This window comes from Hesperophylax consimilis, chromosome 2 (genome assembly GCF_061612785.1).
Source record: "Hesperophylax consimilis isolate HC1 chromosome 2, BYU_Hcon_1.0, whole genome shotgun sequence".
In the NCBI taxonomy this organism is placed as follows: domain Eukaryota; kingdom Metazoa; phylum Arthropoda; class Insecta; order Trichoptera; family Limnephilidae; genus Hesperophylax; species Hesperophylax consimilis.
Window position 1 is genome coordinate 17,899,720 of NC_142837.1, and position 69,189 is coordinate 17,968,908.

Genomic DNA, 69,189 nt, shown 5'->3' on the forward strand with positions numbered 1-69,189 from the left:
GCGCGTTTAGAACACACACAGTAAATGAGAAATGGTAAAAAAAATTTAGATAAACAAGTAGTAGCAATAACAAATGCATGGTACAGTAAGTACACATGTAATTTATTACATACTAATTCAAACTAAAAGAATCTTTATATTCATACTAATCCAACTAAAATGTTGCACCGCTTACAAAAAGTAAAGCCATTCAAAGAATGTGTGTACAAATGAAATAGCTATGTGAACTGCCTAGACTAGTGAAAGCATGTTTGTCTCGGTAACGTATCACGATACACTCAATATTATAGATAGTGACGTTTCTTTGGACAAATTGTGTAATTCATCAATTGAAATAAAAGAAAATGTTACATTAAATATATGATTTACAATGCAGTTGGGAAATATTTAAGTACTTATCTACAAATCTTATGATTTCGTAGGAACGAGTAGTGGTTTTGATTTGTTAAATAAAAGAACATTAGAAAAATACTTTTTTGGATGCGAGATCTACTGTCCACAAAACTACTAGCGATAAGTTGGTACAACTAGAAAAGGTTGATAGGAAATAAGTAAAAGCTTTGCTACAGTGGGTAATGAATGGTAAAAAGCAATGGAATATGTGCCAGAATCAGATGTCAATTAGTAATATTTCAATAAGGCGTCGCATCTCCAATCAGTGGTACTGGTATAAAATTAATTTCTCGCTCAGCAAGCGCAGCTTATTGTTGATCTGAAACCATAAAAAACTAAATTATGAAAAATCAGATTTGATGAGAAATATCAATTTCCGGGTAAATTGAATGCATAGACGGAACCCACACAGCAATAATAAAAACCCAAATTCCACGAAGAGGCATATTTCAACCCAAACAGTTTCCATTCGATGAATGCTCTCATGGTAAATAAATACTTCATTTATTGAAATACGTACAAACTAGCTGATCATATATAATATCTATGTACGCGGGGAACAATCACATAAGTCAAAATTGCTTACTTTTCAGGAGGCAGTTTTAAGTGTCACGAAAAAAATATAGAGGCACATGACAATTCAAGAGATACATGACTTATGTGTTAAGGAGCATTGCAAATGAAGACAAAATGTATGACTTATGTGTTTGTGTACCCGACGGATTGTCGCATGCACACAGACTCTACAAAGGGGATCAATTACATGCCACATACGACATTGTAAAATGTAAAATAATAACTTTCGTCCTTAAAAGGGTGGTTCTGTTACATATACAACAAATGTTAAATAATAACTTTCTTCCTTAAAAGGACGGTTATGTTACAAATACAACAAAACGTCGCTCTAGTTCGTTTATGTCCAACAGACCAAAACGTAAATCGAGACAAATAGCGCTTCAAAGTTTTTTTTTGCATACACAATGAAATTAGCTCATTAGCACTCGGAATGTTGTTTAATTTTGGTGGACTTAAAACAAACTGCGTCTTAAAAACACATGAAAAATATTTTTAAAAAAAATTTTCACCTGTATCGTATAAATAAATGCTTTCTGAGAAAAACTGCATATTTAACTCATTAAAAAAATATTTAAAAAAAAAAAATTTCACTTGTATCTTTTCTTATACGATACTTTATTGGGCGCTACTCGGCAAGCATGTGGCCCTGAACATCATTGATTTCAACTGGTATGTGTCAGGTTCCCGACACGTTGGTGACATCCAGATACAGCTGTGACTGCAGGTAATCCTTCCTCATCTTGATGCGCAGAAACATCTCTTGAATGTCAGCTGCTATGGCAATAGTCCCTTCTCTGAAGCGAATAATGTTTAAGTAGAGAAGACAGCAGGTCGGGGCCGGTGAGCATCTGTCTTACTTACAATGCCTTTCTCATATAAAATAAAGTTGGTTGTTTCAGGTGAAAAAATGTAACAAGCAGTAATTGTTGAATGAAACGCTAGTATATATTGAATTATTTCACGGATAAGAGATAAGCCGCCATAGCTCAGTGGTCATAGCTGTCGACCGGAAATCGAAAGGACACGGGTTCAAGTCCCGTTGGCGTCATGTATCTTTTATCAGGAGATTTTTCAATGTGGATGAGTGTTTCAGGCTAATAATTATTGCTTATAAAAATAATTGTTACCCTTTGTGCTATGCATAAAAAATCTTGTCTTAAACATTAGTTTACCAAAAAAAAAAAAAATAATAATTTTTTCTGTATTCGCTCTATAAATTTTGTAAGAGGGAATCCAAACTACTGAGTTGTATTCAATTATACTTCTAACTAGAGATATGTATAACAGTTTAATGGCTTGTATGGAGTTAAAGTTTTTAGTTGTTCTTAATATTATGAAGCCTAGTGTTTTCATGCCTTTGTTTACAATTTGGTGGATATGATTGGCGAAACTTAGTTTTTCATCCAAAATAATTCCGAGATCTCTCATTTCCGTGACTCTTTCTAAAGCAGTATTGTTAATGGAATATTCAAATAAAACAGGATTTTTATTTCTGCAGAAAGTCAAGGTTTTGCATTTGTCTACATTTAAAAACAGATTATTTTGTACGCACCAATCTTTAAACTTATTAATATTTGACTGTAGTATTTGGCAATGATTTACATCTGTTATTTTTTTGTATAGTTTGATGTCATCCGCAAAGAGCAATACCTCGACATCGTCGAAGCAATTTGTTATATCGTTAATGAAAATGAGAAACAAAACCGGACCAAGGTGACTAACTTGCGGTAGGCCACTGGTCGAACAGAAAGCTTTCGATTAGCAAAGATTTTATTTTAACAGATAGTTTACGATTTGATAAATAGCTAGTAAACCATTTTAGCATGTTATCTCTTACTCCTAGGGCAAATAGTTTTCGGTTAGTAGTTTATGGGATACTTTGTCGAATGCTTTCGAAAAGTCTGCATACATGCAGTCGACTTGTTTATTTTTTGCAAAAGATTCTAACATAAAGTTTTGAAATATTGTTAAGTTATTTGCGGTTGATCTACCTTTGATAAAACCGTGTTGTTTTTGGTCAATTAGTTTTATTAATTTGGGATAGATTTCATCAAGGACCAGTGATTCAAAGAGCTTAGGAAGTACTGACTGTGTACAAATGGGGCGGTAATTGGCCATGTCAGTGTCATCTCCTATGTTGAGGATAGGTGTAATAAAGCTCGATTTCCAGCGGCTTGGAAAATATCCAAGGAACAAGAGGCGGTTGAATAGTACTGTAGTACTATTTATCTTTTATAAGCATAAACTTTTTAATATAAGTGTGTTTGTCGGAAGTGACTTGTCAGGTAAGTATGTTTTGGTATCTTTTCTAAATAACAAATGTAGATCCTAGGAAATAAATTGTACAGTGCCCTTGAGGTGATTTTTCACAAAAACGGCGCTCTACAAATTATCCAATTACATATTATTATTATTATTAAGCGGTTTAGATAATGCATTGGAGAATTTTTTAAGGAATATTGGTGGAATGTTGTCTGGGCCAGCAGATTTGTCAGTGTCTAAGGAAAGTAATTTCTGTTCGCAAGATTTTTGTGTGATATGGCAATTTGTTAAGTGTGTAGTATTACTAAATTTGTATTCGAGTATTTTATAATCTGGGGTTTCGTCATCGTATACGTTTTTGAAGAAGTCTGAAAAAAGGTTTACAATGTCCTGTGTATTGTTTGCACTGATTCCATTTATTTGCATTATTGGTAGGTAATCAGTGTTTTCATTGTTTATTTTTTTAAGAAATTTCCAGAGATTTTTGGATTCAAAAACATTATCCTCGAGGGTAGTTATGTACATTTTGTAGCAATGTTTAGAAAGATCTTTACATTTTTTCCTAGTTTCCCTAAAGTTTATATAATCAGCTATGGATTTGTATTGTTTGAATTTTTTGTGTTGACCGTTTTTTTGCTGAAGAGAGGCAGTTAGCTCCGATGAGAACCAAACTGGGTAGGTATACTTTTTCGGTGTGTAAAAAGGTACATAGGATTTAATAGTCTTAGAAAATGTAAAATAAAGTATGTCTAAAGATTTATCAATATTTTCATCAGACAAAAAAGACCAGTCTGTATTTGAGAGATGGCAGTTCAGAGTTTTTTGTTCAGGTTTGGTATCGTTATCACATAGTATGTTGAATTTCGTGTATAGGGGAGGATTGTGATTCTCGGCAGGTAGGAGAGGATCATTAGATATTTCTACAGATATTTTAGGAATGTTTGATAGTACCAAGTCTAGTAAGCGATCGTTATTATTATAAATGAAATAATGGGTAATGTATGAACTGACGAAAGAAATCGACTAGGTGTGAATATAATTCCAGGCAATAAATGATTATTTAAAGCATCTAGTTCCAAATATGTTAAAAGTGATTTTTTGCTTACCAATAGTAAAAATAAATATGAGTTTCAATGTTTACTAAGGCTGAATTTAGTGTCACGCCGACCACCCGCGCACCGTCGGCGCTGATGGTCGAGATATATGAACTTCTAGGAAGCGTTTTTGAATGACGCGTAGCTATCAGCGCGCAAGGTGGTCAGCGCTGATGGCTACGTGGCCGTACGCGTCGCGCGTCGGCGCCGCGTAGCTGTCGGCGCTGACGATCGCACGAGCGCCTCTGCTTTCAGCGAGCGTTCTATTGTCGAGCGGACCAGACGTCATCGCGTGTACAGTCATGGCGAATCGCGAAGTGGATACAGGTCGAGTTATCGATGAGGTTCGCCATATAACAAGACAAAGTCTCCAGCAACGGCTCTCTGCTCAATCAATGGATGAACATGGAGTCTTCGTCGTCGCCGGTTTTTATTTTTTTGGGATAGGTAGTACAAAGCAGTAATAACTAATACACTCCGCATTTTGGTCTTCGACTGTACAGTAAGGCGGTCAGCATAAATAAACCTCTCTCACGATACTGAAACGAGCCACGCTGAGCCTCAGCGCTGACGAACTACGCGCTGATCTATGAGCGCTGACGGTGAGCGTGACACTAAAATCAGCCTAAGTGTTTCATTGTGTTTACCCTCAGAAATATTCGGTAATTTTCTGTTTGTTTTGGCCGAAATCAAAGAGGTTTATGATTATCAAAGGACCCTTTGATTTTTGAAGAACTGTACCAAAATAATCAAAGGGGGGACCCTTTGATAAAAAATGTTAGTTTTTTTATTCTGGACTATCTGGTAACCCTAGGTAGGTACCACTTCCGGGGGGGAGGTGTCATGGAGGCACATGGAGGTGTCGATACAGTCGATATTTTGCGGGTTTCGCGGTTAGAAAGCTTCCTGGTGTAACCGAGTGGTTTATTTATGACGTAACCTTTAGCCACCAGCTGACCCATTTTGTCAGTATAGGCCACATAGGCCGCTGTTAGGATTGCATCTGATGCCAGCTTTCTCTCGGGGGACTGCAATAGCTGTATCACAGTGATGATCGTCGGGCAGCGTGACTTCCGGGTTGTTAAAATTCTTTGTGATAAAAATATAAAGCCAGTCAGAGATGTGCAAAATGGGTACCCAAAACCATTTGAACTGCAAAATGGAAATGGGTCAAAATTTTTCCATTTGAAAATGCAAAATGCAAAATGGTTTTTAGAAAAGCATTTCAAATGCAAAATGCAAAATACCCATTTTCAAAATGCATTGAAAATGCAAAATGGTTTCTCAGGTCAAACAATTAAAATAATTATAGAATTTTTAAACGATTTTGTTATTTAACCCTCCGTAAGGCACACCTATGGGCGAACCGAAATCGGGCGCACCCGGCCTGAGAGGCCACCAATATATTTTTAGCCCCCACCTTCCACTATACTAATTCTAATACAAAATATTTGTCGGGTAGTCTTTACTAGGATCTATAGAAAGGAATTAAACCAAATATAACACAAAATAACCAGTTTATTAAACATTACCAACCATAAACTAAAATAAACAATTTTCCAAAAACAGTGTTCAAAATAATTGGTCAAACCGAGCTCCATAAAAGTAATAAAAGTTTTAAAGTAATAAAAATTTAAAGGTAAGGTAGGTGGTAGTCTCTACTGACTGCAGCCGTAGCCAGATATGGACGATTCCCGGTATTCAGGTTCCCAAATCAGCAGCCGAAAAACAAGTTTGGCACAGCGCGTTTACATGGAGTAAACAGATCGGTTGATGACAACCTAAACATTCGTAATTCGTCATCCTCCTAAATCCTGATTCAAACCCGCATATTCCACACTTTTGCCTTTTTTGAGGTGTTGTAGGGGATGTGTTTTATTGGAAGCGAGTTTGCAACTGAATCGGCATTCCACTTGTATTCAGACTTCGCCGAGCTAGTTGTCCGATGTCGCTCTCATCGCCTAAATCTTCAACCAAAGCTGGATCTTCAGAAGCATCATCATCGAGAAGAAACGTCACCATATCATCAGCATCATTGCGTTGAGAGAGATCATCTTTTCTAGCCATTTCGGCAGAAACATATGTATATAAAATGCCTAAAACTGAAATTATAATTCAATCGGGCGCACTCTGCCTGAAAGGCCAGGGTCCAATACAGAACTTATTTCTCAAGATACTGATAAACTTTATACAGAACAGGCATAATTGAGTATAATGAACAACTGCAAATAAAAATATCCTGAAAAAAGTCACCTTCAAAATTGTGATGCAATCGGGCGCAGGCGGCCTGTGAAGCTGAGTGTAAGGTGTGTAAAGACCGACGACTGACTGAAGACGGGCGCCGTGTGAGGTTCCTAAAGTTAGGCGAGTAAAATGAGGGAAGGGCGGGGGGCCGCCTTTGATAATTGGAGAGGGAAAAAATGTCTTTTGTTGGCCTCTGAGGCCGGCTGCGCCCGACGGAGGGTTAATAATGGACATCAATGTAGAACAAACATATTACATGATGGTAAATCCAAAAACACCACGACTACAGATTATGAAACCACAAAAAATTTGCGCTGGACTAATGTTGCCAACGTAAAAACATAGAAACTGCTATCTAACATTTAATATTACAGCGTCATGGCCATGTTCAGTATTTGAATCAGTATTTTTTGTAATGGTATCACTCAATTGACAAATGTAAATTATCTCTCGTAGCGAGGTTGAGGACCGACATGGGACCGACTGATATTTGGCGCTTATGAAAAAAAGATGAGTGGAGATAGTAGGAAGAATGTTGCAAAAAAGCATTTAAAATGGAAAATGCATTGAGAAAAGCATTTAAAATGCAAAATGCAAAATGGTTTTTAGAAAAGCATTTAAAATGCAAAATACCCATTTTGCATTTTGCATTTCCATTTGAAATGGATTTATTTGAAATAAAGCACATCTCTGAAGCCAGTATAGTGTTAACGAGTTACAAACATATATTTAACTCTACCTAAATGTACTACCTACGTAAATAAAACCTACGTAAGTTCAAGTAAAGTGAATTGACAGATTTTAAGTTATTCCGACGCACATTACGCGTCAGGTTTTTGCAATCGCAAAAGACGTTAAATGGCTCGTTAAAAGTCTACCTCCACAGTATATAAATGTTATCGATTACATCGACCAACTTATTTATGTTATTGATCAATGATTATCCTGTTTTATCTTATTGTTTTGGTGAAATTAAAAATTTATAAACATGTAACCATGAGTTTATTAATTTTTCTATTCAAAATAAGCAGAAAAATGTCAAAATTCGACTGTCGTAGATAAGCACAAACACGTTTTGCAAATTGCCTTCACTGTTCTTTTCGTTTTTCATTTATTCAAATTTCTTGTTACTTTTGGGTTTTTTCGTCCCAGATTAACAAGTTTCCACTGACAAAGTTTTCTATTAAGAAAATGAGCTGTGAAAGTTCATTTTCTTAGTACAATGGTTTGTCAGATGAACCTTACCCTCAGGAAACATTTTGATCATAAATAAAACATTCTCATTTTGATTTTTGATATTTTTCTTCTTCTAGGACGTTTTTATTTTTAAAATATTTTTTTAGGCTAAAGAATGAATGACTGAGCGAAATTGTATTGTCTATGGTTACACCTTTTTTAAATGGCCTTGAGTTTTCTCTACCTTGTCTATTATCACCGCTCCGTAGGCTATATCCGTGGTTAAGAAGTATACAAACTTTTTCCATACAAAAAACCCGAAGATATCGATCTAATGTGTGGTTTATTTATGGTCTAGCTGTCAAAAATAACGTGTGTTGTGTGTGAAACTACGTGTGTGCAAAACACGATAATATTATTTCTTCTCTACGTCTTTAGTTTTTAGAATGAAGAATCTAAAGCTGTTATGCCACAAATGGCATAAATATGTTGATGTCGCTTCGGTTCGCATTATTATACCCCTTTGCGACAGCACCGATGAAATAATCGTCTCTGACAATTTGAGATTATTTAAAATCAACACCGTGACAGAAGAGTTTAATTTGTTGTTTGACTTGGAAAACGAGATTCCGTTGCCCGACGCAAGTATTGTTAACATCGCGATCTTTTCTATTGAGCGTATTCTATTATGTGCGGCAAACACAGGCGAAGTTATGCGGCTCGATATGGATTCGTTGCTGGTTGATGCTGCTGGCATCTTTGAAAAGGGCATAAAGGTCAGTTATTCTTTATAAACTACTTAATTATAATGTGATAAGTCCGCACCAGTGGGGGACAGCACAAATGATATATTTATGGTCTGTTGTAGCCAATTCTATTAACTGATATTGCTTTTTATTTGATGTAAAGAAAGTGGTCAGCTACTTCACAGTACTCACTAGCAATATTTAACTTCATTCCTTTTCAGGCATTGCGAGTCAGTCCAGACAATGAGGACGGTAAAGTCATCCTCACAGTCTGCAGGTTGGAAGTTGTAAACACAGTTTCTCTCGACGCTGACACTTTTATCTTCATTCCTTTCCAGGCGATGCAAGTCAGTCCAGACAAAGAGCAACTGTCGTTTGTGACAGTGGGCGGTAAAGTCATCCTCACAGACTGCAGGTTGGAAGTTATAAACACAATTTCTCTCAACGCTGATTGCTTTAACTTTATTCCTTTCCAGGCTATGCAAGTCAGTCCAGACAATGAGCAACTGGTGTTTGTGACAGGGGACTATAAAGTCATCCTCACAGACTGCAGGTTGGAAGTTATAAACACAGTTTCTCTCGACGCTGACACTTTTGGAGATGGTGAATTTATGACAGTCGGTTGGGGAAAAAAGGAAACACAATTTCATGGCTCCGAAGGAAAAGAAGCTGCCAAACAAAAGACAGTAATGGAAGAATCTGGTATACAAAGCTCTATTTACCCAACTTTCCCCGAATTTATTAATGCAGTAAAAATGCCATAACTTTTTTTTGTTTATTTATGTATTTAATTTAATTTTTTTACTTTATGTTGACATTGAATCACTCTTGGTATTTATGTTGACATTGAATCACTCTTGGTATTTATGTTGACATTGAATCACTCTTGGTATTTATGTTGACATTGAATCACTCTTGGTATTTATGTTGACATTGAATCACTCTTGGTATTTATGTTGACATTGAATCACTCTTGGTATTTATGTTGACATTGAATCACTCTTGGTATTTATGTTGACATTGAATCACTCTTGGTATTTATGTTGACATTGAATCACTCTTGGTATTTATGTTGACATTGAATCACTCTTGGTATTTATGTAAAAAATAAATAGTTTTTTTTTTCAACATACAATAGCACAAAAAATATACAACACAAAACATTAAATATAAATGAATAATACACCATCTTGGCCTACATTCTGTACAGCGTGGTACTCCTTGAAGCACTCTGGGTCATGCAGTGCTACTTGGCACCGTTCGCACTCCTTCTTTACTCCCAGTATAAATCGAAACAGTACCCCGAGTTAGACTCGCAAAGTTTATAAATCTTGATTCCAAATCGCTCCACAAGGTCGTCGATTGTACAGTCTTAAATATCTGATTCATCAGACTCTGCCAGAATATCCTCGATTTCGTTAAGATTCAATCGTCTTCAATATAAAGTAAAATGAATCACAGAATGCGGGAATTACCCATAGATAGAAAAAAAAGAACTCTTTAATATTGATTATTTCAAGAAACATCCTTTGATTCGTCTGATCTAGAATGAAAGAACCCTTTATCTTTCAGCCATCTTAGTTTTTTAAAAAATCCGTAGGGTGTCAATGCATAATACTTTTTACGTATAAATAAACACGCCCTAAATTTTGGCAGCTCGGATGGAATGGGTTAAGAAAATACAATAATTTACTTCAGCTCTATTCAACTGTTTAACATTCAATTCAACTTTTATTACATTTTGGCATTTTCTGTCGATAGCCTTCAAAATAAATAATTCTATCCTATGTTAACTTTAGATTCTAAAATAATACATGCTTCCTTACACTGAATGTTTTTTTTTCTTTCTATTTTCAATGTAAAACGGTCAATATGCTGTTTTAAAATCATTAACCAAGATTAAATATGCCACTAGATGTTATTATACTATTTTTTAAATGCTTATAGTTTTGGGCAGCTCATTTAATAGAATATTTTCTGATTTATCCAGTGATTTAACTATATACACCGCCGACTTGTCATTGATTTAAATTGCAACAATTTCTCTTCTAATTTATTAATTTTTAAATAAATCTTTGTATTTGTTATCTTTTCAAGGTGATGCTATTAAAAAAGATGATGTCCTGGTAACATGGCGAGGGGACGGCGCCATGTTTGCTGTTGGCTTCTACATAAACGGTGTATACTCATTTAAAGTATTTGACCGAGAAGTAGTGCTAAAGTTTACGAGTGAGAAACAAGCTGGTATTGAGTGCCGTTTTGCTTGGAGACCTATGGGCAATTTGATAGCTACAACCCAACAATTTCCAAACAAATATGTGGTTGCATTTTTTGAAAAGAATGGCTTGAAACACGGGGAGTTTGTTTTGCCTTTCATGAAATCTGATGTTTCTGTAAAGAAGTTATCGTGGAGTGCAGATTCAGAAGTTCTCAGCATTTGGTGTGAGAAAACTGCGTCTTGTCAATCATTCTTACTGAATTATACGGTCAACAACTATCATTGGTATCTGAAGCAATCACTTGTATTCCCCGCTGATTGCACTATGTCTGCCATGGCGTGGGATGATAGCAATTCCACTGGAAATGGAAAGCTTCTGTATATGTTCCTCAGTGGCGGAATCTACTCTCAATATAAGTGGGTATGGTGTACCGATATAAGTACTGGCAAAACTGAACAAGATAATGCTCTAGTTAGTGTTATTGATGGGAAGAATATTCTTGTAACTTTGTTTAGAAAAGCCGTTATTCCTCCTCCAATGGCCGCATTTACTCTAAATTGTAATACCAATGTAAATCAAATAATTTTTGGACCGAATTCAGTAATTGATAATAGTTTAACAGAACTAATTGATTCTAACAGTTTCATGGCATTACTGGATGATGGATCATTCAATTTGTACATTGCACAAACACAACAAATGGGCTCTGGATTTAAGCTTTTAGGTTCAGCGTCATTGAAGGAGAGTATTCAAACACCACGCACATTAAGTCACTTCCTTTGGCTTGCTAATAATACCATTATGTGTGTTTCTTCTAATGGTTCAAAATCAGATTTACTTCTTCTGGCAATTTGTTGCAATGATAAATTTGATTTGAACCTCGCCTGTACTGTTCCAATAGATGATGAAATTGTGGGATTGAGCTGTATTACAAATACAGAAGCAATGGTACAGTCCTCTTCTGGAAAGCTATTCTCATTCTCCGAGGCTAAGGGATTAGTAGAATATCATTTCTCCTTTCCTGAATGCTGCTACCAGTTTGAGGTGTGTAGTTTGTGTGTGCCGGGCGAGAGTCCAACTGTGTTTCTATTTGGAATGACACAGCGACATAGATTTTACATAGACGATAAAGAAGTGGCCAACAATGTGAATTCTTTCTTTGTACATTCCGATTTCCTTCTTCTGACAACCCTGCAACATCAACTATTGTGCTGTCCCTTATCGAAAGATATGAATATCCGACATTTTGGAAGCCATTTTGAAAATAAAGGAAGGAGTAATGTAAATGCAACAGTTTCACAGAGGAAACTAGAAAGGGGTTCAGAATTAGTAACAGCAGTCGCTTGTGATTCCAGGACTGTGATGCAACTTCCTCGGGGAAACATTGAGGCCATACAGCCGCGTGCCCTGTCACTCAAACTGATTGGCAATTTCCTCGATAAATGTGAATACGTCAAGGCTTTCGATTTAATGAGAAAACAAAGAATAAATCTAAATTTAATACATGATCACAATCCTGAAAAATTCACAGAGAATATTCCCATGTTTATAACTGCAATAGATAATGCTTCATGGTTGAGCCTATTTATAACAGATCTAGAAGATGTCAACGTGACTGAAACTATGTACGCAAGCTCGTACAACTGCCCAAAAAGTAATGACAATGGAGCTGTTTGTGGAAAAATATCTTTAATCTGCGCAACCATGATGAAATATCTACAACTAGATAACGAAAGAAATAAAAATGCCATCCCCATACTAACGGCTCGTGTCAAAGCAAATACACGTCTCGATCTAGAAGGTGCACTGTTGATGATAAGGATGATTCAGCTGCAACCCGGGAAAGAAGATGACGCGACTCTGATCAGCGCAGACGAGGCTATGAAGTATTTACTACTGTTGGTGGATGTCAACAGTTTGTACGATATCGCTTTAGGGCTATATGACTTCGATCTCGTTATGTTCGTGGCCAGCAAGTCTCAGAAGGATCCCAAAGAATATGTTCCATACTTAAATGAGCTGAAAAAGATGGACCCCGATTACCGGAAGTACACCATTAATAAACATTTGAAACGTCATGACAGAGCTTTGGAGTGTTTGGTAAAATATGTTTGCAATCATGAATCGGAAACTGATGTTGAAAAGGAACTCATGTCATTCATAAAGCAGCACAGTTTGTATAAAGACGCTTTATACATGTTCAGTTCGGAAACACACCCCTTGTTCCAGCAATGTGCAGAGGACTTTGCCAACTACTTAATAGCCAGGAGAAAGTACTCGGAGGCTGGTATTATGTATAAAAGAAGTGGTCACTTCCAGAAAGCTGTAGATGCCTTCACTGAGGCCGCTGATTGGCAGGCTGTCATGAATTTAGTCGAGGACTTGAATCCTTCTAAGGAGGAGTTGAAAGAATTGAAGAGGTTGATATGTCCTAATTTATCTTTGCTTTAATTTGTGTTAATCAATTAGTTTTCCAGCACCACTTTGAAGGGTTGGGTTCTGTCACTTTGATCACCCTGCACCCTGTTACACTATTTGTGTAATCTCAAGGAAGGCACCAACAACATCTTAGAATGCCAGTGTATTTGCTAAATGATATTCCAGAATGCGCCTTTAAAAAACTTACCTCCACATTGGAAGGAAGCTTAATTAATAACCATCAATCAATTGTTGTTATCATTTTCCAGTAAGCTAATGGAAAAGTTGAAAGAAAACAAGAGGTATTCTGATGCTTTAGAATTGCTATCCTACTCTGATGATGCTTCACCTGAAGAATTGCTCTCGTGCTCTCTACAAGGACACATGTACAGGAAAGCACTGAACATCTGTAAACGATTTAAAAGAACAGATTTAATAGGTGAGAGACATTTTTACAAAACAAATTAGCTATTGTAGTTTTCTATGTAGATTCATCTATACATATGTATTAATAATGTGTTCAGGATAATGTATTGGAACAATAACTGCACAAAATTTGTAATCGTGCTTTTTTACAGAGGGCACGCTTCTCAATGCTTTGATGGAACAATACGACATACTGACGTCTACTATCAAGGACAAACAAGAACAATTCCTACAACAGAGAGACAGATTACGAGTTGTCAGAAAAATTAAAACAGAAATGGTGGAGACTGGTGAAGACATTCATGAAGATTGTGATTTATTCTCTGACAAGAGCAGCGTTGCGCAATCCACCACCTCTAGGTCTTCCCGGTAAATTATATCTTTTTACATACAAATGATCATAAAAGCAAAATTGAATTGACCGGAGCTACCAAATACAGTGCGGCGAAATAATCTACAAATTTATTCATTCATCAAACTGCCCACTTTGTCATTCAAATTTCTACACATTGGAGTTGGCATTTGACAATTTATTGTCAGTTCATTGTAACAAATATCAACGTTCAAATAAAAAAACAACATAAACCGATTGTTTTACGTTTTTATAAAAAGGAACTTGAGAGAAAAATATTATGGCTTAAAAAATATACATTCATATAGATCAGAGGTTCCCAAACTTATTTGCCCCGTAGACCACTTGCCAAATATTTTTTTTTGTCCTAGACCCCCTGCCTGCCGAATATTTAATTTTCCTAAAACTATTAACGTCCCATGTGATAATCATTTATTTTTTTAGTAAAAATATTCCCTTCCCTTGCCTGCCCAACAACCGGGTGGCGGTATAGTTGCTCTGTCTTTACATTGTGCAGACAGGGGCACCCTTGTGAGGTATTACACCAAATGAAAATGAAGCAGGATAAGCAACGGGAATTTCTTTCTGTAGATGGCCCTACAGAACTGCCCCTTAAATTCTTTGTCAGTGCTTATTCCGGTCAGTTCTTCTTGTCACATGATATCCGATTCTTCAACGTTGCATATCCATAGTCTAAATGTCCTCAAACATAGTTTTGAAGTCTGTGTGAAGTGCATTTAAATGTTGAACGTCATTATTACCTTGGACGTTTTTCAAAAACAAGTTGGGGAACTAGGAAAATTCGCGGCTTCCAATGTGCAATGTTTTGCTTGAATATATTAATTCTGACGAGAAAAGGAACGTAGAATCTATTTATATACCTCAATTAATAACTTTACGAAATATAAAAATACAAATATCAAATAAGTAATTTCTCAGTCTATTATATTTGTGTTAGGTCTATTGTGTCATTTACGGAACTCCTAAATGTTTACTTGAGGTAAATGGGGGTCGGCTCGTATGTACCCCCATTTGAATCTCGTGAACCCCCAAATTTTTTTCTCGCTGACATAGACCTCCAGCATGCCGATATCGACCCCTGGGGGTCCATATAGACCACTTTGGGAACCTCTAATATAGATCAACAAGCGCTGATTCTGAATATATAATTTTTATTATACATATGTAAATACATGCAGAATTAATTAATCGTCTTTTAAAAACTATTAAAACCATGAGACTCTGAAACGCCCTCTGATTGTTCAGTGGGTTCTGATAGCAATTAAACCGCAACCTCACGCGTTAGCCGGCCGCGTGCATTAAGAATGTGAACAATTTGTGTGTATACTCGCATAATTCAAAAAAATTATGTTTTTTTGGAAATCTTGCTAAATATTTAACTTGGTTTTTTGTTTTCATACTGACCCGAGTGGTATTGACCTTACTGTTAACCGACAAAACCAAGGCATGTATGATGTCACACGTACCAGTCAGATTTTAATCATTAAAAAATGCAAACTTTGAAAATTATTTTAACCATGAAATCGAAATTTGTAAAATAATACTGGTATTTAATTTCTTCTACAGTTACAAAATTACTTTATGGTATCATTTTAATTATATGAAAGTGAAGCACTTTGTATACACCATTTTTAATTAATAATAATCTACATGTTTCAAAGCCAACAGCTTAATTAATTAGTTCATTTTCATTATCCTGACAAAGAAAAGTGGTGTATACAAAGTGTTTCATTTGCATATAACTGGTATATAAGTTAGAAGGAGAATATTCACAATATATATATTTTTATAATCGACTAATTCCTTATCGAGGACACAGGTGGAAGAACATTTGCCTAGGCATGCTGTTAGCTAGCCTTTTCTAGAAATATTTCAATGGAGCCTCCTGGAAAGATGTAACAGCATTGATCCCCTGCGCACCAGAACATGTGCGTGACATCCGTCCACTGTTGATGTCGGCTTCATTTTGGCTACCGGCACCTCATTTAATCTGGGCCTCTTCATGGCCTGCATTAAGAAATCCTTTCCTACAGCCCATTCCTTCAATTTAACTGATATAGGGACTGTTGGATCTAGGAGTCCAGAGGTCTTATGTATTTTGACAACATCAGTTTTTATTTGAATCAGTACAGATCACACATCTAGGGATTTCCTGTTCAGTTCATTTTTCAATGAGTTGCGTGTATATTTTAGGGGCAGCATGCGCTCAAGCAAAAATAGACGTAAGCATCAACGTAAGCTGGTGTCGCTGAAGGAAGGCTCACAATATGAAGACATCGCTCTGGTGCGATCGCTCCACTCCCTCGCCACCACGGCATTTGGTCTGCGGCGCGACGTGTCTGAAATCAACTTCGTCCTGCAATGGCTGAAGAAGGACAGCCAAGTGGATGATTTACAGGTCGGTATCACAATTATTACCTGGTTAACCTGATCTATTTGTTTCACTTGATAGTGCCGTGTTTTCCCCAGACATCCTCGATTTCTTCTACCTTTCACTTCCACGTCATACATTCTCCTTACACCCCTTTCTTTATTCAATACATATGCGTTATTTTACCACTAATAATTATTTGATGCATTTCATGTAGTGTCATGAAGCAGGTATACCACGTTGTTACTGTTAAAAACTACATTGATTTGACTCTGTATCTCATTACAGTGCAGAGATAATGCGTAAGTCTTCCTCGGGCGTCACCTACTTCTTGTACCATTTCAACACTCCTGGAACTAATAAGAACAATCTTTAAAATAAATCAATCTAGTAGTTTTGAGTCTACACCTAGATTATTCCAATATCACAGTAAAACCTCAATGTAATCCGTCATTAACCCTCGATCACCCGCGCGGTTTTTAGACTCGTGAGCACTCACGGGGTGTTGTGGCCACCCCACATACTCAAAGTAAATTTTTATACACATAGTATCAGTTAATTGAATTATACCAGCATTTTATTATTTAGTGTTGTATGACGTATGTAAATAAAAAATGTAAACTTTATAAATCACCTTTATTACTGTTCTACAAAAAATTATAATAATCAGCCTTTTTAGTCATAATATTGAGATCTTTCCTCAAAGAACCAAAAAAAAACAACTTCTTAGTTTTTAACATAAACTTTCTCATTGAAAATCATGAATATAAGGGTTAATTAACAAAATCAAATAAAATTTTCTTATTTATCGTAACAAACCTAATAAAGTAACCACCGCAAAAGTATAACGCGGGGTATCGTGAGCACCCCACGCAAATTTTGACACGTCCTCACGTTGCAAGCGCTTTGCGCCACACTGCCCCTCCCTCCCCGAGTCGACGGGTTTAAAGGTCACTTGAAGGTACTGAGACGCGTGGACTCGTAACTAGACAAAGTATTATTCATTTTTACATAACAAAATGCTTGGGGTGCTGACAGCACCCCGCGCGAGTGATGGCGGGTTAAAGGAAAGGAAATTATAGTTATGTTTGTACTTCGGCCATTGAGAGATATACGCAGGAGGATTGAAATCAGAAAATAATCATCCATAATAAATGTAATTTTTTTACATACTAGCTGTACCCCGCCACGCGTTGCTGCGGCTCAGTCTGTCTGTGCAGATAGAGAAACAATGGCGCGTTTTGCTTTTACGTCCAACAGATGGCGCTGTTTTTAAAAAAAAGCATGTTTTTAACTCTCACAGGTGACATCTATATAATATAAGTATATAAAAGACGCATATTCGAAGTATATTCGGTGTACTCTTTCAGAGATTTAAGATTTTGAAGAAATTAACATTTACATTTTTATTTATATAGATTTTTTTTTCAGACTCGCCTTCAAAATACACTTAAAGAGATGGAAATGAGCTTCCCTCACATTTGGCTGCCGGAGCTGTCAAGTGTCTCTGAAGTTGATAAGGCTGATGATGACCAAGATGCTACTGATGAAATAGATTCACAGTTAACATTAGGTTTGTTAAGTTTTTTCCTTCTTTAGCCATAGTTTCCGATTTGGAAGATGTGGAGATAAGTTGCCCTCAAATATGGCTGCCGAAAGTGTAAGTACCAGTTATATCATCACTGATGACAACCAAGATGCCACTGCTACTTTAGATCAATTACGTGTACACTTTATATTATAAGATTACACAATTCATAAAAATATCATTTTGTACAACACAAGTGAGTTTTATGAAATTATAGACGGAAGTCGTAGCTCACAGGAATCCGGCATTCCAAAGGTTAAAAGGTTTTTTATTTTCAAAACTAACAATTTCCAGTTGCATGCATTATAATATGTTTTCTGCATTTTTTCAGAGCCTCACATAAGAATAGCTCCAGTTATTCAAGAAATCAAATGGACAGTCGAATTGTTTTAAGAAAAATGCGTTCCAAAATGGATTTTAGTTGTATTTATCATTATACCTGAAAATCTTGTTTTAATGCAAGTTTGAATTAAAATTATTTGTCTTTATATGAATATTATAATTTATTGTAAATAATAATTTGAAATATTATTTGCGAAAATGACTGTAAAGATATTTTTAATATCCTACCTCTCTTCCTTAATGGCTCCAATAGTTTCTCAACCCTAAAGTTACCAAAAAAATAGAAAAAAATACCTAATTGTCAAAATATTTTAAAAAAATGTGTCTTTTGGGCTATCCACGACGTGGGGTGTAGATTCCTTAGTTCCTGCTTGTACCACTAGTTTTCAGACACCTGTATATTTACGCTAAAGATAGACAAATAGTAAAGATAGTTACTTTTCATAATCATGCTGTCCGAAACATTGGCTAAAGAAGGAGGTTGCACAACACAGCACAATATCTCAAAAATAAATCACTCCAAAATAATACATAGAATAATGTTCCAATACTCAACTCTTTGGAATATGCACGTAAAAGCTAGATATAATTTCAGTGCATCTGAAGCTAGGTGTAATTCACCAGACTGTCATTGCAGTGCATCAATAACTGGGTATGATTTCCTGGAGTATTACTGCAGTGCATAAAAGCTAGGTATAATTTTCTGGACTGATATTGCAGTACATCAAAAGTTAGGTTTAATTCCCCGGACTGTTATTACAGTGCATCAAATGCTAGGTATAATTTTAGTGCATCTAAAGCTAGGTGAAATTCCCCAGACTTTTATTGCAGTGCATCAATATTAATTAACTATTATTGGGTATAATTAATTACCCGAACTGTTATTGCAGTGCATCACAAGCTAGGTATAATTTCCTGGACATATTATAAGTAGGGGTAGCAACCCCAAATCGTGAGCAAGCTGATCCCATTTTACAAGCTTTAGACACATTGTTAACCATATTTCGGTGAACTTCATCATTAGATTAGATTTTAAAATCCTTTCCTCATTTCTTGGTTTTTATTCTTGATGAACCTGCAGGGTTCTTACATTCACTGTTGTAGTTTTTTTTAGTGATGCCATTCAAATAGGGGGCCTTGTTACATATAGGATTTGTAACAAGGTGTGTGCATCACTTTACTTACATCACATCTATGGTCTTGGTGTGTTGGACCTTTAAGTACCTACACATTGTTGTTTTGCTATTGGCCAAATTGACAGCCCTGGAATTTTGACTTGGAGAGTTGCCAAACCTGATAGAGGAAGAATCTGTGATTTGCATTGGAAGCAGTGGCCATTCTTTGATCACCAGCTGAGAGCAGTGGGCATTCCTCTTGGCTGAGGTTCGACGAACACATTCGCCAATTTTGTGAGCATCAGCTTATGCATATGGAGCATTGACTATTGGATTGATTGAATCGGATGACATCTGCCGATCCTGAATGGTTAAGAGGGACCCTTTTGGAGACCAGCAGTGCGAGGCTATTTTGTAATGAGCTACAGCATTATTTTTTGGATAAAATATAAACTGAGACAATTGCTGTGAAGAACCGGAACCTACTACTTCGCATTAAGAACCAACTGATATCACACCTTATCATTTTATTTCTTTGCAAGACAGATTTAATAGTAGGATTCTATTTAATTTCTTTTTTTATTATGTCTTTGGGTTACAATACATTTTAGTATTCCTAAATATTTTTTTTATTTCTAGATATAAATCCATCCTTACATTTATTTGTTGCCATTTAATCCCACGGTAACAGCCTCAATATTGATGGCCCTGCTGTGTGCCAACTTGCCAGGGAGCCAAGGTGATATTCTGGAGAAATTTTTCTCTTTGAAATTCTCTAGCCACCCCCACCCCCTGGGATACGAAAATGGGGTGGCCTAGGGCCCCCCTCACAGCTTAAAACGGCCCTGGACCTGGCTGCTGGATATTGTCCATATAACAAAAAAATTGTCTGTTCTCCTGCATGCATAGATAAGTATGTCAATCTATAGGTACTTGTTTTGGATAATAATATTGAAAAAAATTATACAAGCTTTGAGCGTTTATTTATAATTTAAAAAATGAGATTAGTTAATTTACTAATTTGTACGTAAATAAAGATACATATTGAAAATTAGAGAATGTCTCCAAGTTAATAAGTATTTAAAGCATATACATATTGATAAATGTTTTGCAGTAAATATTTTTAGTGACTTGTTATGGCGTCTACGGCATTGGCATTGACTTAAAAGTCAAAAAATGCAATTAAACATACTTGTCACAGAAACATGAAGCATGGCGAATGCGTTTTTTGAAACATCATTTTGAATGGACGAATCTGTTATTCTTCATCTGTGTCACTGAGTGCCCAAACCTAAAAAAAAACATTAATTTGTTTATTTTTACATAAAATCTTTTTCATAAGCATAGTCCGGTTGTTTGATCCGTCACATTCAACATTGTCATGAACGCCATTTTGAATTACTTGACATTTTTATTTTTTCTTATTGAAAAATATGGCGTCATGTCTTATTTTCTTTTATTTAGGTGAATACTGCGCAAGAGTTTCCACTGCGCCTGTCTGGAGCTAGTGGGACTATGGCACCCCCATTTGGGGTATGTTGTGAAGCTGAAGGGAGTCGGTAATGGAAGGATAATAGGAAGAGGAATTTTGGGAAGTATATTGCTATTCCGACCTGGTCTCCAGATGTTGGGATTCGAACCCGCTACCTCAGGATTTATAGTGGATGATCTTAAAAGCTTGACCACGGAGGTGGTGAGTCCGTAAGAGTGAAATGTTTGTTTATGGGGAAATGGCCACTAGGGCGTTACATGCATCATTACAGATTAAATATATGTAATATCAAATTACCTCAGCATTATCAGCCTCCGCATGCAAGTCTGTGAGGCCAGTAACGTCTTCTAAGTACTTGGCACTGCCAAACACTTGCATTAAAAAGTCCACATTCTGAGTCTTGTAGAGCTGCAGGACGAAAGGGGAACACGCAATGCATTGCTTGAACTTCCCTGAAGAGGGCAGCACCTGCTGGTACGTGGACAGGAAACCCCTGATGGAGTGAGGTATGGAACCGAGGATGCCCTCATCATCAGTATCCTCTTGTTCCTTCATTTTCTCGTTTAAGTTATAAGGAGCTGACGCATTTATCCTGATAAACAAAAATTACAATTTTGATGATTCATTGGCATAAATATGTGTGGCAAATAAAAGAATTGAATCTGTCTTATTATTTATTACTAGCAGTTCTGTGAACAGTAGACCTCGCATCCACAAAAGTATGTTTCTAAATTTCTCTTATTTAATAAATTTCCTCATAAGTTTATTTTATTTCAAACTAGCTGTACTCCGCTACACGTTGCTGTGGCTCAGTCTGTATGTGCAGATAGAGAAACCATAGCGTTTGTTGCTTTTACGTCCAAAAGATGGCGCTGTTTAAAAAAAAACATGTTTGTACAACAGACGGTGCTGTTTTTTTAAAAAGCCTGTTTTTACCAGTCACAGATGACATCTATATAATATAGGTGTATAAAAACACACGCGTATTCGAATACAACGTTGTGTCAAAATTTCAAAGCAATCGTTGAAGAACTTTCAGATGTTTAAGATTTTTAATAAAAGAACATTTTTATTAATATAGATGGGGAGTTATGCAATTTGTCTAAAGAAACGTCACCATCTTAATAACAACACTTTTTTTAATTTTTTTTCCGGTAGATACCATAATATTTATTGATTATTCTGATTTGACAGCTCATAGAAGAATCCACGCTCGTGCTAATTCTAGCGGGATAAAAAGGACAGTATTCAACACGGCCACCATTTCGAACTGGAAAAGGATTGTATAAACCACAGGTTCCCAAAGTGGTCTATATGGCCTCCTCCTCCTCCTCCACACTTGCGGGCTGCCATTTACATTAAGTCATCATCAACATTCAGGCGTTCCGTTAATGACATAATACACCTAACGCAGATAACACATTTTACATAATAATAGACACAGAAATTACTTATTTGATCTTTCGTAAAATTGTTTATTGAGGTATAGAGTCTACGTTCCTTTTCTTGTCTGAATTAATATATTGAAGCAAAACATTGCGCATTGGAAGGCGCGAATTTTTCCAGTCCCCCAACTTGTCGTTGACTAACGTCCGGGGAAATGACGCTTTGGTCTACGTTCAACATTTAAATGTATTTCAGGCCGACTTAAAAACTAGGTTTGTTGTCTCTTTGACTATAGAAATGGAACATTGAAGAATTGGATATCATACGACCAGAAGAACTAACGAAGGGGCAGTTCTAGCTTCAGAAATAAATTACCATTTCTGATCTTGCTTTATGGACTTCATTTTTATTTTGTGTAACACCTCCATATGCGCCCTCTCTGCACAGTATAAAGACTGGGGAACTACAGGTTGTCCAGGGGTAAATTGCACAAACTTTGGGTAAAAAAGTTAAATAACTTTTTTCCAAATTTCATTGCTTTCCCATACAAAAATATTTTTCCACAGAAGAATATTATTTTTTCCGTACAGGCAATTCAACTTTCTTTTATCAGAAAAGTACCTTAAAGCGTTGGAATTGTTGTTGGGCAGGCAAGGGAAGGGAATCTTTTTACGAAAAAAAGAAAAGATAATCACATTTGACATAGGTTTAGGAACATTCAATATTCGGCAGGCAGTGGTCCATGGAAAAAAAGAAATGATAATCACATTTGATATAGGTTTAGGAACATTCAATATTCGGCAGGTAGGGGGCCATGGAAAAAAAATTCTCAAGTGGTTCGTATGAAGGGGCAAAAAAGTTTGGGATCTCTAGTATAAACAAATTTAAAGACAGGTTAAATGCTAAGTGACTACTTTAAAACAGGACTTGGCTACGCTCACTCAATAAATGTGATTTTATTATTAAATATGTATTAATAGGTACATCATACAGAATAGAACTCTTGTCACAATTCAATTACATATTCCCTAACAGTGCTAATAATTTTTGTTACAGTTCTTCATACAGGTGGTTCTTAGTAGTGATTGACTTACTTATTTTTATGTTGTGTAATAGCAATAGTCATTTCAACGGCTAAAGCCCCAGCGATGTTTGCAACTCCAGGCCGCGTCACTGTGCACTGCTGATCCAAAGTTCTATCCTTTTGCGACTGAAAATAAACATCGAAAATTAGTCATAATTGATAATCCGGGGAAGATTGATGAAAGACGAAGCGGAGGAAAAGGTGCCGCCTGATCAGATAGGTTACGTTGAAATGGCCAGCATTGTGAAGGTTAACACGGCAGCCTAATACATATGAATATTTAGAGTACACAAAGAAGAAGATTATTGAATGTAATTAAACTTACATTTCCCGGAGCGGTGACATCGTTGCAAAAGTAGCATCCGAGCATGTGACCTGGAATGGAGTGACTCCTGATATCCTGTGAAGAAGATGTTCCGGCGTATTCTCCGTGCGAATCCTCATCTACACTCATTCCCATTTCCGAATCTTCCGTTCTTTCCGTAGATATGCCGTGCCTCATGACCAGATAACTGTCAAAACCCAGGGCTGCATTGATAACCAGCTAAACAATTTTTTAAAATTATATATTTCCAGTCTAAATAAAATTGTTAAGATTACAGACGAAGAACAAAGGAAGGTACAGTAAAAGAGAAATGGTAAAAAATATACATAAACAAGTTTAGTAGCAATAACAAATAGCAACGGTAAGTACAGTGAAATCTCCATGGATTGTTCCGTAAATAATCATTTTCACAAAAATAGATCACATCGATCGTTCCGCTACGCATTGTTTCACCTCATTAATCGTTCAGAGCGTGCACTTTTTGTACTATTTTACTCAATCAATAACTGCCGGCGGCCGCTTCTGACATTAATTGTCGTCAGACATTCAAAACAGCGGTGCGCGCTTACGTTTAACTTTCTAGTAAAGTAAAAAAAATCTGTAAGTATGTAAGTAGCTTTTATCTATATTCCTGCATCCATTGTTTTCCCACAATCATAGTGTATTTCAATAGGACTCTTCAAACACGATAGATAGAGGTTTTAGTGTACATAATATCATACAGAATAATTAATAATTAGTGATTAACAAAAATACCAAACATGTAAAAAATGACATTATACCAGTGTAATAATATAACTAGTAAAGGTTGATAGGAAAATACAACAAAGGAAAAGTGTACAAAGGTCATGGGGAGAGCTTTACAAATATTGCGTCAAAAGATAGTCGCTAAACTGTCTGTAAGTGACTTTAAAAATGTCCATGCAGAATCGTTGAGATGCCCTGTGTCTCAGTTGAGTCGTTACATCTAAACCAAGGGCGGCCAACCCGCATGCGGCCTGCTGGGTGTCTACTTGTGGCCCGCGGAGCCAGTGTACATAAAACCACCAAAAGAACATTCCAACGTACGTAGTTCTTATCATATCTCATATATGGAAGTATCTCAGTACAGCGCCCCTGAGGTGATATCTCACAAAAGCGGCGCTATACAAATTGTCCAATATTATATTGATTCAACTATCGTGACAATTTCTTCTATGGTATATTTGTGTTAAAAACCATCACTAGGCGTGTCGACGACATTGGAAAACATATTGAAGGTAATCTGAAAAATCAAGCATCCAAGTTCATATTGTATGCTCTAGCATTGGATGAAAGCACAGACCTCACGGATTTTTATCAGGGGTGTTGATGTCCATTTTAACAAAATATAAGAATTAGCGGCACTGTATCCACTTAATGACACTACTTGCTCCCGAGATTTGTTACAAGCTGTTACATTGACATTGAATCGATTTTCGTTGATTATTATTTCGTTGTTATATTTCTGGTTGATATAGTTAGCCATCTAAATTTGTTAATACTCGTCTACAAGGGAAAGATCAACTAACTAATAATACGTATGATCTTTTTTCCACATTCCAAATGAAACTTGTGCTTTGGGAACAACAGTTAAGGACAAAAATGTGAGTGCACTTTCCTACATGTTATTGCAGCCAGACGTCACACAAATGGCGGCAGATAAATCGCTTCGCTGATATCCGACTTGAACCTAGAATTTGAAAACCAATTTCAAGATTTTAAAAAGCTTTGTGTGCTTTTTGCTGCATTTGCAACGCCATTCTCCGCAGACGTGAATTTATTGCAAGAAATTTTACAAATAGAACATTGTGAAATGTGTTTATGGAACATTTAAAGAAGAAGTTCAATCAGGTTGGTTTGGAAGAGTTTTACAAAACATATTTGGACAAGAAGAAATATCCTGCATTTTACAAACATGCTCTATCGATGATTTTGCTATTTTGAAACACTTATGAAGCATATTAAATCTCAAATGAGAACACGAATCACTGATGAGCATTTAGAAAAGTGTTTGCGTGTAGCAACAACATCAATCGTTACCAACATTGATGTACTTAGTTCTGACGTCTCACTAAAATTTATTATATTTTTTTTATTGCCTAACTCTAATCTAATAAATATGTTTGATTCTCATTTTTGTTATATCTTCTAAAAAAAACAATACATTTCTTGTTTCCTTTGAATAAAATAAATTTTATTGTACGGCCCGGTAGGAAATCTCAATTCTAAAATCTGGCCCGGCTGCTGAAAAGGTTGGCCACCCATGATCTAAACGATTAAAAATGTAAAAGGTTGATGACACAATGCACAGTGGATGTTTTGTTTTTTACAAAATATGTATTTCAACCAATTGATAATTTTGCCCGCCCCGTGACGGAATGGTAAGTCCCTTGGTTTAGGAACCAGAGGTTGTGAGTTCGATACTCAGCATGGCCACATTAAATTCAATTTGTATCCACATTCCAGTGTACTCTCAGTATATACTCTCAGTATCGTTCTGGTGAGAGCTCTATTCAGAATGGAAATGTCCCCCCTCATTTCCTTCACCCCACAACATTACTCAAATTAGGGATCCCACCATAAGACTCGTATTTACATTTAAAAAGGTAACAAATAATTATAAGCAATAATTAGTCGCCTGAAATATCAATACAAATTGAAAATATCTCCCGAGTAAAAATAAATGCCGCCAACGGGAAATGAACCCGTGCCTACTGATGTCCGGTCAGGTGCTCTGAAACCACTGAGCTATGTCGGCTTATTACCAACCCGCCAAATGATTCAATATGTACTAGTTATTATTAGACATCGGATTATATGCATTTGCATATTTGCATATGCAAATGCATATAACTCTCTAATTACGACGTTAATGCATATTTCAGCCTTTTTTCCCAAATCGTGCATATTTCGTTTAATAGCGGGAGGTATCATTTACGTATAGGGAGCTAGGTGACTTGGTTGCCTGTAAAATCCTAGAAAAAACAAATCATTCAACTGTTGCTCGTTTCATAAATGATTCCATAAGATCTTTGTTTCCCGATTGTTCTGTGAATGAAAAAATCTGCATGTTTGTTTCTGATGCTGCGCCATACATGGTGAAAGCTGGCCAAGCCTTGCAAACTTTTTATCCAAATTTACTACACATTACCTGCTTAGCTCACGGGTTTCATCGCCTTGCAGAAGAGATACGGCAAGACTATGGGAATGTTAATAAATTGATTTCCTCTACAAAAAAAGTGTTTTTAAAAGCACCGTCGCGTGTGCAGTCTTATAAAGAGCAATTGCCAAATCTAGCGTTGCCGCCAGAACCCATAATTACTCGATGGGGTACTTGGCTAAATGCAGTATTATTCTATGCTGAAAATTTAGAGGCCGTAAAACAAGTAGTTGGGCAATTTGACAGTTCTGAGTTCTGAGGCCATTGCAATTCATTCAAGCAAGCTAGCATTTGAAGACGCATCCATTAAACAAAATATCGCCCTCATCTCAACACATTTCCACAAGTTACCAGATACCATAAAAAAAATTGAAACAAAAAACCTTCCTCTAATTAAAGCAATAGAAATACTGGAAACAATGATCGAACTCGCCAACGCCCTTCCTAATTCAATATCAGAAAAGATTCGTAAAAAGTTAAACTCTATTTTGCTTAAAAACCCTTGTCTTGAAGATATGAAGAACATTAATGCCTACATCAACGGCACAGGTCATACCCTGCCTAAACAGATATCTCCAGAAATGGCGCCAAATTTTAAATTTTGTCCAATGAGGTCAGTTGACGTAGAGAGGTCGTGTTCGGCTTACAAATTAATACTGGGTGGCAAACGTCACAGATTTGAGCTCGAAAATTTGGAAAAATACTTAGTTGTATAATGTCACAAAAACTATGCATAATTTTAAGAATATTTCGCTGTTTTTGTACGGTCTTTAATTAAAATATATAAAAATATAAATGGTTTTTTGATTTTGCATTGTGCATATTTTGGGCAAATCATGAGTTTTTAGTGCATATTTCGGCCTTTTTTAGTGCATATTTGCATGCATATTTTGGCACTTTGTTAGTGCATATAATCTGATGTCTAGTTATTATGTATTTTTACTTGGGAGATATTTTCAATTTTTATTGATTTTTCAGGCGACTAATTATTGCTTATAATTATTTGCTATCCTTTGTGCTATACATAAAACCTTGTCTTATAAACATTAGTTTATCATTAAAAAAGGTAATATATATTATTATGAAATTACTTTTCCAAAGTGAGCGGCTAACAAAGTGGGCAGCCATCGAGCTTCCCTGGAGTCCAGCAGAAGGAAGATGACATCGTGAGAAGAGATGAGGTCAGTTAGCTTGTTGATGTCCTTCAGAGTTTGCTCCTTTAGAGAGTCACCGACGGGATGACCGGGCATTGGAATGTGCATAGCAATGCCGGTGGAATGCTTAATAAATAAAAATTGAAGACTAAGATCAGTTTTAGGTACATACATTTTTTAAAATTTTTAAATCCAATCCTTTCAAAAGATATGGGAATAAAATAAATTAAAGTCTTCGGAAGCTCAATTATTATAATCTCCTACCTAACAGAAGATACCTACTGAGATTTCCCTTAGGGTCAATGTCATCTTTGGGGATGCAAATATGTAAGTGAAATCTGGTTTTGAAGAGACAAGTCGGAGGGAGGAAATGCAAAAGTCCACAAAAATGCACTCACAACGCCAACAAAAACTTTTCTCAAGTTATCTGCAGCTGCCTTTGCCTTGGGCTTCCCACCGTTCAAACAGTCCTCGTGTGTGAAAAGATTTTGTCTCACAGGATTTGAATATGAAACTTTGCCATTATCGACAAAAGTAATATGCCTCACTCCCCAGGCCTGAAAATATAAAACAAATAATATTATTAACATTTTAAGGGAGAATTTCTGAATAATATTTTGTTTGCATGTATATATTTTTATTTCTATGGTGATCTTCTCGGCTTACCAATAAATTTCTTGCAACGCAACATCCCAATGTCCCAGATCCCAGAAGCAGACACTTTGTTTCCTTTATTATGTCCAGGTTCAAATCAGGCAGAAGACGCCATTTCATCAGTTTCAAATTTAAATCCACTGACGATTCTGCTAGCCTAAAATTATTGGATATTTTGATATAACATAGTGTCGATAATATGTAATCGTTTTGCTGTTGGTATAAAACATGTTCTTACTTGATTGGGTCCATTGAAGAAGCCATATTTACAAACCGAGGTCCAAATTTCCCCTTTTCATTGCGTTCCCAACCAACCCAATCTTTCCCCCAATTACCATCCAGATCCTGAAAAAGTTTTAAATAAAGAATTAGATTATAGCGTCAACTCAGTAATAAATATAATAACATTATGGTGATTGCAAACTCTTACGTGAGGAAAGAAAACTCTGAACACCACGCTGTCATCAAAGTTGCCATTTTGTTTGATTCGTAGAGAAACAAATGGTACAGTTTTACCACTAACGCTTTTGCAGTGGTAAGCCAATAAAGCTATAAGATTCCTCAAAGTCCATCCCGGATTTTCATTATTACTGCAGTCAATGAAGCCAAAACAAATATTTGTAACCTCAATTGTATTACAGAAATCATTTTGCGTTCCCACATTGATGGCATGAGAAAGAGGCAGCGCAGTCAAACCATTCTCAGTTGCATCGATGAAGAAATATGGCTTTTGTTCAACATCGAGGTGGTTGAATGAATTTATTAAAGATTGGATTTGGTTATTGTTATATTTGTCTTTGAGGGGAACAGCTTCTTCGGGAAGATAAACCAAAGGATGGCTCGGTGCAGGAAATGCGAACCAGTAGAAAAACTTATATTTTTTTAAATCCTGAAAAAGAAAAAAAAATTAATCCGTAAAAAAATATCTTTTTTTTACTAAAATCAAATACCCTGTAATATTAATAATACCTCCAACTTCTAACATTTCCCATACATTTTGATGGCAGGATGCTACGCTAGCGCCTCCTGGCGGCGGCCTTGGATTTCTTTCATACATTTCGATTTTATGAGAAATATATTCTTACTTTTATGTTAATAAATCGAAATAAAAACCTAACTAATAAGTTACCTACTACCTTATTGATTTTTTTGCTCATATATACACACAAAATTAACTCGGTTTTTGATGGTTTAAAAAGCTAATGAGAACTTATATCAGTGTGAGAAATTTTCTTTAATTTCTTATTTGTAGATTTCGCATTTAATGTAATCAAGAACATTTTATTTGCTAGGGTTTAACAAACTCATAATATATTTCACCAACTTACTAAACTGTTAACTTTTTATGTAATCGAGAACATTTTATTTGTTGGGGTTTAACAAACTCATAATATATTTCACCAACTTACTAAACTGTTTGGCATCCGTAAACTGCACACACAGAACTACTTTGTATATATTTTTAATGAACGTTGAACAAAATACAAATTAGAAAGTGCAAAACACCGCCATCGAGAATTAAATAATTTCAATTTACCACCATTGAAAGGTTTGTCACCGTCAATATGCTACACTAGTGGCCAGCATTGTTAATACTGCCAATATTTTACTGGAGTTAGACCCATTATTAATATTATAGGATATTTGCTGTAACTTATCTATTTTAAAATCTCCTTTAAAACTTAAAAATAATATTTGAAATAAGTATTGAACCTTCCTACCCAGGAACTGGAGTCGACAACTCTACTAACCTCACCAAATGCCGATCGGGTAGGACTGATAGTAACTACAGGGTTTTCCAATAAGAGGTGTTATTTTGATATTCAATCGTAAAAGATCAATGGTTTCGTTGCTTGTGTGGCACGTAGCGCCGTCTTATTTAAAGTAAACGTTGTCCAGATCAATACCATCCAATTCCGGCCATAAAAAATCATTAATCATCTCTCGATAGCGATCCATTCACCGTAACTGTTGCTCCAGCCTCATTTTCGAAAAAGTAAGGTCCAATGACTCCGCCGGACCATAAATCGCACCAAACAGTCACACGTTGAGGATAGAAAGGCTTTTCAACAATAACTCTTGGGTTTTCCGAGCCCCAGATGCGACAATTTTGCTTGTTGACGAAGCCACCGAGGTGGAAATGGGCCTCATCACTCAAGATGATTTGCATTTGATTCACTCAAGTGAATTTTAATAATTTCAATGCGTTGTTGAAGCGTGTATCGTTCCATTTTTATTAATGGCGTAGTTTCTACTTGTCAAATGTCAAAAAATGACTGCTTCAAAAGTAACATCTGCCGAAATAGCGGGCTATTCAAAATAACACCTCTTATTGGAAAACCCTGTACTATAATATCATCGAATTTCAAAGAAATACATATATGTTCATGTGTGTGTACATGATTGCCACCAAAAGTTTATAGAATGCATTGTCATTGATAAAGAGTATCTGCCGAGTTTCAGCTCGAACAGATGTCGAGAAGCTATCTCGCTATACACTATCAATATCAATACGCTGAAAAAAGGCAATGCCACAATGCGTATAGCGTAATGTGTCGCCCCCTAATTATAATAAATTTCCTGTAGGTTTACGGTTTTTAAAAGGGGCCCATAAACATAGTATGCCCAACTTGTAAGTAAATATATAGTTTATTCTGACTACTCTCTTTCCTTGTTCCTTCCCTGTAAGCTCTATAAAAACTTAAGCTGCCCTACCCCAACTTGGAAGCTGGCAGCGCCCTTGTGTCACCCTTGTTTGAGAATTTACACATAGTAATTTATTTTATTTTATGTGGTACAATATTTTTTACATTTTAAGTTTTCTAGTAATGTAGGCCTCACTGGGTGGCTTGCCCGTGCTGAGGCCTTCATTTTATAATATGAAAATATAATCTACATAATACATTTAAAGAGAAAATAATACATTTAAAATTAAAAATACATAATAATATATTTAAAATTAAAATATAATATAAGCATAAAAATAATAATAATTAGAGCATTACCTTTAAATTCTCTTTAGTAAGCTTTGAACATCAATACTAGGCTATTAACCCGTTGGGATAAATGCTAGTGACTAATTTTTATTTGAAATATTTCACGAAATATAACACAAAAAAAATTACCTACAATATACCAGAAAATTAACAACTTACAGCGAAGGACAGGACGAAGAATCTGGATAGAAGATTGGGTTTCTCGATGCAACTGCCATCTTTAATGTCTTTCCAGAGTAGGCGTCCTTCGTCTCTCAACAGTTCAACTTTGTCACAATCCTTGAAGTCATCAATTGTGTTCTTATTCAACAGGGCTCCATACGATAACACATTGAGCTTTTGTCTCTCTGGAGTGCTAAACAAAATCATCAAAAAAATAGTACAATCATGAATGTTCATTTTGAAGATATACAATATTTATTCTGCGAGATACAATATTTATAGATATGTGAGGGCTATTTACCTGTTGAAAGCGGCTGAATTAACTTCAAACAAACTGGCAATGGTAGTCTGGTAAGAAAAACTCCCATAAATGGGTGTTCTTTTCTCCTCCAATTTGTCGATGTCCAATTTGATTTGAGTGAGCTTACACCAAAAATTAGGATCAATAAACGAAGAGAATGTGTTGTATTGAATTACTCTTTGTTCCATTGCAAATGATTTTTCAGAATTAAAAAAAACTTATTTTTTTTATATTTCGCTATTCAAAACAAACTGTAACCTTGTATTATTTTTGTTGAGAAAATGGTATTATTTATTTTTTGCAGTTGTTTATACCGGTTTTGATGACTTTGACACAGTTTGATAGATTCACATTTGACACTTTGACTGCTTTGACTGTAGACCAGGGTTGCAAATGCACATGTTCTAAAATACCCACAATAGATGTTCAAATTCCCTACAATTTCTCCACAAGTTCCTTTGCCTTCAAAATGAAATAAAATTCTTTTAAAATTAGCATTGATTTTTTATTATCTAATGTTATTTACGGATTTTCTGTTTCGTTCATGCGTTTAATTTGTAATTTTTTTGTAAATTTGAGGCGAAAGTAAACGAAATTATAGTACCTACATTCTCACAATAATTAACGTAAACGTTAATTTTTCAATGTGCTTGGTATTTTCCCGGAATTTAGGGAGTTCATCACGAATTATCAACCCTACAGAAGAATGACATTGGCAGAGTATACGATTTTTCTCAAGTGGTGTGTATATTGTTACTCGATTTTTCTTAATTTCGATCTATCGATGCATTTCTATACGTATTATACAAGTCCCTACAGTTTGTTTTAGTTTGTTTTGTATTATGGCAATAATTGTTTGGTCCGTAGAAAATGTATTCTTAAATAAAACCTTGGCCACAACTCAGCTTTTCAAATAAATTATTTAAAATTTCCTTGAGGCCGAAAGCGAAAAAAAAACTTAGGACGTAATTGAATTTCCGTTTTCGCTCTTCTCTCTAAAAATGCAACATAATAATAAAAATAAGTGTTTCTTAATCTTATTTTTTTGTAAGGCTAGCTTTAGACTTGTAAATTTACGAAAAACTTACAAGTCTAAAGCTAGCCTAACAAATAGATATAATGATATACTATCTGGGTTCTCCCCATAGTTCTCCCGTACTATGTCCCGCACTGAGGATTTAATTTACATATTGTGCTTTCGAAGATTGCATAGAAGCAATTGCGTTATCGCTTTTTTCTAAGTGATCGAAAAATACAAGATAATTTATTTGTTTCTTATATGTATAGATTTTTCCATAACTGTTCAACGGCGTCATGTTTTATTTATATAATTATTATGTCCTAAAGCTGTCATTGGTCGGGACTCGATAGTGCCTATTTTTCAACGTGGATTTATGATTATATATTTTACAATATTCACATGGCAACATTCGAGATGTCATTTTTCGAGTTAGTGCTTCGTGGTATTTGTATCTGTCAATTATCGTAAAGTATAGGATTCTGTGATATTGCTATTTCCATTATATTTTATCGGTTACTAAAGCAGCATATGTTAATTGCTTATTTAATTTATCAATTTTCGCGAGAAAGTGTTTTAAAATCCTCCAAATATGCCGGGTTTTGATGACAATCCGTTTGCTGAGCCCACCATAGACAATCCCTTTGCCGTGAGTTTTTTCGTTCCGCACTAAATAATGTTTGAAACATATAAATGAATGTTCTTGTATAACGCAGAAGATTACCAATATATTGCCTCAATATCTCAACACATCCTTATATTTGCCCCTTATTTACAGGATCCGTCCGTTCAGCAGGTTACCAGTAACACAAATATTGCTCAAAGAGGATTGGATGACTATAGCCCCTTTGGAAATCAAGATAACCGAAATGTTCCCGGGGTAAACCAATTTTTGCATTATTATCAATACTATTTCACCCCAAAAACAGATCCTCACAACTCTGTATCCTCACATCTTGCTAATCTAAAACAGATGGTAGATTTAACAAATTTAATACAAAATATCATCACTTGTATGACTCATAAACAATGAATATACGATATCTACTATTATGATATAAAAAAGTCATGGATTGATGGAAACCATGCATTTATTATGGCGTAATAGAGAGGTCAAATAGTGGTAATGTTTTCTAGTGAAAAGTAAGATTCCCAGAAGAGAAGAAGTTTGGGTATTCTGTGCCAATTTTCAATGTTTGTTCAAGTCAACGTTTGAATGAATTGGTTTGTTGTTTCAACTTCTTGACATTAGAAATGTAGTATTTACACGAGTAAATGATATTAAAATGCCTTCAGCTGTTCAGTTTGATAATAGTGAGAAGTAAGTATTTCAGTTTCCAGAAAGGAAAAAATAGTGCATCTTCACAATTCAACCATCAATATGTTTGAATATAATTAGAAAGCAAGAAATTTGATGCTTATTTTTGAAGCGTCATTGTATCCACATTGCCTGAAGAAAATTCATTAAAAAAGAGTAATTTCTGAGTAGTAGTGAGAATTATGCAGGTTTTCATGATGATCAACGTCACCCCCGATTCAAAAGTCGCCTCATATTACGGCACTGATTAGGTGCGGATTTTTGTCTTTGTGCTAAATAAAGATGAGATTTTGAATCATTAATGAGTCAATAAAACTCTTGTGAGTTCTATTGTGACAAATGTAAACTGTGTACAAATGTTTTGGCATGCGTTTGATGTGTCTCTTCACTGTGTACAGGTGTTCCGGTGTCAAAGAGGTAAATAACACTAGTTCTTTGGAATTTCTTCAATTGAAATACTGGTGGTACAACAGACAAAAAAATAGCAGTTAGAATAGGAGTACAAATAATATATCCTGGTTGATAATAGAGCAGTGGCAACTCAAGCACTTCTTTGATGGTGGGGAGTGGATTTTTTTAAGTATACTGAAATCTCACTACCCGAAGATATAAAATTTTTACAAAAAATTAGTCTAAACAAAGAAAAAAATAAAATCTCTGTAGAAGTCGTGCGAGTGACGTGAATGCGTGGGTTGTGGGAAGTCACACTGCTGAGCATTGGGAACATACGAAGAGGCATTCAAGTCCGTGTCTGAGTTCTCTGGGAGTGGTTAATTTGAAAAATGAGTAGGAGTGGGATTTGTTTCCCGCAAAGGACTCGGGTTCAAGAACTCATTCCGGCTGAACCTACACGCCACTACTGTGCATGGCCAATTCTCAGCACCTTGAACTCAAGTAGAGTGTTGTGTATTATTGTGTTATTATGAATGTATGCACATATTCTTTAGTAAAGTACTAAGAAGGTCTCGGAGCAGACGTCAGTTCTGTTATAAGAACTATTTTAATTTAGAGCTTGAAAAAATCTGAAATAATTTTTTGTATTATATTTCTGCAAATGTTAATTGATTTTATGTCTAAAGAATTCGTCATTTTGGTTTCAACTATTGTTCTCTTTAACCAGTGTACTGCCGATGGGTCTTCGGGGAACATGCAAGCATTCTAATATTATCCTTGTTAAAATAATATGCAATGCGATTTTGACCAATGCTTAGAAAAATGTATGAAAAACAAAATCAGCATCGTTTGGGCTAATGAAACTTTGGGTTCCACTTTTGATTTTTGTGAATGGCGCCTCTCTGAAGGTTGAAAAAATATTTTTCTTTTTTAGATCCGACCTTCAACAGGTTAAGTAGGTTTCGGGAATATCTGGTGGGGATAGATCTCATCGTCCCCCTATGAACAACCGCCACTGTAATTGAGTGATCAAGCGATGCTATTAAGTCACTAGACTTAATAGACCAACTATGTATTATTTAATTTCCAGTCCTAAATATATTCCTTCTATTAAAATACCGGTAGAACATGTAAAGCATTCTCAGGAATCTAAGCCCGTCGTCCCATTGGGTTGGAAAGGGGAAGAAAACGGTAGGGAATCGACATAAACTGAAGACCCCACGCAGAACAGTTTCTCAATGACTGCACCGCAAACTGTAGTGAATTTAACTTTTTTGCGCAGGGTTTTACAGCACTCAGTTTGTATCGATTTCTCACCGGACCGTGGGACAGCGGGCTAAGTCTAGTCTATGTTATAAAGATTGCAATCCATCCAGTTGTTAAAAAAATACACTATGAAGTAATAGCCACCCATGGGTGGATTTTGATTGAAGTTGAATTGAACGATGGTCAATTGAAATCAGTAGTGAACGTGTTAATAGCCTAAAAGGACGCATTTTCCTAATATAATATGTAAGTCTAAGATGTAGTACAGGGATGGGGGAATAGCCTCTTTATTATGCTACAATTAAAAAGCAATTAATTTTTACTCATTTTAAGACTAGGGGGCATTATTGTGTTTTCAGAGCGGACAGCAGAACCATAATATGTCACGATATAAGATTATGAACGGTGTATAATGTGTTGTATTGTATCCAGAGCGGTCAGCAGAACCATATTATGTCACGATATATGATTATGAACCGTGTATACCTAATGTGTTGTATCGTATCCAGAGCGGTCTGCAGAACCATATTATGTCACGATATAAGATTATGAACCGTGTATAATGTGTTATATGGTATCGTATCCAGAGCGGTCTGCAGAACCATATTACCTCATGATACAAGATTATGAACCGTGTGTAATGTGTTGTACTATGTCCAGAGCGGGCAACAGAACCAGCCGGCCATCATGCGCGCCGTGTCCCCCACGTCGGTGCGCCCCCCCGCCGCGCAGCCCCCCCCACCCCAACAGCAGAACTTTTCCACGGCTGACTTTCAGGTACCACTCATACATTATTTGCCTACTCTTCTGCATCTTCGGTTAGTGCTCTGTCTGCCAACGGATTCTGCTAATTCACTAACTAACCATCACCTTTTCACAGCAGGGTAGTCTTGGCAAAGAGTCCTTCAAATAGTTCATTATGTTTACATCAGCCTTTCATTCTTTTAGGATGTCCACATTTATAGTACGGTCTTACATGGTTTTAATAGTTTTTTTGATTTGATCGGTAGATATTCCTGTTATTGATAAGGTGTACGGTATTTCAAATTTTATAAAGAATACCAATCTCAGAAAGAGTAATTTATAAGTATCTCACACAACATGTTATATTAATAATAATATTTGGATGATTTGGACCTGCACCTGTTGTATGTGTTAAAGATGGGTCATGACTAATTTTATTAAGAGCAGGGGCCAAGGTACTAGCTCAATATTTTCGTACGCTTCTATGAGTTGACTCAACTGAAAGACGGCTCAATTGAATGGGAGCTGTGAGCTCAGAGCTTATGAGCAAAGAGAATACTGTGCTCGCCGATACTACTTCCCGAGTACGACTCCCCCGATAAGGCTTCGCCAATAAGGTACGCCGCTAAAAATAAGATGCTAGGTACTTAGTAGGTGTAAGTGCATATGTCCTAGTCCAAATGTTGGACTGTCAGACGCCATTCACATTACTCTGAGTATGTTATAAAAAAATAACAATTAATACTTGACTATTTTTCTAAAATATCTCTTGATAAAAAAGAGCAACCATTCAATTGAGCCATGGTACGGTTTACCGGGAGTCATACTAATAAGGCTCATCAATTGAGCCATGGTACGGTTTACCGGGAGTCATACATACTAATAAGGCTCATCAATTGAGCCATGGTACGGTTTACCTGGAGTCATACTAATAAGGCTCATCAATTGAGCCATGGTACGGTTTACCGGGAGTCATACACACTAATAAGGCTCATCAATTGAGCCATGGTACGGTTTGCCGGGAGTCATACACACTAATAAGGCTCATCAATTGAGCCATGGTACGGTTTGCCGGGAGTCATACACACTAATAAGGCTCATCAATTGAGCCATGGTACGGTTTACCGGGAGTCATACTAATAAGGCACATCAAAAAGAACTAGCTCAATTGTGTGGCTCATTCGTGAACGACTCATCGCTACTATTTATGTACCGAGATTAAAAAAATAATTTTGTGTGCTCATGTTATCATTTTCTGGAATATTATTTCAATTTTAATGATTCATTTTCTCAATCACATGTGCATGTGTCAGAATAGCTACCTCTTAAAAACATCAATATCTCTTTTATCTCAAAGATTTTTTTTATGTGAATGTTTTATCTGTTATTCAAATATTTCTGAAGGTCAGAAGAATTTGACTACATAAACATAAGACTTTTTACAAAAGCGCTTGCAAGCTTGCATACAATATCTCTGTTTAAGTTTTGTATTACCGTTCAGTTTAACATGAATTTGATGATAATTGCTAGAAGACAGAAAAGTTGGAATAAATTAATCCAACCTAACCAAAGATAATAGAATACAAAGAGATATGTGAGTCGTGTAATTTCTATACCCGCTATATCAACTTTCATTGATTTGGAGAAAACCGCAAAAAACTGTCACATCTTTAGCGTACATAAGTAAATGCATTAAAATTTTTTATATAATGAATTGGAGTAATAAAATTTCGAAAAGCATTTATTTTTCTATATATGTCTAGCAATAATTAAGTAATTTCGATAAATAAAATGGATATAGCGGATTTTGATACTCACTTCGTGATTTTGAAAGTCAACTGAGGCGACATGGCGGGTTTAGAAACTCACGCGTAGATCATTTTGACACACAAGCGTGGCGTCAGAGCGGCGGCCATATTGTATTTTGGCAAAATAACTGCTTGTGATTCGTTGAATCCGATATAGCGGGTTTTGATAGTGACTTTCTGTATGATATAGCGGATTTGGTTCCTCACTCGCAGTTTTAACATGGTTTTTGGTCATGATAAGGAGGGTTTTGAAACTAAATTTTAGGCTCCTCTTGTTGCTCGCAAAAATGTGAACAAGATGTCATACTCAGATCATTTTGTCAAAAAATCGGATATAGCGGGTATAGAAATTATAGGATTCATGTGGCAAAGCATTTTCACTGTGGAACTTATGTTATTAATCACTGCACTCCCCTATAAAAAAAAATGTAAACATACGCATGAAACGTGCCAATTTCATTGGCACTAATACTAAAACAGATTTTTGTGTGTACACGTCTCGACAGCGTTCACCATTAGCAATACATAAAAATGATGATGGAAAGAGATTGCAAGAACACAAATCTGTATTAAAATCGATATTTCGATGAAATTATTCAAGTTTAACTTTCATTTCGATGGTCCCGAAGAACAATGTCGGATGTACAAATTTGTAGTTTTGCGGTAGAGCTGTTTGAAGTTTCGTTTCTGCATTTTTACTGTTATAAATATAAGAATTATAGTGTTGTTTGATATTTTGCACTAACCCCTATAATTTATTTAATATATGCTGAAATGAAACTTTAAATAGCTCTTTTGCAAACTACAAATTTGCACATCCAACATTGTTCTTCAGGACCGTCAATTTAATAAAAACTTTTTATTCTCAGGACAGATACAACGAAATAAGTGTGATGTGGACTTAAGACCCGTTTAGCGTGTCCCATTCGTAACAACCCATATCGATTATTTCATACCTACAATTAGAAAACTAAATTCCATGCAGCTGCTTTTATATTAGTGGAAAAATGTATGTTTTCTAATCTATGTATAATATCCGAAATATAAAAATAAAACATTTTGTTACAACTCTTATTTTTTTAATAATTTAAATTTCTGGTATTGGCACAGGGATCCCGGGATTGAGAATCGTTAGTGCCATAATCCTGGTTCTGAAAAAAATTCCCAGGATTGAAAAGCCTACTCACAGCATATTTATTTTCTTGTATTCTCTTTGAACCTCACTTAGCAATACTAAAAGAAAGGTAAAACCTGATATTACAGTTTTTTTTAAATAATTTCCAAAAATTGCAAAACAAAATTGTTTCTCAATAAATTAAATTCAGAATAATAAAACAAATCAATTTTTTAAATAATTGATAATAATCAATGATCATATTTTTTTAAATAATTATCATTTTGATAAGAACATGAATTTATGTTCTTATCAAAATCAGCTTAGGTTGTCTTTTAGTGTCAAGATTGCTTACATAAAATAAGCAACATATTATAAAGCATGGCAATTAAACAACATTTGCTATAAGAATTTCTACAGTCAGTAATATAAAAGTTTGGATAATATAACATGTTTCCTGTTGAAGAAATCTCTTATCTTCAGCTAAATGCATAATATTATGTACACATATAGATATATATAATCTCGTTTTATTTTTTCGTTTTCTTCGTTTGCCTGTTTTTTGAATGGTAAGCTTGAATTCATTGACTTGTCTGATTATTTGTTGATATTGTGTTCTAGTCATTGTATAATAATTATTATGTAGAAAGGTATACATACTTTACTTTTTATCACACTTTATAGCTTTTTACCTTTAATTACATTAGAAAATATTGATTATGTTTTTTTGTTATTTGCATTACTGGATAAGGAGCTTAAGGTAATAACAATTTTATGTCTTAATAAAGATAGATAAAGCAAAAGTGTTCAAAATATATATTCATCTAAATACATAGTTTTAATTAGTTATCCTTATTATCCTTAGATTCATTTATGTCACATGTGTGAAATTAAACGCATAGCTTTAATTAGTTATGAGTTATGATTCTTCTCCTTACATTCATTTATGTCACATGTGTGAAATTAAATACATAGCTTTAATTAGTTATGATTCTTCTCCTTAGATTCATTTATGTCACATGTGTGAAATTAAATACATAGCTTTAATTAGTTATGATTCTTCTCCTTAGATTCATTTATGTCACATGTGTGAAATTAAATACATAGCTTTAATTAGTTATGATTCTTCTCCTTACATTCATTTATGTCACATGTGTGAAATTAAACGCATAGCTTTAATTAGTTATGAGTTATGATTCTTCTCCTTAGATTCATTTATGTCACATGTGTGAAATTAAATACATAGCTTTAATTAGTTATGCTTCTCCTCCTTAGATTCATTTATGTCACATGTGTGAAATTAAATACATAGCTTTAATTAGTTATGCTTCTCCTCCTTAGATTCATTTATGTCACATGTGTGAAATTAAATACATAGCTTTAATTAGTTATGCTTCTCCTCCTTAGATTCATTTATGTCACATGTGTGAAATTAAATACATAGCTTTAATTAGTTATGCTTCTCCTCCTTAGATTCATTTATGTCACATGTGTGAAATTAAATACATAGCTTTAATTAGTTATGCTTCTCCTCCTTAGATTCATTTATGTCACATGTGTGAAATTAAATACATAGCTTTAATTAGTTATGCTTCTCCTCCTTAGATTCATTTATGTCACATGTGTGAAATTAAATACATAGCTTTAATTAGTTATGATTCTTCTCCTTACATTCATTTATGTCACATGTGTGAAATTAAATACATAGCTTTAATTAGTTATGCTTCTCCTCCTTAGATTCATTTATGTCACATGTGTGAAATTAAATACATAGCTTTAATTAGTTATGCTTCTCCTCCTTAGATTCATTTATGTCACATGTGTGAAATTAAATACATAGCTTTAATTAGTTATGCTTCTCCTCCTTAGATTCATTTATGTCACATGTGTGAAATTAAATTTTTTTTTTTTTTTTTTACAGTATTACCGCACAAGAGTCCCAACTGCTCCCGTCTGGAGCCAGTGAGACTATGGCATCCCCAATTGGGGTATGTTGTGAGGCTGAGGGTATTGGGGAGGGGAGGGAGATGGGGAAGAGGAAGGTGGGGAAGTACCTGGCTATTCAGATCTGGTCACCAAACACGGCTAAAGCCATTTCAAGCAACGTTTCAATTCTGAATGGTGGTCTTACACCAGGGCGATACTGAGAGTATCTTCCACTCTAACTAAATTCCATGCTCGGGGAGGGGAGGGAGATGGGGAAGAGGAAGGTGGGGAAGTACCTGGCTATTCAGATCTGGTCACCAAACACGGCTAAAGCCATTTCAAGCAACGTTTCAATTCTGAATGGTGGTCTTACACCAGGGCGATACTGAGAATATCTTCCACTCTAACTAAATACATAGCTTTAATTAGTTATGATTCTTCTCCTTACATTCATTTATGTCACATGTGTGAAATTAAATACATAGCTTTAATTAGTTATGCTTCTCCTCCTTAGATTCATTTATGTCACATGTGTGAAATTAAATACAAAGCTTTAATTAGTTATGCTTCTCCTCCTTAGATTCATTTATGTCACATGTGTGAAATTAAATACATAGCTTTAATTAGTTATGCTTCTCCTCCTTAGATTCATTTATGTCACATGTGTGAAATTAAATACATAGCTTTAATTAGTTATGCTTCTCCTCCTTAGATTCATTTATGTCACATGTGTGAAATTAAATACATAGCTTTAATTAGTTATGCTTCTCCTCCTTAGATTCATTTATGTCACATGTGTGAAATTAAATACATAGCTTTAATTAGTTATGCTTCTCCTCCTTAGATTCATTTATGTCACATGTGTGAAATTAAATACATAGCTTTAATTAGTTATGCTTCTCCTCCTTAGATTCATTTATGTCACATGTGTGAAATTAAATACATAGCTTTAATTAGTTATGCTTCTCCTCCTTAGATTCATTTATGTCACATGTGTGAAATTAAATACATAGCTTTAATTAGTTATGCTTCTCCTCCTTAGATTCATTTATGTCACATGTGTGAAATTAAATACATAGCTTTAATTAGTTATGCTTCTCCTCCTTAGATTCATTTATGTCACATGTGTGAAATTAAATACATAGCTTTAATTAGTTATGATTCTTCTCCTTACATTCATTTATGTCACATGTGTGAAATTAAATACATAGCTTTAATTAGTTATGCTTCTCCTCCTTAGATTCATTTATGTCACATGTGTGAAATTAAATACATAGCTTTAATTAGTTATGCTTCTCCTCCTTAGATTCATTTATGTCACATGTGTGAAATTAAATACATAGCTTTAATTAGTTATGCTTCTCCTCCTTAGATTCATTTATGTCACATGTGTGAAATTAAATACATAGCTTTAATTAGTTATGCTTCTCCTCCTTAGATTCATTTATGTCACATGTGTGAAATTAAATACATAGCTTTAATTAGTTATGCTTCTCCTCCTTAGATTCATTTATGTCACATGTGTGAAATTAAATACATAGCTTTAATTAGTTATGCTTCTCCTCCTTAGATTCATTTATGTCACATGTGTGAAATTAAATACATAGCTTTAATTAGTTATGATTCTTCTCCTTACATTCATTTATGTCACATGTGTGAAATTAAATACATAGCTTTAATTAGTTATGCTTCTCCTCCTTAGATTCATTTATGTCACATGTGTGAAATTAAATACATAGCTTTAATTAGTTATGCTTCTCCTCCTTAGATTCATTTATGTCACATGTGTGAAATTAAATACATAGCTTTAATTAGTTATGCTTCTCCTCCTTAGATTCATTTATGTCACATGTGTGAAATTAAATACAAAGCTTTAATTAGTTATGCTTCTCCTCCTTAGATTCATTTATGTCACATGTGTGAAATTAAATACATAGCTTTAATTAGTTATGCTTCTCCTCCTTAGATTCATTTATGTCACATGTGTGAAATTAAATACATAGCTTTAATTAGTTATGCTTCTCCTCCTTAGATTCATTTATGTCACATGTGTGAAATTAAATACATAGCTTTAATTAGTTATGCTTCTCCTCCTTAGATTCATTTATGTCACATGTGTGAAATTAAATACATAGCTTTAATTAGTTATGCTTCTCCTCCTTAGATTCATTTATGTCACATGTGTGAAATTAAATACATAGCTTTAATTAGTTATGCTTCTCCTCCTTAGATTCATTTATGTCACATGTGTGAAATTAAATACATAGCTTTAATTAGTTATGCTTCTCCTCCTTAGATTCATTTATGTCACATGTGTGAAATTAAATACATAGCTTTAATTAGTTATGCTTCTCCTCCTTAGATTCATTTATGTCACATGTGTGAAATTAAATACATAGCTTTAATTAGTTATGATTCTTCTCCTTACATTCATTTATGTCACATGTGTGAAATTAAATACATAGCTTTAATTAGTTATGCTTCTCCTCCTTAGATTCATTTATGTCACATGTGTGAAATTAAATACATAGCTTTAATTAGTTATGCTTCTCCTCCTTAGATTCATTTATGTCACATGTGTGAAATTAAATACATAGCTTTAATTAGTTATGCTTCTCCTCCTTAGATTCATTTATGTCACATGTGTGAAATTAAATACATAGCTTTAATTAGTTATGCTTCTCCTCCTTAGATTCATTTATGTCACATGTGTGAAATTAAATACATAGCTTTAATTAGTTATGCTTCTCCTCCTTAGATTCATTTATGTCACATGTGTGAAATTAAATACATAGCTTTAATTAGTTATGATTCTTCTCCTTACATTCATTTATGTCACATGTGTGAAATTAAAATTATTAATGAAAGTTAGATGATAACAACACAATTGTGTATTATTGAGTCATTTTTATCAAAGACTATTTTTAATCACTCTGGGAATATTTATTTCATACAAACATCTTATCAGTGGATTCTTATCAATTAATTAAAGTAATTACTAATACTAAGGACTGGTTGTTTCAGAGATTTTGAACAATTCATCAAATTTCAAAGTTAATTTCCAAGTTCTGTGAAAGTCCTATTGAAGTTCTGTTATTTTATCAACACGGGCCAGTTGCTTCACAGAACTGAAATAATAATAGAACTTTCACAGTCCTTGAAAATTAACTGTGAAATTTGATGAATTGTTCAATTTCTCTGAAACAACCCGTCCTAAGTATTTTTTGATAGCCAGTTAAATATTGATCATTTTCTCTATTATTGAGGAAATTTTTGGCTATTGAATGCCTATTTAAATACATTGTCACTTTATTTTCTATTAAACAGGGTGTCAAACTCAGGTGTCAGGGTGGTAAACTGCACAAACTTTGGGAGGTGATTCTACATGATGGTCGAAGTAAAAAAGATAAAACAATATTTTTTGAAATTCCATTGTTTTTTTGCCATAGAAGAATATTATTTTCTCCATATAAACAATTCAACTTTTGTACCTGAAAACTACCTTAAAATGTTGAAATTTCGAAAAAAGTTATCAATGTTTTCTACTTGTACTATCGTGTAGAAACACCTACCGAAGTTGGTGCACTTTACCCCCGGACACTCTGTACAAATATAATTTGTACAGAGTGTCCGGGTACCCGTTAGAGTACCCGTTAATTTAATTCCCTATGAAATGTGTTTATTTATGGGTATTCAACCACAAATATAACCACAAGTCCATCAGATTACCTATTTCCATACCACTTTGCATTAAATATTTTTCGATGGTGGATCTATTGGGATCGGGGACCCTTGGCCTCGTTAAGGCATTTCCAGGTATCCCTGTCCTTGGCTAATTCAGCGACCTCCGTCCATCCACAGCCTCTGGAGTTACTATCCCCAGCAGAATACGGGAGAAGGAACTAAACTGGATCAACTGGTCTTACGCCTGGTTTAGACGATTCATCTAAAATACGTATTCCAGTAGCTTCCCCCACCGTGCTACTCAATGCAGTCCAGTAAACTTGGTCCTGGTACACTTGTGGTCGGGCTAATCCAGTTGCCGTTGGTTCAATTCATAGTTAAAAGTGGAGACACCCACAACTATCCACCACAACAATGCTTCAACTACTGGAAGCAGGTGGACAAGCGGACATAGATCCTTGGATTCAGCTATGCAATCCAGTCACTGGATCTGTCCAAACTTAGCTTTATAATTATATATCGTAATGTAGCACTTTTAAACAGTGTTGGGGAACGTTTCTCCCACTTGTTGTGTCAACCGTGGGTAGCGATGCATAAATGAGGAATAATATTTCCTACCTGGTGAGTGGGCTGCTTATTGCTACTGTATTGTTTATTTTAAAAATGAAGTGACGTGTGTTGAAATGTCCAGAGGCGGCAAGAGGAACTGGAGCGCAAGGCCGAGGCCCTGGCTCGTATGGAGGAGCAGCTGCGCCAGGCCGGGGGCGCGGGCGCTGCGGGGCGCCGCAACAACTGGCCCCCGCTGCCCTCCGCCTGCCCCTTCCAGCCCTGCTTCTACCAGGACATCAACGTGGACATCCCGCTGGACTTTCAGCGCGTTGTGAGGCACACCTACTACCTGTGGCTTTGTGAGTTTTACCAGCATTTCTTTATCCATGTACAATACACATGTTATATGACTTAATACTTATAAACAATTTAAATAAATATGTCGCATGTACTTAAACATTTAAATGAATAGACGAGCCAATAAGTTATACCCTTTGTACTCTTTTTGTGCAATAAATATTTTTTTGAATTTGAATCAGGGAAAGAGGAACAAACCAATTTCAGGAGGTGGCGTGACCATCCCACTTTCGATGATTTGTCAATAAATAATCAATCGGTCCTCGAAAATAAAATCTGCTTATGAATTACTAGTCTTTTTTACAATGGCTCGCAAATTGCTGGCTGCGTAAAACACTTAACTACATATCCTAAATTGGGTAAACAAAAGTTTGGGCTTGTTTCCAAAATTTAATATTTTGTTATACTATTTAGTTAGATATTTTCACAAATGTGTTATAATTTAGCCGCCTCACTCAGTTTTAGCTTCTCTACGCTAGGCGATTCAATTAAGAACGAACATTCAGATCCTGCGCGGAAAAGTCCCACAATGAACAGCGCTGCAAACCTTTGCCTTACTTTAGCGAATTTTACTTTTCTGCGAATGGTCTGGTATTTCAATGTGCGCTCTTCGGTGGTCAATATACGACTGATGTCATATTTTATTCAAAGCATTCTCGAACCCCCCCTGGTGCCAAAAATATGATCACGTGGTTCCTCCAGCTAGTCAAAATGATACCCAGATTCCATATTAGGGCAAGTCTATCAATTTAAATGTCTATGAATAAATGCATTATACAAACAATTTTAATATAAATGTTGAAGTTTTTAAATAAAAAAGAATATATTTTGCAGTTGCCTAATATGATTCTTGAAACCTTCCTGGCCAATTAAGACAAATTATTTTTTATGATACAATCATTTTCCATCTTAGAATGTATACAACTCTTCCATTAAAAGTTCTATTTTGCCGATGACCTCAAACTTCTGATGGAAATAATCTCTTACCAAGACTATATACAAATGCAATCTGATCTTGATGCCGTAGCAGAATGCTCAGAAAAAAACAAGTTTAGTTAGAATTTAATAATATTAAAAAATTGTAACAATGACCTATACCCGCCACAGAAGCCCATAGTTTTTTAGTGCAGCATTAAAGGGCAAACATTATGCAGAGTCAATAGCGTTAAAGATCTTGGTATGCCAAAGTAATGTTCTGGGACCACATAGCACGGCTCACTCCAGCATGCTACAAACTCCTGGGGTTTATCATCAGAACATGTAAACAGTTTAATGACCCAGATGCAGTGATGCACAAGAAGTAAGCTGCAGTAAGCTAGTACTAATGTTGTGTGGACTCTTAATATATAAATATGGTGGAACAAATCCAGAAATAATTCCTCATGAACTTATCCAAGGTTCATGTACAGTATAGACTTATTTAGGCAACAAATAGATTTAGCCTAGAAACCGGGCGTTATGCAAATCTTTCAATACTTAATTTTAATATAATTGATAACTCTATTGATAGCCCATTCCTCTTGGAATACTATATATACCCGAAATACCCGAAAACTTCAGCCACAGTCTTCGCCACAATATTCTTTATACCACACGGCAAATGGATGTTCTGAGAATGAGAAGATTCATTTCATAGAGCACCATACCCGCCGTATGGAATACATAGCAGGTTGAGGTGTCGACCCTGGCGGTAGTTGGTTGGTATAAATAATTTATAGCATACAGGAGGTGTTACTATACAGGCTATCTATGCAAGTAAATACATGAATTGCGGGTACTCAACATGCAATCAGTTCATTGGTATTTCACCATCAATAACCATTTACAAAAATTGAAGTGTATCTTCTTTGGGAATAATATAGTATATCAAAAGTTAATTAATAATGGTGTTTTCCAGTCCACTCGCTCGTGATGATGATGAACATTATCGGTGGGCTAGCCCTGCTGATCCACAGCGCCGAGTTTGAAACCTTCGGACTGGCCATCCTCTACTTCGTCCTGTTCACGCCCTTCAGCTTCGTGTGCTGGTACCGACCGCTGTACAAGGCCTTCCGCAGCGACTCCTCCTTCAGCTTCATGGTCTACTTCTTCGTGTTTTTCTTCCAGTTCATGGTGACGGTGGTGCAGGCCATCGGTCTACCTGGTAGCGGCACCTGGTGAGTTTAATCACTGTCAAAAAGTACCGCGTGATGGAATAATTGCGTTAAAAAAAATGGCGACTGTTAGCCATTAAAATGCCTGACCCGTTCTCCTCCAGGATTTTGGAGAGGGGGGCTTAGGGGTGGAGATCTTGGGCCCCCCTTGGCGAAGCTGCGAGGTAAGGGTTGAGGGCGAGTGGCGAGGACCTCTTCTAATTCATCGTCATCTGAAATGCATGTGAAATGTATGCAATGAAACAGAATTGAGTTATGTTATAGAATTACATAAATTAGAAATAGGTTGTAATATGCACGTAATAAACATTATTACATATTATTTGAAAGCATAAATATGTTTTTTTCAGTGGATTGGTAGTGGCCCTGAAGTCCTTTGACAGCACCGCCAGCGGTATCACCCTCGGCATTTTCCTACTGCTGATTGCCTTTGGATATATCTTCGCTGCCTTAGCTGATATTTTACTTATTTCAAAGGTAACCATTCATTGTTTATCCTACTTGAGGACTGCTTGTTAAGTTGCATTTTGAAATAATTATATCATTTTCTCTCAAGGTTCGTCACCTTTTGAAATAATTTAAACATTATCTTTGTAGGTGCATCGCATCTACCGCAGCACCGGAGCCTCCTTCGCCAAGGCCCAGCAAGAGTTCAGCTCCGAGATAATGGGAAACCAGCATGTACAGAATGCCGCCGCCAACGCTGCCACGGCCGCCATCAACTCCCAAATCAATTCCAGTAGATACTAAAATGTACCCGGACAACGAAACCATTTCTTTTACGTCTATCACAAATAATGGGACGTCACGTCTCCGTATATATAGCTCTCACATTGTCCTGACAGTTGTTGTGAAATGTATTGACTGTTTATTGAGGACACTTTTAAAAAATCAATAAATTATATTTCTAATATTAAATATTTAAATTCCAATTTCGCTGTATTGTTGACATTAATATGTCTACACCGGGGGGTATCATTATAGAGTCGTTGACCTGGTTTTAATTTAATCCTGAATACGGACAGTTTTTCAGAGACCTGATGGTTTTAGATCAAGGTTATTTCATGGCCGTTTATAATGAAAAACAAACAGAAAAACTCCCAAACTCTTAAATAAACAAACATAAATCCTTCAGAAGCGCAATTTTCAGATTGTGAATCTTCAGCTTTGTAATGTTTTTTACAGACCATAAAATGACTATAATAGATTAAAATGTCCAAAAAGTTAGAGAGGCGTGTTATTAAATTCATGTTTTAGAAAAGTGAACCCAAATGATACCTCCTACCTAAGAACAATGGATTCTATTTCTAACTGTAGTTCTTGTGATTCATCAAATTGAGTAATCGGAAAATAACATCTGCTGCTGTAAATAAAACTTTGTTTTTTCTAAAACTTATAACCCTCTGAAAATATTATTAAATTTAATAACTACATATTACTGTTAAAGTTCTTGTATAAGTTGTTTGTATTTGTATCACAATAATGTTGGTAATTATTATTTATTGTTAATTCTCTTGTTAAAATTTAACACATAATTACTTGCATTGACTGTGAAGGGTTGAATGTTGCTTCAATTAATAATAGTTAGGTATATTTTAATAATGTTGTATTTTTATGTTTAACAACTTAAATGTCAACCTTTTGCGTTGCTTTTGTATCGCCTGATTTACATTCAAATATGTTTATTTGTATCGCCTGATTGACATTCAAATATGTTTATTCCTTTTGAAATTAAGTGTTTATATATATATATATGTAATTGAAATTATTGCTCAGTTTCCCAAAGTTCTGAAATATATTTCTAAATGTTGGTTCATTATAAAATTTGCGGTTCATCTTAAATTGGTTAGGAGTTGCGCGCATCGTTTTTGATAGATATTTTATGCGTAATATTTGCTTTTACATTAACCGTGAACGCCGACATGAAACATTATTTGAACTATTCTAAACCTTCTAAATTAAAGTTAATATTCTAATTACATTGTATTGTTTAAGCGTGTGAAAAAGGTTTGCAGTACTTATATCAGAATTTTTAGAATTCTAAATTCATTTGTAATGTAAAATTTTCAATTTGTATATTCTGGAAGCCGGTAAAGCAAAATCGATTTGATACATGACAATATTGTTTTTAATTGGATTTTGGAAATATGAAAAAGTCAATTAATAAAAATACTTCAAAGATCACAAGTATGCTTTATAACAAATACAATCTGTCTGCTTACAAAACACAATGATAATATTGCAAAGGGTTAAAAAATTTATATGTAGACATTTAAAAAATATCTTGTCATATGTATTTATATCAATAATGCTTTAATATTAAGTTCCTCCTATTGATACGTCATAGCTTACAACACCCGGAATCGTTTATCTAATACTTTTTCTACAAGCTTTTAGTGTGTTGTTAGATCTCATGTATGAGTTAAGTTCCATTCACATAAAGACCATTTTGGAATGTTGCAATTTTCTCCTTTGCAATCTGACAGTAACTGCACATACAGAAACCCATTCCCTAGCAATATTGCCGAGCTGTTTTTTCATTGGTTATCACCTAATTACTAATTACTAGGGGCTCGGGCCAGCCTTAGTCAGATGAGGGATGGGTAGGAATTGCCAGAAGGATGAATCCATTCTCCCATTGCGGAGCAGGGCTGCCCTCCAAAATGAAATGCCTATCCCAATCCGGCCCACCACATTATTGGTGGGCAGACGCATCTGCTGCCAAGACCTGAATAAACCTCACCCCATGAACCCAGGTACTCCTGCTAAGTCGCCGAACATAGCGGACCACTTGGGGTGAATGGTCACCTGCCCTCCAAAATTAAATGATACATTCGTTTTTAATGTATCATTAACATTTGAAAAACACAATTTGTAATCTCGGGACTCAGTATCTAATCTGTCTGCTTGAAAATTCACATTAAAACTTGCCAAGGTATGACTCTAACTGAGAATTAAAATTTCTGGGGCTACTACAATGTCATTATTTTTGCTTCTCTTTGTTGTTAATCTAGTTACGCCGTTACTTATTATCGATAGTTTATAAATGGCAACAATTGTAGAAAGAGGACTTAACTTTTCATTTGTTCACTGGGTTTTTAAACTTCCAATATGACAATTTTGGCAAATCACCGGTTGTTTATCCATAGTAGCTGACAGGACAAATGCTATGGGTTTCCTCCCAGGTTACATGGGTTCTAATCCTCAGCTGACAAAATGATTTTCTGAGGAGATGACTTTAAAGTTTCATTTTAGATCATGTAGTAGTTTATTCCAGGCCTTAGTGTGTGCTTTGGTTCCTTCAACCTTCCATCTAGTGCTGATCTAAAATAAAAGTTGATTATCATGGATTGGTATTTTCAACACTACAGTTCCGATAAATATGTCGGAACCTTTCCGTTGTTTGACTTAAATTATTTTCTTAATCAAGTAAGTTTATCAGTATTTGTGGGCTCCAGCTCAGAGGTGGCTCCCAAATTCAATTGTCTTTTAGATTTACTATTTCTCTATTGAATGTTAATTTTGTCACACGGAGAATTTAACAGCTCGGCCAACAATTTGTAGTCATGTCTTCTATATCAATATTCTTAGCCTCTACAATATTTAAGAAATAAATATAATATTGTAAGGATTAGGTTCTAGGAAGACTGAAAAATGGAAATGAAAGATTATAATTTTGCAAAATTCAAAGATTTGTTTGACCTTTCCAGTTTCGCCTTAGATTTAGGATACTTATTTATTTTTTTATAGTTTCTTAATACTTGAACGCAATTGATCGTTGCAATATTTTTAATATATTAAAAATATATATCTTTCAAATAGTTTTCGTTTCGTTTGTACATACACATGTATATGAATATGTTTCCTTTGGAGATATGAAATAAAATGAATGAACCATTCCATCCATGTTATAATATAAACCAGATAACACATAAAATGTATATTCTTTCATGCCTACAAATAAACCGCAAGACTAATATGTAATTGTTTATTTTCTTAATTTGATGCACATTCTGACAATTATTATTTAAGATTTTGATTGAATAGGAACCTCAAGCTGCATTCACACTACGTACAATCATTGGTCATATTGGAGATTTTGTATAGATTCTTTCAGTGTTGTAGAGGTTAGTCGTTCCATTTATTTTACATACACAAGTCTCATTCAGAGTTCAGCCAAATGGATTCGTTTTGTTCTGCCTGACTCGCCGAATCCGTTGGAAAGAAACTCATTTTTTCATTACGCTGGTCTCACCAAACCCGGTGTAATGCCACAGGGTTGGAGAATGATAGGAGTGAACTAACTTACCAGATAATACAAGAAAAGGTTGAGGGTGGGTGGGGAGGGGATGACATTATGGCATCCCCAATTGGCATGGAATGTCTTTGGCGCCAACTTGTTGGAAGGCAAATTTGCTCAATGAAGACCGAACAAAGGTAAAAAGCAATGCTTCTTGCTGGCGCTTACGAGATAATGCACTTTCTTTTTGAAAAATCTTTTCGCACACAGTTAATCACAATGAGAGTGAATCCGGAATTATATTTTGCGAACTCAGAGTGAGTCCAAAGCCTTTGAAATCAGATTCACTGGAAGCATTCTGGCCGGAATGACACACTTCTACAGTATTTTCCTGGTGAAAAACCATCGGTAAGATTTCAGAATCACTGGACTAGCTTAATGCTACGTATACATACGCAAGCCGAACTGCCGAACTGAATCTCAACTTATGGGAAAAGAACTAAGCAACCGCAAATGGCGCGAAACGCCGCTTGCAGTTGCTTTGTTCCTTTTCCGTAATTCGAGGCTCGGATTGGTTTTCGGTTCGCAAATGTATACCATTATACCATTGATGTATTATACTAGATTAGCCTTGTCTAGTTAAATCCATTTTAAAAATGACACCACATAGCGTACTTCACAAATATGGAGATGAACTTAACAACCCAACTCTGTTTAAACTCCTTGTACAAACGTTCAAACTCGTAAGCGAAACCAAGAAACAGCGTTCATTTTGTTACCAAGTTGTTGTTGTAATTTGAATACAAAACCGTCACCAAAAATAACATTTTTTTGCTTAACCAGGTCTGAATCAGGTAAAGGACTAACAAATAACACAAAATGATTTTTATTTTCACATTTTAAGTTTTGGATTCTGTACACTACATATTGAACCAAAACGGGAAACATACACATATTTACTATTGAGTAGAAGTTTTATGTATTTACAAAATTATTTAAATAAAATAGTATATAATTATCAAAGAAAGCGTTTACTTTGTGGCTTGACACTTTAATCAAATGAAAAGTTATTTTGTTTTTAACCGCTTCGTTAGGTTTATAAGACAGCATTATAAAAAAACTAGTTTAGGTACTTATTAATAATGTATAAAATATAATATCAAAATAAAGCGAGAGAAATCATATTACATGAGAAAAAAATTATGATTATACCTTCCTTCCCAAGGATTGGAGTGAAACGCGCCAACAACCTTGCCAAATGCATGCCGATCGGACCCACATTTATTTCGTATATTAACTGCTGTAATGTCATACGATTTCAGAGAAATGCCTATTCGGTTTATTTTTGTAGTACCATTTTTGTGAAATATATAGATAGTGCTTAATCAAAGCTAGACAATAACAACCAGTAATTAAAATAACCTTTCTCAGATTAAGCAACGATACCTAATTTGTGAATATATTACATTTCTCCTCCACACAGAATGCTCAAAGATTATAAAGGACCTGAAGGAAATTGCAGTCTAAACGTTTGGGATGAAAATGATTTGAGCACAAATGGCTTCCTGATGATGGTACGGTCAACGTGTTCCGATATTGTGATAATTAATGTATTCGAAATTTACTAACAATTTAAGAGGAAACCTGTTTATTCATTCGTTAAGGGCCTGCAATCCCTTTTTTAAATAAATTAGAAAAACTCTGTTCCGACATCGTGATAATGAATGTATTCGAAATTTACTAAAAGTTCAACCAGAAACCTGTTCATTCGTCCGTTAAAGGCCTGCAATCCGCTTTTTTAAAATAAATTAGCAAACACTCTTTTTTTCCGTATTTGTAAATATTTATTTACTTATTTTGTAAGAAACAAACAGCTTTTATATAATATACAATGATAGATATAAATGAGGCCCCTAGAAACAAAGACGGAAGTGTCCACTTTGTTAAATTGTTGGCAATCTAAAAAAAACGTTTAATCAGTCCGTTATTCATCAATATGCAAGGAAATTTCAATAATATGATAGTAAACCGGTTTAAGAATACTATTTTAAATCATCTATGTATCTAAATGCCCCAGTTTCTTTAAAAAATGAATTTTTTTGATGGACACTTCCGTTTTTGTTTCAATCATTTTGACCATTTTGGACACTTGCTGTTTTGTTTCACAAACAATTGGAAACTGCCGGTTTTGATGTAAATGACAATTTCAAAGATGTTGCAGTCAATGTAAGAAAACAATATTTTTAGGAAGATTTTTTTTTATTGAAAAAGTTGCAGTTGAGTTCCTCTTGAAGATATTATTGAAAGTTGATAGGTCACTTCTATCTTAGAAATTTTCATAAATTCTGGATAACAGAAAATAGATTTAAAAAAGGTAAAATAGATTTAATTAAAGGTAAAAATAGATTTAAAGAAAAGTTAACTAAATTATAAAATAATACAAAAATTAACTAAATCATTAATAAGTCTGACACGATTTCTGCCGATTCCTCATTACATTCTATGTGAACATAATCATCTTCTTCTTCTTGAGGTACAAGAGAAGTAGTTGGACATAATTTCGAGTAGAAATTCAATTCGGGAATATTTCTCCAGTCACCGCCAAAGTGGATATTTAGCAGTTTTGCAACATCTCGTAATTTTAAAGGATTAACCGAAATTTGATTAGCCTCAATTAAACTGGGATTTATCATATTTGCAGGTAAACACGTTGGAGAATATCTGTGAATAATATTAAAACGATTAGTTACTATTATTTAGTAGACATCTCCCCTTACTTGATTAATTGTGAAAAAAAATTGTGAACAAATTCAGATAAATCTAAAAATGTCATATTTTGACATTTGCCTACAACATGATGACGGTTTACCTTTTTTTCTTGGCGATGTTTGCCTTCCATTTATGCGGTTGTTTGACACGTTTTCTCACTGATTCCGGTGGCAATATATCGGGGAAAGTTTCCATTCTTGGAATATTTGACGTCCACTAACAATAAATGGTTATTTCCACAAAAAATAACAACTTTTCACTACACGATTCACTCACGCTTCCGCATGAGTTTGTATGAATTCAAGTACGGCCGCCATTATGAATAAAGGCTCCTGATTGGCTATTTGAAAAACTGCCGCTTTTGTTTCGGAAGGAGGTGGACACTGCCGTATTTGTTACAACAACAAAACTTTAAAGCCAAAATACTATGGTTTAATGACAATTATATTAAAATCAGATATATTCTCGAGATAGAATGAACCTTTCTCTATAAAACTGCATATTCAACTCATTTTTGACGTTTGGTGGACACTTCCGTCTTTGTTTCTAGGGGCCTCAAATATACAAGTTAACTGATGTCAAGCCACAGAAGTTTCTTATGCTAAAGTTCATTGGAAATTAAGTTTTAATATCTTAAAATTAATTTGGTGTTAACCCTTAAATGGGAAGGGGAGAGGAAGAGGAAAATAGGAAGAGGATAGGAGATGCTCCCGATACATTCCATACTCTCATATTAATAATCGATCGTACGCATTACTTCATATCGATATTTCTTTAGGTTATTACCAAAAATGTCAATGCTGTAAAATTTTGTGTTAGATTGTGCACATATACGAGGAATTGGGGAATTTTTTCAAATATTATACAGGGTGTCCGGAAACTCGTAGTACAAGCGGGAAACTGGTGAATCTACATCACATTTGGAGTCGATTTTGTAGTATATTTTTTTTTTATTTGAGCTTTCGTTATCGAGTAAATCGAGTTTGAAGTTGATTTTTTTTTATTTTTTTTTTAATCAAATTCTTATAAATTATTACTGAAGATCAAAGTACCCAACTAATTAAAACTATTTGAAAGTAAAACAAATGAAGAAACTCGGATTTGAAGCATTATTTTGAAATCACCCTTCATTTAACCCGGTGTAATCATAAAATATTTCTGCTCTGCAGGGTTAAAACATCTGTTATTCAACCCTAAACACCAGAAAAAACTTTAACCCTAAAATAGCCGAAAAATATTTTTTTTTGGTTTTTTTTTTTTTTTTTTTGAAAATGCTCAAATCAAAAAACTTTATGTTTTTTTGGGTTCCCCATGTGGTGTAGATTCTCCAGTTTCCCGCTTGTACTACGAGTTTCCGGACACCGTGTATATAATAAATATTACCTAGTTATTTTCACAAAATTGAATCCGGATTGCTTATATCCATTTCTCAATTTTTTCTCGGTTTGTGGGGAGACCTAAGCGAAAATAAGACATTTTAAGAATAATTATCGGAATATATATAGAAAATATTTATTCCTGTACCTAACATTTTAAGCCTACATGAACGTTACTTTTCATATGACAAATCTTCCACCACCTTCATCACCTCTACAGCAATAGTTATAATAAAAAAAGGTAAGTTTAATATATATATAAATACTTTGTAATATGTATATATTTTTTGAATGAAAAGAAAAATGTTATTAAAATAGTAAACACAAATAATTGTGGACTTAATACAACCCTGAATTAGTGACAAGACTAAAAAATAACCAATACTTCTAAAGTTTTTTGCACGCATCAAGTAAAAACGCGTGATTTTAACCAACACATCAATAATTATCATGTGGCAAGCTCGTGCCATGTACTATTGTTTATATGTATTTGTTAAAAGCGTTACTGCATGACGTCATGATTGTGACTACTTTGAAAGATGACGTCAGAAAATTTACTTGTCGTTAGTGAAATTCTATTAATTTCTGATATTTGTTAATGCGTTGCCTTCAATCTATCGGTAAGGTACTTATATTTTTTTTTATTCAGATAGCTGATTACATTTTCTAAAATAAAGTTCGCGATAGGTACAATCTAAAATATTTGGAACTGGGTTATTTTTGTGATTGAAAAAATGAACTTGCCCAGCATAGCTGACAAGCAAAATAGCTTAACTCTAGACCAACAAAAGGTAAAACGCAATGCACAGTGCCCATTTCGCATTGCGACACAATGCGTGCGACTTTTCATAAATGTGCACGTGAACCAAACCAAAATTGTGTTGAGGTTATTTTTCAATGGTTACACGGCTAGTCTAGTTGTATTTAGTCTATGCATTATACGATTAGTCAAACAAGAAAAAAACATGGCCGAAACTATCAAAACACACAAAATTTTGATTGACAAAAAATGGAACATTAAAGCATCTTTCCCCCGTCGTAAATAGTTGTATTTTATGTCAAATGGAAGTGTTATTTAGAAAAAATTGTATTAAGCATGTCCAGCTACTCTGAAAGATTGCCAAATCACTAATCAGAACCAAAGTATTACCTACTTGAAATGACTTTAACCGCACTCCCCAACTTTCTCTTCCTATTTACTTCAGCCCACAGCATATTCCCCTATTGAGGATGACTTAGTCCCATTAACTCCGGACAGTGGTCCCTCTTGAGCGATAATTTGATATAAATCAAATTAACCCCTCCGACTTTTCGCGAACTTGAAGCTAAGATGTCTTTACCGAAATGTCAATTTCACGAAAACGTTGTGTTATTACCGCCTCACAATCAAAGCTCTATAAATGAAACATTACTGAACGGAGCCGAATAGTAAAAACTGTTTTAGAAAGGTTACAAAATAGGCTTTCAAATTGTTGTATCATAAATAAATATTAACATTTGTAAATATTTAAATTTAGAATGGAAACATGAAAAAATTGTAAAAATGACTCACCTGTAATGTTTTATGTAAAAACGATACTAAAATCACGGATAATGTAAAAAAAAAACACTTATTTCATCGTACAAATGTACAATAAACAATTCTGTCACTTCACTTTTTGACCATTTCATACAAAATATATTTTTAAAAAAATAATTAAACTTGCGAGGCGGGTCGGCACGTCAAACGGCTTTCTTGGCGTCGTTTTACGATTTGGCGGGTAAAATTTGCTTCCACTGAGTAGGTCTTTTTACGGGTTTCTATGGATAACTTTGAATAGAGATGTGAAGCTTGATTCAATACGAATATTCTACTTTTTGTTTTAAGGATGTCACTAGAAGAATAACGGAGTTATGACGATTTTTGTGGAAACACACGCGTTGACGTGTAAACACGCTTATTGTACTTGACTGCTATCGTTATTTTATCGTGTATATCTGCTTACGTTGCTGACCGGTTAACTTCCGACTGAGGATTTCTTATTATTGTAAGAAATCCTCAGTTAATTATAAACACAATTTTACAGCAAAAGTATCTTTATTCAACAACAGTCAATATAACAATTATAAAAGATAAACATTTATCCCCTAATTATTGACATCTTATGAAATAGACATTTAGACATTATTTTGTGAACACAGAGATTGCAAATACCAACTTTTGCATGCTAAAAAAAAAAAGAATTAAAGTATAACCCGTTTCACACTAACTGTGACTCGCTTTACAACATCAGGTAGGACTGTTTCACACACCACAATTATATTATGCCAATGAAAAGATTGATTCAACGATTACACATACGTTTAGCCATACAATTTATTTCAAGTATGTATGTATTTCAACTATTGCTCTTTCTTGTTTTATCTGAAACATGTGATCATTATGGGAAGACTTTATGTACAACTTTCTAGGTTTTGAATAAGGGCTGGCGGTCTATTATTATCAGTTGGTTCGATTTACCACGAATTGGTGTGGTCATAAGTACTGTAGTTGATTACATTCACCTGGTTAAGCTGGTAGCGGTCAGTTCATAACGGATTAATATGAATCTTCTTCATTACTATTACTGGCCCGTGGCACCTAGCTACAGTACAGACTGGTAGCCATTATGAAGCGTGAAGCGCTGAGAATGATACAGCCCAAAGCAGTTATTGAAGTATGCAGGATTAAGCTGAAACCATCTATAAACTGTGCAGTTTTCTTGTTTCAATTTAAGCAACCAAACATGAATGACTGGAATATGGCATAAAATGTACGATTTGTTGCCAAACATTGACAAAGTACGCAGGGTACCGTGCACACCATGAAGTTTTTTTTTCAGAACAAAATTTAAACTGTATTACTTCTTAGATTTAGATTATATTTAATACAAAGAGTTGGAATTTAAAATACCAACTTATGGCTATGCAAAAATCAGCAGAAAAGTCACAGAATGCTGTTTTTTACACAGCATTGTAGTTCTCTGAAAAGGTGTAATTCCATTTATTAAGAAATTATCCAGGCAAATTTTGTAAAAGCCTTTCTGTCTTCACTATCAATTTAAATGAATTAATTCATGTTTATTTCTCGCAACAATAAAGCTGCACGATTTAGATGTTTTACAGTTTACATTTGGAAAGCATATAAATTTAGATAGGCTTGGATGATATCGATTTCAGCGCCATATGTTTATTGCTGTCCGGGCTGTGAGCCCATTCTGTCGGGATCCTGACTGGGGTAGTGCAGGCCCATGGGGGGCGGCGGGGGCCTCCAGGCGCCCCAGCCGATGGGGGGCCCCGGCATGCCTGGGATGGGCACCACGGGCCCCGGCATGGGGATGTTGTGTACCGGATGGAGATTGAAGAAGTCATCGGATGCAACGGGCAGGGGTGGGCGCCTCATGTTAGCACCTGGGGGGAGGGGCAGGGCCCCGGGAAGGCCCGGAACGGGTTCCAGAGACCTGGAGGGTTGTTCGGGCTTATCGCTTCCCTGACGGCCTGCAAAAATTATTAGCATTTGAGATAATTTGATTCGTTTACATTTAAAACCTTGAAAAATGGATTCGCAGCTAGCTACTTTTAGTTTGATGATTCAAAATATATACATTATATACTTTAAGACACATTGGAACACTCACATAAGTGGCAAACAAAGGCGCTCTCCCTCCCTCTTTCTCTCTCGCTTACTAAACTACCCAAACATTAAATTTGTGAAGAGTATTTCTTTTCTCTGCCACCTCTGACTGCCATTGGGTATTGCCAACAAGACCAGCTTATTCACATAAAACTTTACAGGAGTGGTGGATGACCATGGCGAACATGGGTTATTTGTACTTTATTAAGTTATTACAGTCCAACAGAAACTACAAAGTCCAAACTCGACCATAAAATATGCAGGTAAAGTTTCACAACAATAGTTTATTTTAATTCAATTCAATTTATTTATTAATTTTAAAAACATTATAAAATAGCATTATAACATTAATAGTTTTGATAGCTGTTTAGCTATAGTACCTTGTGACCTGCCCCACTTGATGGTGAGCCTTCGTCCGTGGATGACCAGCTTGTTGAAGGTCTTCTCGGCAGCCACTTCTGCGGCTGCCCGGGTGGTGTATTGGACAAAGGCACACTGGGTTCTGGGGACCAGCGTCATTGATCTGTGCACAGAAAATAAATTGCCTTATTGATCCTGTACTTTTAACTTTATCTGCTGATGTGTTAGGTTATGTTTTTTTTAAATTCTTGTTTGGGACAGTATTCCATTTTGTAATTATTAGATATCTTATTTTTATAATTGACACATAGTTTTTATTACAACACTGCCAGTTTTGTTTTAAACACAATATGACTGTGCCGGTTCCATGACAAAACAGAACATGTTATATAAAGTCATGAAAAGCAATTTATAAAAAATCATTATTAAAAACTGATCTAACCTAACCTTGTTTTCAAAGGTGTTGTTTTTTCATTGTATGGTTTTATCCAGTTACCCAGACTGTGCCATGCTTGTTATGGTCATGCAAAAATCCCATTTGTTGCACTTTGATTGGTTCATTTGAACACTGACACTGTTGTTTTTAAATGTTTTAGACATTGCTTGGTGAAATTTTAATTTAATTGTAAAAATAAAATGTTCGTTTTCTTTTACAATGCTGATATTTTTAGCACAATATACCCCCTCGCGCGGTACGTTTCGACAAAATGTATGTGTTTTAGTAAAAGTTCAAGAATCTTCATAAAACAGCTGTATGACAATACATATATTACAGAGAAGATTACAAATATGGTACATCCATGTACGAGGATGGACGCTGATGGATCACGTATGCGTACCCCACGTCCGTGTGGATAAGAAAATGGAAAGTTCTTACAAAGCCAACTTACTTGCTGTCAGATTATGATTTTCGATTCCATCATGGGGATGATTTTCCACATGTTTGGCACATTTTGTTTTATTGAAACTTCATGGATTACATATGCGACAGCCACAATTTATGTGCAAATGTTACTATGTGAAATTCAAGAGTCAAAAAATCATCTTACCGTATCTCTCCGAACTGATAGAAGTGTGACCGCAGGGTTTCCTCCTGGATTCCATCGGACAGATTGCCGATGTAGAGAGTGGAGATGGTCTTGTCTTCTGGGGGCGGCAGGGCCGGCATGGCTGCAGCGCGGCGCATCAGCTTCTCAGCAACAGGGTCGTTCACGCCGTAGTAGCTGATTACGAGAGTATTTGTTTATGTATTATAAGCAGAATTAATTGGTTAACTTGATTGTGAACATTTGATAGCGTCTTTCTACAGCATCCCGGGCTTAGTCTTCCAGCCACCTGTGCGTTATTTTTTTATCTACAGCTAAAACCCGTACATTAACGGACCATGAATGATGTTATAGTCAGGTCAGAATATTATAAAATACTGTAGAATTTTACCAAACCAGCACTTCAGAGAGACCAGAGTTTTTAAACAAGGTTTGAGTGTGAGAAAATAATAGAGATAATTTTGATGAACAATAAAAAATCCTGACAAAATATTGTGCAATTTAATTTTTTTCTTCTTTTATTTAGAAAAGAAAAAAAAGTTAGAAGTTAATTAATAAAGTGATAAGAATGTGAAGTGTCAATATTAACAGTGTACCCAATGTGGTGCATTTTAATAATACACTAATTAATTTATAAATACAATTACAATACTAAAAGGTTCAAGATGATGAAAGTTAAAATGAGCTCGACGTCCTCTTTCCGTCGGGAGATTCCAATTCAATGCCATGCGAGCGGCCGCGGCATCAAGCCACTCTAAATGCATTTGCAAATGTTTTGTTATTAATAACACAATGGTAATTATACTAAATACTTTAGTATAATAGAGAACTATAAGTGCATTTATGTTTTTAACTAAAATCAAACAAGATTTTGAACCGACAACCTTTGGATTTTTCTAGTTTTCTAGAGGATCTAAACCATCATTATTATTTGAAAATCACATTTGAGAAAAATAATTCAACTGATTAATATGAATATTCATCCCTTATTATGATACAATTTCAAATAACAAAATAGCCCCAACTCTTTTCATGGCAGCAAACTTATATTGAATAATACACTTTATTGTATCATGTTGTAGAAATAAGACCTCTGCGGCATTTGTGTGGTAAAAAGAAATACTGTGTTTAAAATAAGGAGATCCAGAATGAATGCAAGGCTTTTGTAAGCGTAATGGTTAAGATTAAGAAAAGAAATAAGAGCAGATGAACGAAGGAATTTAAGGAGAATAATTATACTAGGCGGAAGTTGATGGTAGAAGAAGTTGGAGATAGACATCAGGTGTCTACAGTCTACATGTATCCTAAAATACCTTGCTCGCCAAATCGAGAACTCAAACCGGGAGAAATTCATGATCACTGGCAAAGTAGAAGGCAGGAGAAGCAGAGGAAGATCAAATATCTGAGTTGAATGTCGAATCGTCGGTGTCTGCAGCTCTCCAAGCAGCGCACAAGGGAGTGGAAGAGCTTTGCTCACCATGGAAATTAGAGCGCGGGGTCACAATCCCCAACAATAAGAAAACGACTTAAGGGGAATACATTTTGGGGTATCTGGCACATCATCTTTTTTAACAACAAATCTCACCGATCCTTGATATTCTGATCGGCCAGCGGGTCGTCGGGATCGGTGGGCCTCTCGTGGCGATAGGGGCACTCCTCGCCACGCCGGCACTCGCCCTTGACCCAGAAAGAACAGACATGCGGCCGGTTGCGTTTGTAGTATGGCGCTGTACGCGCTAGCTTTAGCAACAGCTCGCCGGCCGCCTGCGATTTGCCCGCGCCGCTCGCACTCTGGGACGGGTCCCATGACGACATCTGCAAAAACATTAAATAATTCAACAACAACATTTTGCCCAATTAGTCACACCTCGTTTCTTCTAAAGACTATAGAGAGGTTAATGGAAAGGCACTGAGAGAAAAGCCCCTCACGAGTTGCAATTTACTTATCAACCAGGTAATGTCGGTCGACGTGGCACTGCACAGTTGGTGTAAAAACTGGAGCAGGCGACCGGGGAACTGGCAGTAGGACTCTTCCTGGATATAGAGGGAGCGTTCAACTGCACCACTATTAAATCCTTCGATGAAGCGGCAGAAGGACACGGACTCGACAAAACCACCAGAAGGTGACTGAAGAACATGCTCTCAAGCCGGATACTTACGGTCACTAGGGGTGAGGTGAACATCAGAGTATTGGTGACACGAGGGTGTCCACAGGGAGGGGTTTTATCACCCTTGCTGTGGAGCCTAGTGGTGGATAACCTCATCCTAAAGCTCAACAATAGGGGCCTATATATGTATATACAAGGTTATGCGGATGACATTGTGACCATAATAAGGTGTTGGGATGCAGACACAACCAGAGGCCTTACACAGTCAACACTGGCAACAGTGGAAGAATATGGTGAGGAGAAACAGGGCTGTCAGTCAACCCAGACAAGAGAGAACTGGTAATCTTTATTCGCGAAAGGAAATTAGAGGGATGGAGAAATCCAACCTTCTATGGAAAGGTGGTAAAACCCTCAGACACGGTTAAGTACCTCGGAGTAATCATAGATGCCAAACTGAGCTGGAAACTGTAGGCAGAAATGCATGTGCTCAAATGTGGGCAACTAAGTGAATCTGCAGCAGAATGTGGGGTCTCAAACCTAAAATGATGCAATGGCTGTACAGAGCCGTTGTAAAACCAAGAATCCTGCATGCAGCCTTGGTCTGGTGGAGGAGAGCAACAATGAAAACAGTGATGGCCACACTCAATCACATACAGGGACTTGCATGCAGAAGAATCACAGGAGACATGCGAACCACTCCTTCAGACAGCAGTTTAGAATCATGTACCCCACAAGGGAGAAATGCTTGCGGGATCCAAGCCCAATACATATTGAAAGGTGAGTCAAGTCCCGGCACTGGGAGGAAAGGGAAAGGGCAGCCGAATGAGGCAATCCAAAGTACTCATAAACGGACCAGACCCAAGGCGAACCAGGCAATTACTCAATATGGACAGAAACTCACTGAGGGAACTGGTAGGACTACTAACGGGACACTGCCATCTCAGGAGACACATGCAGTTGTTGGGATTGGAAAACATCAACAGATGCCGGAAATGTGAAGAGGATGGATGAAGAGACTCCAATTCACCATTGGTGCCAATGTCCCACTCTGTTAGGAACAAGGCTCAGATACCTGGGAAGACACATTGTAAAACCAGAAGATATAACCATATATATCCAATGACAATCAATCCAATGGTAAATTTTTTAAAAGGTAAATATAAAAAATAAATAAATAATAAAATCAACAATTTATGATTTATGAACTATGTACTAGATCAGGGCTTCCCTAACTGTGAGTCGCGACGCCCCGGGGCGCCGCGGGATCATCCCAGGGGCGTCGTGAGGCAATCTTTATAGCGTCTTCCGCATGCACACTTCGGAGCGAAAATCTGGAGCAATATGACTGGGTTAGAAACCATTTCCAGTCGACCTCACCATCAACACTTTCGACAGCAGAAGAAGAACAGTTAATAGAATTGTCCTGTGACTCCAGCCTTAAGCTGCAATATGATAAGGATAAGCTACTTGAATTTTGGAGCTCAGTTAATCAAGAATATCGTTCCATCAGCACTGCAGCGTTAAGGGTTTTATTACCGTTTGTGACATCATACTTGTGTGAGACAGGTTTCTCTGCAGTTGCAGTAATTAAGAATAAGTACAGATCAAAAATAAATTTAGAGGCAGAGACGAGAGTGGCGATTTCGAAACTTCAATCTCGTTTTGAGAAACTATGCTCAGAAAAGCAAGCACATCCTTCTCATTAATACCAAAGAAAAAAAAAGCTTTTTTATCTTTTTTGTTTGCTTCCATTTTGACCCCATATTTCCACGTGACCCGTTCAGGGGAGGGGCTTCAAAATACTACGCTTGGTACAAGATTTTTAGTCAACGGGGGGGCGTCGCAAAAATATGGCAACTTCCCAAGGGCGTCACAGTTGAAAAAAGTTTGGGAAGCCCTGTACTAGATTACTTCTGATATATGAACTACTAGACATGGTGTGTCATACAAATTTTCAAGACGAATGTGCAGCCTGTGAGTAATTTCATAACACAAATCCCTAAGAAATAAATATAAATTGTTGTCTCGCGTCTAAAGCCTACTTATTTTAATACAAGCTTTACTCGAAAATTAACAGAGCACAAAGTAAGCCCCAAATCGCATGTTTTAATTATTGTTCATTTGGTCTGCCAATAGGAGCCAGAAAGGCAAGTGTCAAAATGCATCATAAAATTTGGAGATGAAACTTAACACATTGTAGTCGGGCGCTTCAAACAATAGAATCTAGCTTATAGCGTGTGTTTTTCGCGATTAGCGCATAAATATATCGCTTTCCTAAAATTGACACAATTTCTAAACCAAATAATATTTTCAATTGAAATTTTTAAAGAAATTATATATGACATTTGATCATCAACAATAAATTATAATTGCTTTGATTACATCATAATTTCACCACATTTCAAAGCTGAATATAAAAACCTGATATTAATTCAGTAAATAGCATTCAATATTCAATATTTGAAAATTCCAAGTAAAAGAAAACATGTTTATTCATATCATATAGTTATTATCATATAGTTTATTCATATCATATAGTTATTATATTATAATAAATAATAATATATATTTGCCATGCCCGCAATTTTACAATCGCTGGATGTGTGAAATCTGATCGCGTAAATTGAACAGTGCCGTCTAAGGTCGAAGGCGCACACTCAATAACTCATATGTTTAATTGCTTCTTGTCAAAAAAGAGTCTTTTGCGGTTGTCTCGCCTAATTGAAGAGCCCATTCCACTTATGAATCATAGTATTTCACGCTGATAACAAACCCGTATAATGCCGTATCCCGCCAAAAACCGACAGTTGACAAAAACGGCATTTGCCGTGTCCCGCAGTTGACCGACAGTCCGCGAAAAACGGCAAAGGCCGTGTCCCGACGACAATGTGTTAACAACCAAACATCATGCATAACTCTGTTGCCTCGCCATATACAAACACTATCTATGTTAAACGACATACAAGCTAACCAGGACAACCAAATACTCTTGCATACAAATTTGACCTGGTTCCAAAAAGGTTTGGTCACCACTGACCTAATCTGGGTTCAAATCTGTGTAGAATCAAACAATTATTACCTGATTATCCATATTCTGAATGTAGTATTCCTTATTGACATCACTCCGAGGCAATTCATCTTGTATTTTCAATGCGGCGTCTCGAACCTGAATAGGCAGGCCATATTCCAAGTCCAGAAGACAAGTCTGGCAGACATTCTTCAGTCTGGAGCAGGTCTGACAGACTTCTGTCTTTTTGAAGCGCATTCGCGCACCAGGACACCAGCGGAATACGGTAAATGGGCGGGAACAAATTTTGCATTCTTTTCCATACTTTTCCTTTGTCTAAAAATTGTAAAAAAATCAATTCAGTAATTTCAAGTGGTGGGTAGGTACCTTGTGTGATCTTATGGTACATATTTAAGGAAAAATTCATAAAAATGAGGTTAAAATTAGGTTTTTGAGATAGATGTTTGTTAGTAATTCAAAAAGCGTCTAACTCAGCATTAAAAAGAACGTGTCGTTCCATATTCGTGTCGTTAATATATCGAATTCGTGCCATAAAATGGAACATATTATAACTAAAACAATAAAATCAAAGTGACTAAATATTATTCATAATTCTCTTGATTCATTTTGAATATAAATCAGAAAATCCGGACAAATGAAGTAGTTAGATAATAATGATAGATAAGTATTTCAGTTTACAGAAATGGAAAATAATGCATTTTAACAACTTAATGCTAGATTTTTTAATAAAAAGTATTTGTATAAAAATCAGGTTTTTATAAATGTTTTATACATTTTTAAATTAAAATATAAATAAGAACGAAATAAGCAGCTCAAAAACACGACCGATGCAGTTAAGCTGCAGGCAAATTCAAACTAAGTAAAATACATGGCTAACTTTCACGAGCGTTACTCGTGTTAGCTAAAAATAGAACGGTGCAAGGCCAAACCGGCGAGCGTCATTCGGGCTAGCAGAAATTGGAACGCATTTAGCGCGCGAGTGTGACTCGTTTAAAAGCATGAAGCGGTTAATATGTAGTTATTTCATTAAAATTAAAATCTATTGTTCACTTGGCGGCCATTGTTTTGATGTCAGTTTTAAGGTAAATTTTTTTTATTGTCTTATTTTAACCAAAATGTGAACCTATTATCCGGAAATAGGTTCTTAGATTGGGTTTTAAAATAAAATTTATTTTAATATTCTTATGTGTGTAATATTCTTATATTTATTTTAATGTTCTTACATGGTGTGAAGAAACTTCCAATTAACCCTTTTTTTACGAAGTAGCTACTAAAATGCATTGAAATACTTCTCATTTTTATCATATTGATACAATGTGTTATGTGCGTATTAAGCATGTCCCCATTTTCTGTACATTTACTGATAAATCTTGCTTCAAGCTGCTGATTCAATGTGATGGGTTTGGTAATATTGTCATGTAGGTCAAACTGTGACCCTAAGCATCATTCCCACGGAAGGATCATACATAATGCATAGGTCAGAGAAAGTTTAATAAATACCTGGCCTTGTTTGTAATACTGAGAGAAACAAGCATAACGATACCATAAAAATGTCATATTTAATTAATTATAGGAAGATCTGACGCAGGATGATACTGAATTCGTATTTCTCGATTAACAAAGGATTGAAGAGGACTTGTTTTTTCATCGAAGGTCAACATTTCAAGGCTGACCGCGCCGAACGAGTTAGATATTATAATATGCAATAAAAATGTAAATAAACATAAACATTTTATAAAAAGGATGAATTATGACTTACCATACGCAAATATGGGTTATCTCCGAGACATGTCTGACATAATATGGGAAATTCCTGAAAAAATTACAAAAATGCATTAAAGCGCGGATTCACTGTAAACATTCTCAAAATATAAGAACTTACTATAATAAATTATGTAAAGCAAAGCACGTATAAATGAAGCAATTTTCATGCTCTTTTTGGAGATTTACTTACAGCATCTTCCCAATTTTGCCTATTATAAGTGTTAGTTGTTTTAGATGTCGCCATGACAGATGGCTGTGCAAGGACTACGAAACAAGCATAGATAAATAGATATACCAGACACAAAATACTATTTCTATGAAAACCCAACGGATATGTAGTAGTGATGGGCAGGATCGAAACATTTACATGATCGAAATATTTTGATCGAAACATCGAGTGATTAATCGATCTAAACGCTTGGAGTAGGGTACATGCAG

The 69,189-nt window shown here is 35.4% G+C and overlaps 4 protein-coding genes across 4 annotated transcripts; 2 read left to right on the forward strand and 2 right to left on the reverse strand.

The window, feature by feature from the left end:
- Window positions 1-8,108: 8,108 nt before the first annotated feature.
- Elp1 (elongator complex protein 1) lies at window positions 8,109-18,430 on the forward strand. The gene is made up of 8 exons (XM_089641660.1): window positions 8,109-8,521; window positions 8,968-9,193; window positions 10,589-13,130; window positions 13,398-13,567; window positions 13,707-13,923; window positions 16,121-16,325; window positions 17,730-17,871; window positions 18,218-18,430. The coding sequence occupies exons 1-8, from the start codon at window positions 8,192-8,194 to the stop codon at window positions 18,277-18,279; spliced, it is 3,894 nt and encodes a 1,297-aa protein (XP_089497786.1). The 5' UTR covers window positions 8,109-8,191; the 3' UTR covers window positions 18,280-18,430.
- Window positions 18,431-20,315: 1,885 nt separating this feature from the next.
- Atg7 (Autophagy-related 7) lies at window positions 20,316-32,440 on the reverse strand. The gene is made up of 11 exons (XM_089641670.1): window positions 32,079-32,440; window positions 31,775-31,970; window positions 29,050-29,508; window positions 28,858-28,964; window positions 28,632-28,776; window positions 28,364-28,522; window positions 27,903-28,091; window positions 23,631-23,849; window positions 23,316-23,431; window positions 21,133-21,427; window positions 20,316-20,634 (listed from the first exon to the last, which is right to left on the reverse strand). Exons 1-11 carry the CDS (start codon window positions 32,264-32,266, stop codon window positions 20,602-20,604), a joined length of 2,106 nt encoding a protein of 701 aa, XP_089497796.1. The 5' UTR covers window positions 32,267-32,440; the 3' UTR covers window positions 20,316-20,601.
- A 1,056-nt stretch (window positions 32,441-33,496) lies between these two features.
- Scamp (secretory carrier membrane protein) lies at window positions 33,497-52,368 on the forward strand. Its single transcript, XM_089644787.1, has 7 exons — window positions 33,497-33,745; window positions 33,875-33,976; window positions 36,734-36,850; window positions 46,041-46,257; window positions 48,153-48,411; window positions 48,759-48,885; window positions 49,006-52,368. The coding sequence occupies exons 1-7, from the start codon at window positions 33,689-33,691 to the stop codon at window positions 49,156-49,158; spliced, it is 1,032 nt and encodes a 343-aa protein (XP_089500913.1). The 5' UTR covers window positions 33,497-33,688; the 3' UTR covers window positions 49,159-52,368.
- Window positions 52,369-58,857: 6,489 nt separating this feature from the next.
- LOC149425768 (pre-mRNA-splicing factor RBM22) lies at window positions 58,858-69,032 on the reverse strand. The gene is made up of 7 exons (XM_089644799.1): window positions 68,942-69,032; window positions 68,747-68,800; window positions 67,039-67,302; window positions 63,437-63,666; window positions 61,855-62,028; window positions 60,826-60,968; window positions 58,858-60,309 (listed from the first exon to the last, which is right to left on the reverse strand). Exons 1-7 carry the CDS (start codon window positions 68,993-68,995, stop codon window positions 60,002-60,004), a joined length of 1,227 nt encoding a protein of 408 aa, XP_089500925.1. The 5' UTR covers window positions 68,996-69,032; the 3' UTR covers window positions 58,858-60,001.
- Between the last annotated feature and the right edge of the window lie 157 nt (window positions 69,033-69,189).

What these genes read in the sequence shown, in the direction of transcription:
- Elp1 (XM_089641660.1), top strand. Translation starts at nt 8,192, where the DNA reads ATGAAGAATCTAAAGCTGTTATGCCACAAATGGCATAAATATGTTGAT. An exon ending in ACCACCTCTAGGTCTTCCCG is followed by an intron (nt 13,924 to 16,120) that starts GTAAATTATATC and finishes TGTATATTTTAG; the next exon opens with GGGCAGCATGCGCTCAAGCA. An exon ending in GCCAAGTGGATGATTTACAG is followed by an intron (nt 16,326 to 17,729) that starts GTCGGTATCACA and finishes TTTTTTTTTCAG; the next exon opens with ACTCGCCTTCAAAATACACT.
- Atg7 (XM_089641670.1), bottom strand. Translation starts at nt 32,266, where the DNA reads ATGGAACAAAGAGTAATTCAATACAACACATTCTCTTCGTTTATTGAT. An exon ending in AATTCAGCCGCTTTCAACAG is followed by an intron (nt 31,971 to 32,078) that starts GTAAATAGCCCT and finishes GATTTTGTTTAG; the next exon opens with CACTCCAGAGAGACAAAAGC. An exon ending in TCTTCGTCCTGTCCTTCGCT is followed by an intron (nt 29,509 to 31,774) that starts GTAAGTTGTTAA and finishes TTTCTTTTTCAG; the next exon opens with GATTTAAAAAAATATAAGTT.
- Scamp (XM_089644787.1), top strand. Translation starts at nt 33,689, where the DNA reads ATGCCGGGTTTTGATGACAATCCGTTTGCTGAGCCCACCATAGACAAT. An exon ending in ATAACCGAAATGTTCCCGGG is followed by an intron (nt 33,977 to 36,733) that starts GTAAACCAATTT and finishes TACTATGTCCAG; the next exon opens with AGCGGGCAACAGAACCAGCC. An exon ending in CACCTACTACCTGTGGCTTT is followed by an intron (nt 46,258 to 48,152) that starts GTGAGTTTTACC and finishes GGTGTTTTCCAG; the next exon opens with TCCACTCGCTCGTGATGATG.
- LOC149425768 (XM_089644799.1), bottom strand. Translation starts at nt 68,995, where the DNA reads ATGGCGACATCTAAAACAACTAACACTTATAATAGGCAAAATTGGGAA. An exon ending in TATCAGTTCGGAGAGATACG is followed by an intron (nt 60,969 to 61,854) that starts GTAAGATGATTT and finishes TTCTGTGCACAG; the next exon opens with ATCAATGACGCTGGTCCCCA. An exon ending in CAAGTGGGGCAGGTCACAAG is followed by an intron (nt 60,310 to 60,825) that starts GTACTATAGCTA and finishes TAATTTTTGCAG; the next exon opens with GCCGTCAGGGAAGCGATAAG.